General features: G+C 44.8%; 4 protein-coding genes and 1 long non-coding RNA gene across 5 annotated transcripts in view; all 5 read left to right on the top strand.

Annotated features, from left to right (window-relative positions):
- The first annotated feature begins 15,239 nt into the window (after window positions 1-15,239).
- On the top strand, window positions 15,240-17,424 carry LOC139081448 (uncharacterized). The gene is made up of 2 exons (XR_011536562.1): window positions 15,240-15,490; window positions 16,768-17,424. It is a non-coding gene; the product is annotated as an uncharacterized lncRNA (long non-coding RNA).
- Window positions 17,425-37,008: 19,584 nt separating this feature from the next.
- SPRR4 (small proline rich protein 4) lies at window positions 37,009-37,230 on the top strand. Its single transcript, XM_070607275.1, has one exon. The coding sequence runs from the start codon at window positions 37,009-37,011 to the stop codon at window positions 37,228-37,230; it is 222 nt and encodes a 73-aa protein (XP_070463376.1).
- Window positions 37,231-44,688: 7,458 nt separating this feature from the next.
- LOC103547901 (cornifin-like) lies at window positions 44,689-46,509 on the top strand. Its single transcript, XM_008515393.2, has 2 exons — window positions 44,689-44,809; window positions 45,880-46,509. Exon 2 carries the CDS (start codon window positions 45,898-45,900, stop codon window positions 46,213-46,215), a length of 318 nt encoding a protein of 105 aa, XP_008513615.2. The 5' UTR covers window positions 44,689-44,809; window positions 45,880-45,897; the 3' UTR covers window positions 46,216-46,509.
- A 9,745-nt stretch (window positions 46,510-56,254) lies between these two features.
- LOC103547941 (cornifin-like) lies at window positions 56,255-58,115 on the top strand. The gene is made up of 2 exons (XM_008515453.2): window positions 56,255-56,324; window positions 57,368-58,115. Exon 2 carries the CDS (start codon window positions 57,387-57,389, stop codon window positions 57,798-57,800), a length of 414 nt encoding a protein of 137 aa, XP_008513675.2. The 5' UTR covers window positions 56,255-56,324; window positions 57,368-57,386; the 3' UTR covers window positions 57,801-58,115.
- An 11,550-nt stretch (window positions 58,116-69,665) lies between these two features.
- The window catches only part of LOC139081490 (cornifin-A-like), a 1,783-nt gene continuing 59 nt past the window's right edge, over window positions 69,666-71,389 (top strand). The window contains exons 1-2 of the mRNA XM_070607539.1: window positions 69,666-69,788; window positions 70,901-71,389. The exon at window positions 70,901-71,389 is cut by the window's right edge and continues 59 nt beyond it. Of these exons, the coding sequence (XP_070463640.1) occupies window positions 70,919-71,140 (222 nt within the window). The 5' untranslated portion in view covers window positions 69,666-69,788; window positions 70,901-70,918 and the 3' untranslated portion in view covers window positions 71,141-71,389. The remainder of the gene's footprint in view (window positions 69,789-70,900) is intronic.

Here is a 71,389-nt window from a genome sequence, read left to right as displayed (position 1 = left end):
TATTGTCTTACAAGGCATCTGTTTCAGTTGAAACCTCTATAGCCTTTAGCCAATTGAAATGTGAGGACTGATATATTCTATTCAAGGAGAGTAGCCCTCTTCAGCAGGCTGAGAAAATTCAGAAGATAATGAAATCCAGTGTTATCAAGCACATCGTGAATATGTTCCTATCCCAAGTCTTGAGGTTCCATTCCTTCCCTATCAGGACCCAACCTTTGGTATAAGAAACATGTGGAAACTGCATATTCAACCTTCTATGATAGTTACTATTAGGTCCTAGGCCTGGTGTTTAGCATCATCTGCCTTCTGCAGGAGATAAGGGTCTCTTTAAACACTGCTATGGAGGCCTTCTGACTTTTACATCATGTCTTAAGTTCATGAATGATGACCTGAATTTGTCATTTTTTCTCAGGCATCAATAGGGTCCAGCAACAATCAACCAATGCCACTGTTCTTATGGTTGCAATTTCCTCCATATACCTCAAATGTCAAGGATACTGCACAAGCCAGTGCAGCATCATCCACTATATATTGCCCCAATTGACCATAAATGACAGGAAGTACAATGCCACAACATGCCAAGGGCTATCGACACTCCACTTACCACCAGTGAAGGGGTTCTTGTTTTCTTCTGGTCAGTGAGCAAGCTGCCTTCAGAATCCCACCATTATAACCTGTTTTCTGGGACCAAACTGGTATCAATTGTCATTCTTTGGGTTTCCCAGAAGCATTCCCTGAGATGAGGATTTGTTTGCAAGTGATTTATTAAGACAGTGTTTGCAGGGGAAACTAGTAAGGGAGCAGGAGAAGCAGGCCTGGAAAGGAGAATAAACAATGTGGATGTGTGGTTTCAGGCACAAATGTGTGGAAAGTAGCTTCAACTTGATCCTACAGAAGAACTCTAGTGTGTAAAGGTCTCAGAGCCGTACTGACATGAGGCAAGAGAGCTAGGTTTCTGTACCCCTGTGCCTGTAAGTCATTGGCTAAGAGCCACTCCAGGGAGACATGAAATCCCAGGTCCTTCAGGCTTTCTGCATGTGAGGACAGAGCAGATTCAGTTGCCCAAGGGCTCACCTAAAGAAGCATCACAATATGAACAAATGGAGGCAGAACTATACCGAGGCCTATGCAGTGTTGAATGATACCATGAGGATGCAGTCAGCAAAGCATAGACCATGAAAAACTCTATATGACAAAGAATACAGTTTCTTCAATAAAAAAATTCCCAGAAGACAAAAAAAAATGGACAAGGAATCTATAGATTAAAATAAATTTAAGAGATAGATTAACAAATAACAATGCATCTACCTTATTTTGATCTCAATTCTAGTAAATTGTTAGGAAATTAACGACTTTTAAGAGATAATTGGAAATGCAAATGCTTAGTGGATATTTCACAGTAAAAGACACTTTGTGTATTTTTAGGGGGTGGTAATATTTTAAATAACTACCTGGAAAAGTAAAATGTACTTAATTTAGAGATATCTACAGATGAAGTGATTTGAGTCTGGAATTTGCTTAAAAAAAAAAACACTGGAGAGGGCAGTGAGGGGCGATATAACTGAAAAAGATTAGCCATAATTTGACAATTATTAAGCTGAGTGATATACGTGAGATTCATTCTAGTATTCTGTCCACTTTTGTATAAGTTTAAAATTTCCCATAAAATAGTAAAAAATAATTTTATTGAAAAATGCTAATATATACAATATAGAAAGTATATCCTTCACAACTCCTTAAATATACAGTAAAACATTAGATTTCAACTTAAAATGTAAAGAGCAGTGCAGAACTTTTCAAACGTTTTATAGAGATGTCTTTGTATAGAGAAGAGTAGTCTGAGACAAGAGAAGACATACAAGTAGTTTCTTTTGAAAAGTGACCCCAAGTAGAGGAAGTCAGGGGCAGTTGAAAGAACAAAACAAGACAGAGGGAAAGTCGACCTGAGGCTGTGTTGCTGAGCTGGGTGTTTCTGTGGGCACCTGGGGCTAAATCCCATGGGGGAGCTTCTAAAGACCATGTAGAATGTGTGTCATAATCACTCACCTCTGACACTGAAAGGACGTCATCTCTCCATGGCCTCATGTCGTCTAATCCTCAGCAGTTGTCCAGGGGCTGTTAAGTCCCTCGCGCTTCCACATTATGCTTGCACCAACATAGTGGGCGGGATCCTGTGAGCGTTCCAGGGGAGGCAGTCAAGAGACAGAAGAGATACTTGGTGTAGCTGAAGTGATGTGCGATCAGGTTACCCTGAGCATATGTGGTTGCCATAGCTACATATCTCTATGCAGAAAGGAGGTCGAGAAAATGGGAGATAGGGCATAAAAGTGTCAAGACTGTAAGCATCTAAAAAGTCTGACAAGAGACACTTGCGGGCCTCATGGTCAGCGTCTTTCCCTTATTGCTGCAGTCCCTCTCGTCCTGTTGCAATGGTCCCTCTCCCCCCTTGCAATAATCATTTTGAATAAAGTCTCTCCTTACTAAATAAAAAAAAAATAGTAATAGTAGTAATAAAGTTTAACAGCAACTGAATTATTTCCCTAGTAATTTTTCTTTCTCATTTAAACTCAAACTTATTGTAAATCTATTTTTCTTTGTAGTTTCTGCTCTGACTATAGGCATGACACTTTTTTTATTTCCAGTATCAATTTTTTATCTTTCTTATTCAGGTCAATATTGTCAGTCTTTATTTTTTTCATCTTTTCAAAGAATCAATTTGACTTCGTTGATTCCCCTCTTGTATCTTTGTTTTCTGTTTCATTAATTTCCGATTTTATATTTAGTATTTTCTTATGTCTCCTTTCTTTAACATCTTCTAATTTTTTTAATTCTAATTTCTTACGGGAGAATTTTACATCATTAATTTTCAGTCTTTCACATTTCAATAAAAAGTGTAAACCTTGAATCCCCTTTCATCTTTTTGCTTTTACTGTATATCCCATGAGTTCTAATATGCAGTATTTATGTTATTGTTTATTCTATGCATTTTCTGATTTCCTCCAGCTTGTCGGGGCATGAGGCCTTCCACAAAAGACTATAATGATTGCCTTTTGGCTTATGGGCTTTAGGAAATTTCCTAGTACCAAGGAATGAGAGTGCAATTCAAGCAAGAAGAAACTACAACGGGTGGCCTACCACAGGTACAGGTTAGTCAAGAGGAAGAGCATCCAAGATAGCCTGCCAGTCTTCCAAAGGGTCTGTAGTCTCTTGCTGTCCTCTAGTGTCGTAGTGCAGAAGTGCAGACCTGGAAGGGAAGGGCTCCAGCCAAGAAGACGCCAAAGAGCAAAGCTTGGCTATCCAGGCCCTGTTTGAGACATCTCCAAGGAGACGGTGATGAATAGGGCAGTTTGTGTCCTGAAGGATACAGAGTTAGCAGGGATATGAGACAAATGCACAAATGACTCTATGAACAATAATTGCCACCATTTAGTGAGTGCTGGCCATGCAACAATCAGTGTCAAAGGCTTTACCTGCATGATCTCATCTTCCCAGAACACCAGTGCTATGACGTAGGTGTGATTATCCTCCTGACCTTAGAGACAAGGAGACTGAGGTTCAGTGAGGACAAGTCGTGCACCTAAGGTCACTCAGCCAGCCCCTGAGATTCAAGCCCAGATGTGTCTGAAACCAGAGCCCGTGCCCCTGCAAAGGCTTTGGGGACTCAGAGTTGGGAAGTCACACAAAAGGTTAGTGGACTCTCAGAACACCTTCCTAGAGGAGGTGACATACAATTGGGCTTTGAAGAATGAGTACCGAGGAATGGATACCAAAACGGGATGGAGCAGGGTCCCCGATGGAACCACCTGAGTGAAGGCATAGATGGAGAGAAACACTGTGAGTGTGACCAGAACGAATGGTCCAGTTTGGCTGGAGTATGGGAAGCAGAGAGGGAGAATAGAAATACCGGCTGGCCTTGATACTCTGTGTTCTGTGTTCTTCCCATCGTGTTCTTCCCTAAGTCTTCTGCTACAGGTGTGAGGCTGCTGAAAATGAAATAAGAGGCATGATTTCCAACCCGTGTGGAAAGACAGAACCCACAAGCCCTGTGTGACTCCTTCTGAACAGTAGGGATGACCCAGAGCAGCCAGGAACTCTGAGGGGCAAAGTGGGAGGCAAGTTAAAGAGTACAGTGGGCTAGTCTGGGATGGTAGTTCTGTCTGGGAGAAGGGTGGTAGGAGGAGATTCCTTCAAGAAGAGGCCACTTGACCCAGTGACTCTCTCCCCTGGACTTTAAATGGTTTAACAAGTTCGAATGTGTACAGATGGACAAAAAACATGCTTTCAAAATCAAGGCACTTTTCCAGAAAAGCTGTGATGTAGAATACAATGCAAAAATACCTACACTTGGCGTCAGCAAGTCTGTCACTGTTACCTTACTAAAACCTGGTTTCTTCTTGGCTAAATTTAGAGTAGAAATATGCTCTCTGGGTTCTGATAAGAATCCAAGATAAGGGAGGGTGAGGGAGCCTTGACTCTTGCCTTGGTTCAGCCCACCTTCTAAGAGCAGGCAGAGTGATACTTCTCAAGCAAAAGTCAGATCCAGTCACTACACACTCAGATCCTTCAGGCCTCACACCCCATGGAACTCCGCCCTGCCCGGCTCCCTGAACTCACCCCGCTCCTTGTCCACCAGACTCTAGGCATGTGACGCTCATGGAACACATCATAAGCAGCCCCGTCTCAGGGACTTTGCATTTAATCTTGCTCTGCCTCTATCCACAGACCTTTCCATGACCATCTTATTATCAAGGCCTGTTTCCATGTCTCTTCCTTAGAGACGGCCTCCTTAACCACACTAATTGAACATTACCATGTCCTAGTTTCTTCGTAGCCCTCATGACTTACCAGAAGTTATATTATTTGTTTCTTGGTTGTATATGCATTTATCATCTCTCTTTTCCTACCAGGATGTAAGATCTGAGGGAGAAGAGCCTGTGTGGGCTCTGCTGTGCCCTCTTTGCTCTGTCCCTAGACAGTGGCAGGTGCTTGGTAGGTATTTGTTGCTGCAGACACACTGACTCTCTGTTATCCAAGTTTTCCATGTCTGGGGTGTTCTTGGTGATTCCCCACCTGATTAGGCTTCACAAAGACCCTTGAGGTGTAGCAAGAACAGGCACCCATCCTGCAGCTCATGAGCCTAGAAATTGGTCAGTGCCTTGGACCAATTTCTGGGCATTCCCTCCAGATGCCCAACTCTCTTTTGTTGGAATGATGGTGGTGTGATGGAATGGTTTGCCAGAGAGTTAGGTAGGAGTGGAGGGGAAGCAGTGGGCTGGGAAAAGGAAAACTTCTCTGAGCCAGAGGGATGGGTGAAGTTATCTCCCAAATCAGGAAACATCTAGGAGAAAACGGAGGGTGACCTTGACCTTAATTCACTGTTAGTGCACTGAGGAGACAATATTTCCTCTAGAAAGCCTGTAGCAATGCCTCCTGGCTGGTTTATATCCTCCTCAACCTGCTGCAACAGCCTCCAAATAACTCTACAAAAGCACTTATTGTATACTATTCAAATGATTTGTATAGTCTGTTACCGGCTCTAGGTTCTGAGGACTTGCAAGGCAGAAACTACCTCTTATTTCTCTCTGAATCCTCAGAGCCTAGAACATAGTAGGTGTTCCCTAAATGTGGAGCAACTACATTTCTGAGGCTGCCTGAGTGAGCTCTCTATGCCACTCCTCCCCTACAGTCCCGAGGTGGACTTACCATGCAAACAGCTGCTCTATGTCATCGGCATCCAGGATTACACCCTTGCACAGACCCATGGGCTGTGAGGCAATTTCCCCAGATGCCTCACAACAGAAGGAGGAAGGAACCCAGAGAGGCAAATCTGGGACGTGCATCATGAAAGATACCATTCTATTTATACCCTTCCTTGAAGAGAAACAAACATGTCTATAAACACAAAAGATCTTCACACATGTAAGTCTACAAGTATGAGTGTGGGGGGTTGGGGTGTGTGTGTGTGTGTGTGTGTGCATTCACACATCTTTCTTGTGATAGAGGGTGAAGAAGCTGTTGCCTCATGACTGTCTCCCTCAGCTCAGCTTCCCATGAACTTCTATTTGGACGATTCATTCAACAAATATTTATTGCGTTTAGCTCCACATTCATTTGAGCTTGCTAGTAGTCAACCTTCAAAAACTAATACTTGGTTGCTTTGTTCCTTAAGACTGTTATTTAATTTTCCCAAAAGAAAACATTCCCTCAGCCACTGGTCTCATCCATGGCACAGCATGACTTCAATTCCTGGAACATTTACTGGGATCTTGTTATGCACCTGGCTCTGTGCTAGTCTTTAAGGAGGGAATTTGTGGGTCTATCCTCCAGGGTATAACACTATTGGGGTTAACAAATCTCATGCCCAAATACATACCCAAGAACCAAGAATAACATCCTAGTAGATGTGGGGAAGGCTATGGAAGGCTATGGAAGTGAGAGACAGTGTCTTTAGGCAGAAAGGACATATTTCTTGGGAATGAGAAAGACTTTATGAAGAAGATACCATTTGAATTCTATATTTCAAGGGTATTTTTTCTTTCTTTTTTATTCTATATGGGAAACTCAAAATATCAGAAACTACTCATTTAAAATGTAGATGGCTAATTTCTCACTGTGTCTTCACTCCCTCCCTCTGGAGATATCTAAGCATCATTTCAGAGAGCAACAGCTTGTTCCTTAAGTTAGCTTTGACCTCCATGCCCGACAGTACTTCCGTTCTCTCTTTGCCACTACAGCTCTGGGCTCTAGTATCTCTGAAAATCTCCAATCACATCCGTGTTTTATCCTCTAAATCTCCTCCACTTGCCTCTTTCCCCTGCCCGGACCACAGTCCGAACTACCCTCCCCTCAAGGTTTCCATCTCTAGCGATTTGATTGATAGTGCTCTTGAGTTGATTCCAACTCAACTCCTCGCGACCCTGTGTACAGCAGAGCAGAGCCCTGCCCAGTCTTTTGCACCATCCTCTCACCTTCTGGTGCTATATCAGACAATGTTCCACTGCTATTCATGGCTAATTTTTTTTCAGAAGTGGGTGGCCAGGTCCTTTTTCCTTGTCTGTCTTAGTCTGTAAGCTCCACTGAAAGCTATCCACTATGGATGACTGTGCTTGTATTTGAAATACTAGTGGCATAGCTTGCAGCATCACAGCAACGTACAGCTGCCACAGTGTAACAGCCAACAAGCAGGTGGTGTGGTTCCCTGACAGGGAATGAACCCAGGCCACAGCAATGAGAGTGCTGAATCTTAACCACTAGACCACCAGGATTGACTTCCATCGCTAGTAGGGCCTTTCTATTGGCCCCTATGTGGTCCTCAGACCCAGGTCAGCCCTACTGTCTAATCCTGCTGCTCCTCCTTCTGGACCCACAGTCTTCATGGGGAAATGCATAGATGCAGCCCTGGCCACCCCCAGTCCATTCATCCCAACCTCCTGCCATTCTATATATTCTTCCTTCTTGAGCAGATTCCTAAGGTCTTGTCCTCTCCTCAGAGAGTGTTATTCCTCTGTCCATAATCTGACTCTCAAAGGAAACTGGGGATTCTATATTTACATAAAAACTGAGCTCCCTTTTGCTCACTTTTGTTTTCTCCAGCTAGACTTAAGCAACTTGAGGACAGGATATTTTTTCACTGCTTCCGTGCTCAGTGGTACTTAGCCCTGTGCTTAGCTACTTGGTAGGTGCTCAGCAAACACCTGGGGTTGCATTTTATTTAGATGTGCTTCCTTCAGTTCCTAGCAAAGGACACTGTGCAAGAGAGAGTCCCCTGCATAGTAGTGGGGACCGACGGAGGGTGTGTGCACATGTGTGTGTATGCATTTGTGTGTAGTACAGGATATAAAGAGTCTAACCCTCATGGACCCTTGATATGACTCAGAATTCCAGACACAAAGTCTGACCTCTCTACTTGGAAACAAACACGATACCTGCTTGTCTGGGTTCCACACGCCCACTTGCCAGTATTATCCCAGCTCAAGGGTGTGCATGGAAAAGGAGGAGGAGGCATTGTTCTCCACTGCCCCAGTCTACTCAGCCCCAGCCTCACTGCTGAGTGCAGAATGAAGTTAACCAGAGGCCAGGAACCAGGAGTAATGGGACCTGAGGCTCCTGGGATCTGCTCTTCCATGTTTTGTGGCATCACTGTGTCTCATGCCCGTAAGTGGTGGGAGACCAGGACCCAGCCTTTTTGCCTAATTATTTGCTGCCTAAAATGGAACTATATTTCAAACTGCTTATTTAATGCATTTCTCTTCAGGTTTCTTAAGAACCAAGGGATAAGCCTATATTTTAACATTGTAAGGATGCATTTTACTTAGGTAAAGAGTGATGTATTTATAGATTTCCATATACTTGTAGCTAAAATACGTTAGGCCAACTTTGGAAACTCTGCCTTGCATTTTTCATGCAATTTTTCTTTCTTTCTTTCATGCAATCTTTCTTGAAATCTGCATATAATTGGGCAGTTTTGTGGCCTGGGTAAGAGATGTACGACATTCAAAGAAATGCCTCAAAGAGCAACTAAATATTTTAACTTAAGATCACTGGAGAGTACCAAGGGAAGTTTCCATCAAAACTCAGAGCAAAATTTCCTAAAATCACATTTCTTACCACCTTATCTAGATATAGACAGATAGATAGATATAGATATCACACAGAAAGAAATTGTCCCCCTCAAAAAAATCTCTCCTTCCAGCCTAAAATTGTGCAGAAACTGTACCAACACCCAGACACTCAGTGTGAGTATGCAGTCTCATTTCTCTCCCCCTGCCCCTTCTGTGGCTCAGTTCTTTAACATGGAGAGCTACTTAGCCTTTCTGTTTTCTTTAGTTTACTTTTAGTTTTTCTCACTTGCCTGTTTCCCTGACTCTGAACAATACAGAAAGACAAGTAAGAGCCCTCAATCTGGAGGAGTGAGATGATTCGTAACTACTTATGGTATCTTCCCTTTAATCTTCATCAAATCTAAACCTAGAAAGAAGACTCATGGTCCTCCTCAATGTTCCTGAGGGAACAATTTGTCCCTCCCAGGTCAGTGAATATATAGGCAGATGTTGCATCCCACAGACCTGGATTTTCCAGGCCGGAGGATGTCCTTCCTCTCCAGTCATGAGAGCCTATTGGAATATCCTCTTGGTTGGGGAAGAAGTCTCATAAATACTTTTTAAGACTAGATATAACAGCCAGTTGACAACCTTAAAGCTGGGGTGAAGGCCGGGATACTTCTAGGAAGAGAAAGCATGCATCTTGTCTGCCTCTTACCCCTGTCCCCACCCCTCTACACACACAGGTGTGAGCACACGAATGCCCCTGGCCTCCAGCTTGAACTTACTGTGCACTGTGCAGACTGGGAGCTTTTTATTCCCTCTTTAGAGGGAACTCACTGGAGGTTTAGTTGTCTCTTTTAAGGGAATCAGGAGTGGAAGAGGGCCAGCCTAGATGACAACTGTCCTGTCCCTGAGTGACAAAAGATAAAACCAAAGATACAAGGGTCCCCTTGGGAGAAATTGGTCTCACCAAAGAAACTCCTCAAGTTCTCTGCACCTATGTCTAACCACTTAGAATCAAAGGCTGTTCCTCATAAACCCTTGAGTCTATCACAGGGTTAGGGAAACTAACCATAACCATCTAGAGGGAAAAGCTTTGGAGAAATGGGAAGCTCATCTAGCTCCATCCACCATTTCATGTGTTTGACGCGTTCCTCTGACATATCCAGTAGCCAGAAAGGGGCAGGCAGATGTTGGAGATTCCCATCAGAAAGACCATGTGAGCAAAGACTTCACAATGAGAAACAGCAGGTTGTCTGCCAGGAACTGCAAGCAGGTCATTAGTGATGGGGCAAAGCATGAGCCAGGTAGTGATAAGATAAAGCTGGAGGAGGTAGGCAGGGCTGTATCATATCAGAATTTAGACTTTATCCTGTAGGTAGAGGGAATGAGGGCCTTTGGGGGATCTATGTAGGAGAATGGCGTGGGCTCATTTACCTTTAAAATGTGTTTATTTAAAAATTGTTTATTTTGACAAAATTTCAGGCTTACAGTAAAGTGTCAAGAACTGTACAAAGAATTCCTGGATACCCTTCATGCAGATTCACCTAGATTCCCAAACATTGATCTATGTGTGTGTGTGTGTGTGTATGTATGTATTTACATGTACAGATATATAGATATATATGTATGTTCAGGAAAAAGAAAACACATATATATAGACAGATACAGATATATAGATATATATGGAAGCATATATACATGTGTATTTGGGTATACATATATATCTATATATGTATATATGTATAGATAATACATATATATTTATATATCTGTATCTCTATGTATGTGTATATGCATGTATCTCTATCTATCTATCTACGTTTTGTTTTCTTTTTCCTGAATATCTGAGAGTAAATTGCAGGTATGCTGCCCCTTGGCCCTAAATATTTCAGTATATATTTCCTAAAAACAAGACATTCTCTTACATTTTTTCGAAATTATCATTTTGACTTCTGTGTAGAAGATGTTTTCATTAGAGAGACTACAGACAGTGAAATGGAGTAGGGGATCTCTTCAGCAGTCAAGGCAAGAGTTGATGAAGGCCATACCAAGGTAGGGGCCTCTTGAAATCACATACATCATGTGTGGTATACATCACATACCTAGGTGATAGATTGATAGGACTTGGTGGACGGTGGATGTAGTTAGAAGTTGGGCCAGGTTTCTGACTGGGGCCGTGGGTAAGTGGTATATGGTAGGTGGTGGTGCTGTTCACTGAAATGGAGAGTGAGCAGGGGGAGGGATGACAAGTATAGTTCCAGGCGTGTTAAGACCAATGTGACTTTGAAACATCCAGATGAAGATATTCAGGAGGCAGCTGATGTACTGTGGATCTGAAGTACAAGGTAGATGCCTCGGCTGGAAATACAGATTAACAAGTCATTAGTGTAAAGGTAGTAATTAGAAGAACAGGAGTGAATGAGCTCACTAAGGGAGACAAGGAGCCTGGAGGCAGATCTCTGTGGAACCTCAACCTTTTGGGACCTCATTCCACATCTTGGGGCCATGCGGAACGAAGTTAAGCCTTCATCCCCTAAGGTAGCAAAGAATCCCAGGACATCCCTATTATGACAGTGAAACCACTGGTTCTGAGCATAGAAAAGCAGGCAGTTGAAGAGCCAGCTGTTGGGGACTTGGAGGTGAACTACTCACTTCTCACAACTAGGGGCCTCCTAAGAGTCAGGAAGGGGAGAAGTGATTTGAAGGGTTAATCCTCTCTGATCTGAGAGGCCAGATAAAGGCAAGAGAGAATGGATTCTGGCTCAGTGAGGTCACAGTACAGGCCATAGTGTGTCCCCCGAGGAGAGGGGCAGGCCAGAGCCTTGCACTGCATTCTGGAGAGCCTGGGAGAAGACAGAGGTGGGATATGGGTGCCATACAGGCCTGGTCCTGTCGTCACTGTAAAGGCCTAGCTTTAAGAAGGGGTAGGGGGACAAGCAGGAGGGGAGGAGAATTTCCTGCTGAAATTTTGACATCAGCCAAAGTCCTGTTCCATTTGTTTGTTTGTTTGGTTTGGTTGTTAGACAAATACCCAGAGTTCAAGTCCTCTCTCTCACAACTGATAAGATGTGATCTCAAGTAGGTCTACCTCACCTCTTCCATATCTGTTAGCGATAAGACTGGATGGACCACATTAACAGTAACCCAGGCTTTTTGATTTCACCAAAACTATTTTTTTTTTTTAAACAATGCAATCAGTAAAGAGGGACAATCTTTTATTTTGTCAAGGAAAGGTAAAGGACCTTTATAATTACTATCATTTCAATAAATTAAGGCAGTTTTAAAATCAATATCTCTGTAAATCGTATAGTCTCAAAAAAGCAAACAAAAAATAAGACCATCCAAAGAAATAAAAGTCAGCAAACTTATACCAACCTCTATAAAATATAGTAACATTTCTCATTTCTCCATGGCTTGTTGAGAATGTCATCGAGTGTGACACAGCCCTTGGACCAAGAATTGGGACTGTTTTGTCTGGTTCGGGGCTCTATCTTCCCTTGTCTGGAATGTTCTCAATCATTTCACAAACATTTAGCTCAGAATCAGAGCTGGAACATTTGCTGGGTAACAGGATACAAAGATGAAGTCAGTGTTTCTGCCCTGAAGGAGCCCACACTCTAGGAGCTTTTCCTGTTTCCCCTGATGCATTGCTGTCAACGCGAGCCCATCCCATAGTGATGACCACTCCTCTGAGCTCCTGTGCCACCAGATCATCCCTCAGGTCCTGACTCATGGTGTCTGCCTCCAGTTCCAGTTTCTCTGTCACACTGGGCTGACCTTATCTCCCCAAGAGGATCATACACTCCTTGAGGGTAGGACCTGTGCGTCACTCAGTTCCTCAGCTCCCAGAGTTACTTGGAATGGTGTCTGCTTCCTATACATGTGATAACTGACCGGATCCCTGAAAAGCTCAGCCTCTTGCCCCTTCGCCAGCTAGGTCCTGGTACTTCTCAGGCTGAATGTGCTAATATGTGCCTATAACTAGAAACCAAGTAAGCTGGTGTCTATTTGTAAGCCAGAGACATCCTAGGAGGTAAGGTTCCCCTCCTACCTCTTTTTTCCAATACATACCTCTCATCCTCACTGTCTCACCATCATGTTCATGTTCATCCAAGTGAAATGAGGGTGAGATGAACACCATGGAAAACTAGAAGAGGGAAAAAATGTCCTCAAGAACCATATGGAACCTAGGGTATGGGAGCCATACAAAGGAAGTAGGGGTCATATGCCTGTTAGATATGGACCAATGGTAGGTAGTGAGTATGTCCACACGTTTTGGACATTGGTGGAAAATACCACCTCATCTCATCACTTCCATCTTATCAACCTTACTGGGAACAGGCCTTATGCCCCACTCACACTTGGATCTAGAATGTGGCAGAGACCCATGTGTATATATGCACGTGTGAGTGTGTGTGTGTATGCACGTTTGCATAAGAGAGACAGAAGATTGGAGAAGGAGAAAGACAGAGAGCAGTGCTAATGAAAACCAGTGAACAACACCATTCCAAGTGTCCAGGATAAGCGTTTGGTTTTATTGGTGTCTTCTAGATTATCTGTTCCTTTTCGGTCCTCTGGTAGTAGAAGCAATATTGCACAATGCATTCTTGAAGTAGCTGACTCTACCACAAAAAGTGTGTTCTGAGTAGTTGAGGCACATGAAAGAAAAGATTGACAGGATTTAACATCCAAAACTCATGAATTAGCTGATGCTCACACTTTTTCTAGCTATACAGGCATCACTCCAGTGATATTTAGGATTGATTTTTTCAGCTAATCCAAGTCAGACAGTCAAAAACTGTAAGAGTTGGAAGGAGGAGGAGGACGTTAAGCAGTTGTATTCCCCCTTCCCACTTACACAGGCCCAGTCACAGACACAGACTTGCCACACTAAACCACACCCTCTGCCCTGTTGCCTTGTCAACAGCAAGGGCCTGGCTGTCTTTGTTCACCACTGTCCCCAGCACAGCACAGTGCCTGGCACTGATGCGAATGTAGTACCTCTCGATAAATAACTGGTTATCTTAGGATAACTACCCCTCATGGCCTTTCTTCTCTGCTATTAGCTGAGCTGAATCCTTTTCCAAGGCTATCTGAGGTTGCCTCTGTCAGAGTGACACCAGGTCAAAGGGATTCTCCCACCAGGAAGGCCTGGATTCCTCTGGGTCTGTGTTAGTTACTTGCCCACGTACAGCCCGTGATCTCAATGAGGCAGCACCATGAGTTAAGAGAGAGACCACTGGGGAGTGGCTCGGTGTCATAGTGGTTAACTTCAGGTGCTCTGTTTCCGTGGCCCAGGGTTTGCCAGTTAGGAACCTGGGCATGGACCTACGCATGGCTTATCAAGTCATGCTTTGGCAGGTGTCCCACACGTAAAGTAGAGGGAGATGGGCACGGATGTTAGTTCAGGGCTAATCTTCCTCAATTAAAAAAAAGAGAGAGAGACCACTGTCTTCCAAGCCTGTGTCTTCTAGTTGTGCAGCATGACTTCTCAAGCTCTCGGGATATTGAAAGCCTTTCAGCAGAGCTACAACTAAATTCCACGTCTGAGGTTTAAAACATACCATCTTCAGAACTAGCTTGCCTATTTCCATTTCTCTCAGTCAAGGTCTTATGACACTGGGTGGCAAGTGCCACTACTTGCCTTCAAATTTTGCAGCTACCTCTCCCATACTTCTAACAGTGTGCCTTGCCATGGTGTTCAGAGCCTAGCTACACGGAGCACCCAACAATTGATGATCACTTATTCTGTGCCAAACACTATGCACGTCCTTTACATATGTTGTCCACTTTAACCCTGACCACTGAGATGCAGAATGGTGTTATTGTCCTCTTCAGAAGTTGAGGAAATTGAGGCCCCAGGACATTAAGTGCCCAAGGCCACCCACCTGGGAAAGGTGAAAGCCCCAACCTGAACACCACTCAGAGATTTTTTAGAGATATGTCCCATGCTTTGTCAGATATGGGGAGCATCCAAGTCTGTGCCCTGTGCCATCCCTCTTTGTCTTGGAATCTCTAACAGGAGTGCGGAGGAAGAATTTAGACTGGGGCCATCAGAGGTGAGCATCCAGGACCAGCCCAGGTGACTCCTCCATGAGCTCATTCTAATTGAATGCTTCTTAGTTCCCCCACCCTCTCCCCCTTATGATAATCATTTCCCTGGGAACCCTGGAGCCTGGGTGACTTATACATAAGTAGAGAGATACAGAGATAAGTACTGTCTACTGTAACCACCCAGTTTCTCTTAATGAAGCCTAATCATTTTCTCAATAGGAGGCAGGACAAAAAGCTGCATCCCCTTTTTATGCTTAAATAACAATAGGCACAAAAACCAAAGCCACTTGCCTTGTCTTCCCACCAGTTCAGGCCAAATGTGGCTCTGATCCTAGGTTTCCTCGGCAGTCACACTCTACTGAGTTTAATGAGCTTCCCAGAGAACCATTCACCCCCTCAGTCGTTAAGTTTCCCTTAAAACAATGCTGTCTGTGTACTCCACCCAGTCCACCCCCTCCCCTCTGTCAATCAGAACATCCTGGAACACTGCCCTCACACCCCCCACACCCAACATTGTCCTGAATGCTACCTTGGGACCATCCCGGATGCCAAGGTTGTAAGTCAAAAGTCCTGAGTGGGTTTGGAAATTCAAGCTAGCCAGGCCTCATAAAGTGATGGGGGAGGTGGGGCCAGAGCCACAGTGAAGGCACCACTGTCATCCCCAAGTGCTGCCATGCCAAGAGGGAGGCTGCCAGTCCTAGGGGGTGAGTAAAACCTGAAATTTGAGGAAGGACAGGTAGATCCTATTGTGATTAGGGACTAATTAGGACATCCTAATCCTAGGCCACCTCATGGCCTCAGGCAGGGATGTAAGATGTATAAAAGGTGGGCAGGCGCAGAGCATCCCAAACCCCTTGGCATTTGCAGGCTCCAGTCGCTGGTGAACTTGGGTAAGTCTGGCAAAGTAACGCCTCTCCTTGCAGCCTTGTTTCACATGTTCCCAAACTGTGACAGGAAGCTGGGGCTGGAGCTCTGGGTGGTTGGTCAAAGAAAGGCTTCCTTTGGGCATCCTTCTCTTCCGTATCATTTGGGACCAACCTGTCTTGGTCTGCAAATCATCCAGTCAAGGTGTGTGGGAAGCTGGCTGAGATGAGAGAGGAGGGTCTGTCAAGAGGCCAGTGGCTTGAGGTTTCTGCTGGCATGGTGTGGGTGTTGTGTCTTGCCATGCGCTGAGAGGGACTTGGTAGAAGGAGTGGGGTGGGGGCACCAGCTATGGGACAGAGCAGCCCTCAGAGCTGCCCTTTAAGGGAAAGGCAAATACATGGAGGGAGGAGAGCAGGCCGCATCAGGGAGCAGCTGTGCAGAGGCCCCAAGGAGCACAAGAGGATATGGTACAGTGGCAAGCTCCTACTCTGGGAATCAGGGACCGCTGTCCCCAGCCACCTGTGCTAAGGACCTGGGAGCAATCACTTCCCTCTCTGTGGTTTGCTTTCCTCAACTATAATTATGAATCAAGCTAAAAGGCCCATTCTTCTCTAGATTCCTCTTCTCTATAAATTCTCTTAAAGAATGATTAAGATGTTCCTTACCGTCCTTTTTAAATTTTTAGAAACTTATTTAATAAATCAAAGCCCTTACACAGTGCTCATCACATGCTAGGTACTCTGTGTGTGTGTGTGTGCGCACACACACATTTATGCATAGATGTATGCATGTTTGTATGTATGCATTTTTATATACTCATATAGTCCTTACAACAACCTTTAGGGAAACAGGTATACAAAAGTTAAGTAACTTGCTCAAAGTCACACAGCTGGTTGCTGGTTTAGCCAGGACTCAGATCCCTTGCAATCCTGTTCCAGATTCCATAGCTTTTGCCATTACAGTATATTGCTTTTTGTTCTTTTTCCCTGTCTTTCCTTCTTACTCTCTCTCATTTCATATTCCTCTTTCTTTTCTCCCCCCGCCTTCCTTTTGTTCCTTCTCCCTTCTTCCTTCCTTCCGTGTTTCTTTGTCTCAAAAAGAGTTGAAATGATTTACAAACATTTAGCTACAGTTTATACTCACACACACACATGCACACATTCACACACACACACTCCTTAAATTGGTGAAGCGATCAGGGCCAGGTAAAACAAGAGCAGGATATGAATATGGCAGGAGGTTCAGCAGGGCCCAGAGTCTCTCTATGGCTTGTGTTCCTCACTTCTGTGCTTTCTTCTTCCAGTTGCACATCCAGCCCAGAATGTCTCAGCAGAAGCAGAAGCAGTGTGCTCCCCCGAAGCAGCCCTGCCCTCCACCTCAGCAGTGCTGCCCCCCACCTCAGCAGTCCTGCCCCCCACCCCAACAGTATTGCCCCCCACCTCAGCAGTCCTGCCCCCCACCCCAACAGTCCTGCCCCCCACCCCAACAGTATTGCCCCCCACCTCAGCAGACCAAGCAGCCTTGCCAGCCTCCACCCAAGTGCCAGCAGAAATGCCCACCGCCTCAGCAGTGCCAGAAGTCCAAGCAGAAGTAAGCCCCCGGGCATGTGACCAGAGGCTAAGCCCCCAGGGACCACAGAGCGCATGAAGTCCACTTCCTCTCCCTCGGACAGCCGACTCTCAGTCCACTCACTCCCTGCTTCTGGAGGCCGCCACACTTAGGAAATGACAGCACCAAGATGGCGGCTCCGTCCATCTCTGCCTCTTATTAATTAGCAGCTGCAATTTCCATCCCAGGCAAGGATCTGATTCTAAACCATCTAATCATCTTTGCTGAAATGCATCGACATCTCCTTGTTGGCTTGTTGGAAACTTGGACAGCGTGCCTACACACTCCTCCTTCCTATCACCCTTCATTTCTGCTCTTGTTTTCCAAACAATTAAACATAATTCCTCTGGCACTAATGTCTCAGTCTGACTTATTTTGTTGTTTAACAATTTTATATTCCTGTGGATTTTGCAATCTGCTCCCCTACCCAGAGCCCTAGGAGAGCTGGGCATGTGGGTGCAGGTAGAGGAGGAGGCATGGTGTGAATGCACTTCTGAGCTGGGGGACATCTACAGTGGTCCTGCCAGGGTAAGGAGGAGAGGTGGGCACTTCTGTAGCATGGAGATACAGAAAATGAGAACACCACAAAGAACCAGAGGGAAAAGATGCCCATCCAGAGAACGTGTGCAAAGAAAAGTCATCCTCATAGAAAAAGTAAGGGAAATCTCCAGCCAAGAGCTACACAGTAGAGGAGAAGGGTTGAGGCAAATAAACTATAACTCAAAGAACACCCTCCAAGAGCTTATGGGTCAAAAGGAGTTGAGGATTGTCTTAAAAATTCTCCTAGGTGCTGGCCTGGTGGCGTAGCAATTAAATTCACACACTCCACTCTGGTGGCCCAGTGTTCGCCAGTTCAGATCCCAGGTGCAGACCTACGTATCGCTTATCAAGCCATCCTGTGGCAGGCGTCCCACACAAAATAGAGGAAGATGGGTACAGATGTTAGCTCAGGGCCAATCTTCCTCAGCAAAAAGAGGAGGATTGGCAGTAGATGGTAGCTCAAGGCTAATCTTTCTCAAAAGAAAAAAAAATTCTCCCATAAGTAAAAGAAAAGACCAAAGTTTCTTCAAGCTAACTAAATGTGTAATTAAGAGACAGTCTATGCAAACATCATATGCCCAACACATATCCATCATCAATATTTGATCAAAATCACAGCTCCCGTTATTTCTCCAGTTGAAGATTTTCCTGGGCTATTTTTCCCCCCACTGCCCTCCTACTTTCAACTCTCTAAATTCTTGGGGGATTGAGGTAACCAGATAATTCAAACCCACAGGTAATCCAAACTGCTGGTTTCTATTGCTTCCACTACCAACTTTCATTCCTCTCTATGAAATACCTCTCTTACAAAGTAGTCCATAAATTTGAACCTCCTCTCCTATACCTGCCTCCTCTCCCATGCCTCTGGGCTCCAGGGGAATCACGAAGAACCAGCAGAAGTACCAAAAAGGAGCCAGAGAGGAAAATAACATAAACTAGAAGGCTGGATTATCCCTAACATATACTGAAGACCCTGGAGAATACAGAGTTAGCTGAATAATGAAGCTTTTAGCACTGCTTCCTGGGATGGCTGGGCTCCTCCTCCTCTATTAGAACTCCTTCCATGCCTTGTCACTATGCTCCATCCATCTATCCATTTATCCATCACAATCCATCCATCCACCGTCAATCCACCAGTGCCCCCTTAGTGAGCAACTTCCTTCCCATTTGCTCAGAATGTGATGGGTGCTGTGAAAACACAGAAGCACAGCACAGGGCTCTGGGTCTCTTGGTTTAACAATCCCCATAAGAAGATCAAGCTAAGACCCTTGAGATAACAAAGAACACCTAGGCAAGGTGGCATCTAATTAAGATGTCTTGGGTGGTATGGATGCGTCATTCACGGCCTTGGAATTCAGAGGAAACAGAGAGAACAGTGAGGGCTGTGGAGGGAGGAAGGAGAACTTGGCCATCTCTGTCACTGCAGCACCTGCTGCAGGGCTATCAGGAAACAGCTGTTCAGTGTGGAATGCCTGGAGCAGCTGGGATTTCCAGTGGTGGGATGGGGGGATTTGGTTGGGCAGGGAAGAGCGCATTCCAGAACTGGGCACAGCATGAGCCACAGCTGTGAATGTCAGGCATACCCAAGAAGGCCAGCTCTCCCGTGTCTAAGCCCCAGTCCATGGTGGTCAGAGTGTGGCCTCTGCAGCCACCCACACCAGCCAAGCCCCACAGAAAACTGGAACATGTCTTTAGTCTTGTGACCCACATCTGGGAAACATTTCCTCCAGAGTGTTGCATTCAACAGAAACTCAAGTATGACATACAAAAAGCATTGAAAGTTATGTAAACCTTAACTGAACTCCCGGAAAGCGATGAGAAGTTTAAACATTTCCCCACACTCAGATGTCTCATTCAGCGAAGCCTCCAAATGTCTCCTCCCTCACCCCCCACACACCACCTTCCCTGGGATCTCTCTCGATTGGGTTCTACTCCCTCGTTCCTTACCCTCCCTCACTCAGCAGCTTAGCATAAGGCTTAATTTTGCCTCTCTGGGCTTCATTTAATTTTCTCCTCTACTAACGATCATAACTAGCACGTGTGCACATGTGCTAGCGTGTGATCATCATGCTGGTTTTTCTTTTATCACCATCATACTGGGTTTGGGCCCCAGAACCACGCCTCTTTCACTGTGTTATCTGAAGCAAATTACGTAACCTCTCTGGGTCTCACTTATCTGTAGAGAGGAGAATTATATCTGCCTCTTGGGGTTGAAGGGGAGGGGTTCAATGAGTCAATGTAAGTAAATAATAATCATAACCAAACCCATAATAACTGATGGATAAATGTTAGCTATTGCTTTTATTATCATTCTCCAAATTCAGAGCACAGTAGCACCCTCTGCTTCTTTCCACCACTTGAGGACATGGGATCCAGACCTTTAGCGATACAAACGTGTGAGGGACATGGCACATTTTGGGGTTAAGGCAAGGACCAATTAAATAGAGCAAAGGTCTGAGTGGTGTTCATAGGGGGAAACAAGATTTAGTCTAAGGCATAATTACCCCATTTGGTGGTTGCCGTTTCTTCTGAAATCTTCCCTTTTTGAACACCTGCCCATGATGGATCCTGCTCTCGAGGCAGTCCTGGGCAGCTCTGGCCCGCGTGATTTCCACCTGTCAGGTTACAGTCAGCACGTCTTTTGGGACAGGCCACGCTCCCTGAGGGCAAGAACTGAGGCTGAGAAGCTGAGGAAGCAGGGACAGGGGCAGGGACCTGACCAACATGGGGTGCCAAGCACAGACACACATTGACACCACTCTAGTGAACCAGGTCTTGCTGTTCCCATTAGAGGTGGGGGAACAGCAGCTCAGAGAAGTTCCTTACTTGCTCGCAGTAATAACAGCTTGTAGGTGGTAGAGCTGAGATTCAAGCTCAGTACCCTCTGGCTCTCTGGTCTGTATTCTTTGCAACATGGCAGGTCCTCTGACCATGTTAGTGACTGGAAGAAGCAGGAAGCCTGCATCCTGTCTTTCCAGAATTTACAATCCACCAATCCATTGGGAAGGTAAAGCCAGCATGGTCACACACAGTCACACACTGACACTTATTTGCACAGGGTACACATTCGTGCAAGTTCTCAATATCACGTCAATAACACACACAAGGCTGTTACTCAAAGAAAATTCTACAACTTTGTAGACTGACATTGAGCATTGAGAGCAGAAGCTGGAGCAGCATTCAAGAGGCCACTGCTGTGACAGGCATCGGCCTCCAGTTTCTTGGCGGTATAGAGGGCTGAGCTGGCTAGCCAGGGTGGTGGCAGGGGCACTGGTGGGCAAGGGAGTTGGTGCAGTGGCTATTTGCCACCCGTTACAGAAGTAGTTTCAATATTTTAACCATGGATTCAGCAACACCTGTCATACCGGTGTGTACCTGCTGAATATCAGCCCTGTGCATGCTCACTCTTGCACACTCACACGTGCATGCACACTCATGTTCTTATTCCCACACATATACATTTATGATCCCTCACATGAGGTCACAACTCACCACACGCTGACACACACTTACAGATGACTGAACACACAAACACACATGCTCACATTGTCATCCTGAGCCATGTGCATGGCCCCAGAGCTAAGAGGCCAGCCTCTGTTCTCGTGTGCCGTGGCTTTTCCTCTCACATTTCTCCAGGCTGCTGCCACATTCCAGCAGGGATGTCTGACCATCAGCCTTGAGTGAATTTCCACAGAACAGAGATCCCAAGATGAAGGGTGTGATACTGAGGGCTTGGAAGGAGGTCTGCCCTCCTCAGAAAGGATATAGTTGTGTATTCCAAATAAAGAAATTCCCTGGAAGGTGGTATGGTGCAGGAAAAAAGAACACCCACCCGTCTTGGAGCCTGATAGACCAGTGTTCAAATCCCTCCTTTCCTACTTTTTCACTGAGTAGCCTTGGCCAACTTAACTTTTCTAAACTGTAAAATGAGAACAGCTCAAACTTCAAGGTCTGAATTAGAAGCTCCAGCAGACAGGCAGTGGTGGTCTGCCTTTCTCTTGTCCCCATCTCCACAAGCCCACTGGGAAAGTGCAGCATCTCTCAGCTGCCGGGTTGCTCCACACACGACCTGCTGTGCCCCAGAGGGATGCCCAGCCAGTGGTGGACTTCAGCAAAGAGGCTCAGCTCTAGCCACCAGGATCCCTCTAGCAGAAGCCCTGCTTGTGAGTGCGGCTGGTTTTGACCGGCTCCGCCTCCTCCTGCATGTTTGTACAGGTGCTCTGGCAGCCTGGTGTTCCTGAGGAAATCACAGATGCCTGGCACTGAAGACTCAGCTGGCTTGGCCTGTGCCCAGGTCTGCAGAAACTCCTCCCGGTCACTGTGGTGCTGTGTGTGTGTGTGTGTGTGCAGGCGTGTAAGTACTGTTGTTGTCTGGGGGGTCCTGTCCAGGGGTAGAGAACAGTCATAGTTGACATCTGACTCCGGGCTCTGTCTTCTGGAATTTTTATGCCACCTATCAGCTATCAGACAATGGCTGTTTCCATCTCACTCCTCATTAAAATAAAAAGGAAACCATTCTCTCTGTCCTCAGCTCTCCAGGCAGCCCTCTGGCTTGAGTCTCCTCTGTCCCCAAGGGCTGATGGGACGAGGAGGTTCACCTCCAGTGGGTTTTGTGAGGCACTCTAGTTCCAAATAAAGTGCACTGGACAGAGAGTCATGGGACCCAAGTGACTGCCTTGGTTCTGCCCTGGCCTCCATGTGATCCTGAGCAAGTCATCTCCTCCTCCCAGGCCTCGGTTCCCTCACCGGCACGTGACAGTGTCAGGCTTGCTGGATTCTTTCTCAACTTCCTTCTTGTTCTGACTCAGTATGAGGCAACTCACTAATCTTTATTTAATCTCTTCTTCTCCTAACTAGTCACAGTCACGGAAAACCCTTAAAGAGGTAAGGGTAGGGTGGAGCCACCCAGGTACCAGAACATTTCGTATGGCTTCCTCACAGAGGCACAGAGTAGCTTAGCTAAAATCCACATCAATATTTTAAGAGCTCTCAGCCTTAGGAATGGCTCTCCTCCCTCCAGCGAACCAACACACACACACAGTCTGGGACTAGTTTTAGATTTATAAATACACACATATATATCAATCATACATATATCTGTGTACACACATATATATACATATATCTACTCACACACACACACATATATATATATATTTACAAGCAGTGGGTTACTACGATAAGCAAGGCGCTATTCTAGGATTTTTACATTCTAGGATTTTACATTGTAGGATTTTAACATTCTTATTCTACATAATATTCATTACTACCATATAAGATAAAAATTCTTACTTTCAAAACGAGAGAAGTGAGACCCAAGAAGGTAGCAGACTTTGCCCAAGACCACACAGCTAATGGCTGAAGAGCTGGGATTCAGATATAGGTCCATCTTTCAGACAGGCCCACCCTTTGACTAATTCTACATTCCCCCAGTGGTGAGGCTGAAAACTTTTCCAGCGCAAGCAGAGGCTGAGTTGTTCTCGTTGCATTTCCTATAGTGCTGGTGGAGAGAGGACTCTGGGTGAAGTCTAAAGGAATGCTTAGATGCTAGTTCTGGCCTCCATGGAACTGGCCAGCAGCCATTTTTCTCGCTCACGATGGCACCAAGGAAAAAAGTAATAAAGTGTGAATGGCAAGACAAATGTGCGTGGAGCTAGACAGAGCTTTTCTCTTGGGAGAGGGTGAAAGATTAGCTAGTGGGGTTTTGTTTGTTTGTTTGTCTTTCTTCTTTTGCTCCCCAGGGTCCCCCAGTACATAGTTGTATATTTTAGCTGTGGGTCCTTCTAGTTGTGGCATGTGGGGCGCTGCCTCAGCATGGCCTGACAAGCCGTGCCATGTCTGCGACCAGCATCCAAACCAGGGAAACCCTGGGCTGCCAAAGCGGAGCATGTGAACTTAACCACTTGGCCACGGGGCCGGCCCCCTTAGTGGGTTTTAAGACCGACAGCAGGCAGCCACATTGCATTCAGATCTTCACCAAATGCTCTTATTCCATTCTCTGCATGTGACTGGGTCAGGATGGTGGCCTGTGCCTTGGTCTCCTGAAGGCAAAGCATGTGTTTGTGTGTGTGTGTGTGTGTGTGCACGCACGCGCACAGGTTTGCACGCATGCTATTCTCTTTGTGGACAGTCAGGAAAGCACGACCAGCTACCATAAGCTTAATAAAGTTTCCTGCTAGTCTCCCATCATGTCTTGTATTATAACTAGGCCCCCTGCAGGGAGAATTGTAAAATCAGAATCTTGATTCTAAAGATGCTCATTTTGATACTCCTCAGGACAGACCATGGCTAGTTAATAGAGCAGTGCTGGCTCTGCTATCACAGGGAGCTGGTGACCCATGGCTGCGGGGCAGGTGGCACGTAAGGGGGGAAAGCAGAAGAGACAGGATCAGACAGCAGGGACCGACAACTTTGTACAGAGGGGAGCAAGACCAGACATGTACCCAGGACATGCCTGCAGGTACCAACAAAGGGGCACGCGCAGCTCACATTGGGGCTGATTACAATCTCCTCTGCCTCCAGATGGGGCCAAGAGGGGCTGTCTGCCCCAGGGCTGGGGGCCAGAAGGAGTTTTGTTTTTAATTATTTTATTGGGGTCATATTGGCTTATAACACTGTGTGAATTTCAGGTGTACATTATTATATTTCAGCTTCTGTACAGACTGCATCATGCCCACCACCAATATCTAGGTTTTATCCATCACTATACATACGTGCTCTTTACCCTTTTTGCCCTCCCCCTACCTCCTTTCCCTCTGGTGACTGCTAATCTGTTCTCTTTGTCCCTGTGTTTGTTTATCTTCCACACATGGGTGAAATCATACAGTGTTTGTCTTTCTCTGTCTGACTTATTTTATTTCGCTTAGCTTAATACCCTCAAGGTCCATTCATGCTGTCACAAATGGCACAACTTTGTCTTTTTATGGTTGAGTAGTATTGCATCAAAAGAGTGAAAGCAGACCATTATCTTACACTATACACAAAAATTGACACAAAATGGATTAAAGACTTGAATGCAAAACCTGAAATCGTAAAACTCCTAGAGGAGAACATAGGCAGTACACTCTTTGACATCAGTCTTAGCAGCATCTTTTCAGAAGGAGTTTGTTGTGAGAAGAAGAATGGGAGCTGCGTGGTAATTGAATCAGCCTCTGCGAGCAATCTCCACCACCTGAAATGAGAGACTGTCCTCTGAGGTTGCAAAGGGAATAACCCTGGGACATGACGTATGGACCTTCAGCCCAATTCTTACTCCTCAAGATTCACCTTCACCTGGAGATCTCTTGCTAATTGTGGCTTCCTCTTTTTAAGCCCTTGCGTTGGGACTAAAATGAAGCAAGAGCAGGCATTAAACAGGACTGTGCTAAAGGCTCTGTTAGAACCAAAGATAAATGAACAGGGGGTGGCATGTAACCAGTGTTCTGGTTGATAAAGCTCAGCACAGGCTCCACCACGAGGGTGCCTTCCTGTCTGTTCCTGTGCTGCCTCCATGCTGCCTTCATCCCCCATATCCTCCCAATCCAGGAGCTCGCTCCAGCACTTTCAGGCTCTCCACAAGCCGGCCCTGTGCTTCATGACTTCTTCCCTGCTCCTCCAATGACAGTGGTTTGTCAGAGCAGTGATTTTTAAAAGACAAGATGACAAGGATCTACACTCAGATGTCGCCTTGTCCAGAAGCCTCTTGTGGATTCCCAGGGGAGATGTAAATGTCCTGTGGACTTCCCTGGTGTGCTGCACTTAGCTGGCCTGGAGCTTATCACACTGCTGTAATCACTCAGTCCCTTTTCCAGCCCCATGCACTGCCTGTTTGTTCACCAATCGCAGTTTGGCACTGATTGGTCCTCCATAAATGTATACTGTATTGCTGCGGGACCTGCATGTTTGAACGTCTGAGGAAGTCGTTTCACACTCAGATGGAGCAGTCTATAATTCAGGCCCACTCCCTGCATGCCCCACTTGTCTGCTCAGCAACCCTTCAACTGCATCATGCGGCCTGTGCCTTCTGAGCCCCGCCTGCCCACATGCCCTGTGCTGGAAGGATGCAGTCAAAGACACAGACAGTATATGGTTTTGGGGAGAGGCAGCATGATGCAGTGCAGAGTTCAGTCTTAGAACAAAACTGACATGGGCTTGAATTCTGGCCCAATATTCACTAGCTCCATAACTTTGGGCCAGTTACTTAACCTCTCTGGGCGTCAGCTTTCTCATTTGCCAAATGGAAGTGGCGCTTCTTCTCCTGCAGGGGTTAGGGGCAATGCTGTAAAGAGCCTTGCATTTTAAACATTCGCCGTTCAGCAAATGGAAGCCATTTCAGCGAGAGCTTCTCTGGCTCTCCATCCAGGTTGGCTTTCCTGGACTCCAGCGAGTCCTTCCCCGCTCCCCACCCTGTGCATTGACTCAAACCAGGATGTCTACGTGGAACCCCACACCATCTATGACTTGCAAGGGAACCTTGGAAAGGCACTGACTCCAATGGAGAAGTAGCCGGTCCCTCCCTCTGGAAGAAGTGTAGTCCAGCTTCAGAGACTGCAGGAGTGAGAAGACTACCTACCAGTGGAGGTCCTTAGTTTCTCTGCCTCTAAAGTGACAGGAGTGAGAAGACTACCTACCAGCGGAGGTCCTTAGTTTCTCTGCCTCTAAAGTGAAGTGAAAGGATCACTAGGGTCTCCTCTTGGCCTGAGGCTGCCCATCCTGGTACAGCCTTCTGAGGGAGCAACTCCCCTGAAATTGGAAACAGTTGTACTAGTTTTCAGGCCCAGCAGGTGGCACTGTGCCCTAACTGCCTAGGAGCTGGCTTGTGACATAGTTTGTCACAAGGTTCTATGGTCAGAGTGAGGAAAGAGAAGGTTTATTTAGCTTCTCAAGGAAGATAGAAGGTCATTTCTAGGAATATGTCAGTTGTCTGCAAGCAGATGGTCTTTGTTAGGTACCGTGTGAGCCCAGGCTGCCTCCTGCATTTCCCTTCCTCTCCCCTCTCCTCTTATATCCTCACCTCTGGGTACAGGCACACACACACACACACATGCATGCGTGCACACACAGGCATATACACACACACTTGAGACACTGTCTTGGCTACCAGTTAGTATACACTGGCCTTGAGCATTTACTTTCCCTTTGGCCAGAGTCAAGCAGAATTAGGAGAGGAATCTCCTTGGGAGAAAGATGTCTATTCTTGCATATCCCAGTATTTCAGTCAATATAGGCTAAGTCAGTAACCAATGAAGCCCAAATCTCAGTGGCTTAAAAGAACAAAGGCTCATTTCCCACTCACTTTACATGCCCACTGAGCCAGCTGCAGCCCTGCTACACATTTATCTGCCTCCCAAATGCAAGCTCATAGAGAAGCCTTGATCTGGAACATGGTCAGTACTCATGGCAGAGAGGAAAGCGCATGCTGAACCACGTTTCTTAAAGTTTACATTTTATGGACAGAGCAAGTTGCGTGGCCAGGGTGCCATCATCAACAGGGCAGGGAATGATGCTTCCCGGGGAAGAGGGACACAGGCAGCAAAATCTTTATAAACACAGCCCAGTCCACCTCACCCATGTGCAGAAATTCTTGGATATCTGTCCTGTGGAATTACTGATCCTGGTGTCGTCTTCTTTTGAACTGTGAGTGTCATCCTAGAAAGCCCAACCAACCTCTGTCAAATTCTCTTATATGCAAAAGACTGCTAATGCCCTGAGGAGGACGGAATCAAGAGTGAGGAGGATAAGTCCCTGCTCTTCACAGGCCCACAGCCCAGCAAGGAAGAAAAGCACAGGCTCCAAACAAGCACACGGCAGGCAGTGAAACACACCAAGGAGAGTCCAGCGACGTGGAAGACATGGGGCTCTGCTGCGTCCAACAGAGGGTATAAGTGTCCTCTCACAGCCACACGTCAGAAGATCCACTTATGCAGATCCCCTTGACTGACCATGTATTTGGTTTGTTTGAACACACATTCCTCATGTATCTATTATGACAAGATCCTACTACATATACATATACATGTACATATACACATACATATACATATACTACACGTACACATATACTACTACATGTAAAAGTCAAGGACAGCAGGGAATGAATGCTGCTGCCCTCAAGGAGGTCATCGTTAACAGAGGGACAGACCCACAGATATTCTATTCCAAAGCCACAAAATCGATGATAGGACAGGAGCCTCCTAAACAAACACAGGCACCGAATGCCACCAGGTTACACAGAATGGGGGGCGTTCAGGGAAGAAATGAACTAGTTTCTGAAGTTCTAAGGTTAGTCAGGCACAGATTAGGGGCAAGCCCTCCAGGCAGATGGATTAGCTTATTGGCAGAAGGAGAATGAGAAAGACAGAATATTACTTTCTAAAAAAACTGTAAATAGTCCATGATGGTTTATGGCAGGGACAGCAGAGTATTTGTGCAGAGAGAAAGAGGAGGGTGGGGTGACTGGGTCAAAAGGAGATTAGAAGCCTTCTCAGAGGGGCCAGAGTGTGAACATGGACCTTTTAAACCATGGATTTCAGCAACTGTGGACTGGTGGAGGGTCAGTGAAGGGTTTGGCATCAAGTGGCTTGATTGCTATGTATGTGAGCTATGATCCTGCCCTCTCCTTTCTCATCCAGCTCAGGATGGACCACTGAGGGAAGGTGGTGTATTTGTGCATCAGTCTGCTGAGTATGTGCAAGGCCACTCACAGTGCAGCGTGGCAGCTCAGAGCTCTATGAGCCCTGGTCCCACCTGGGGGTCTCAGTCATCACCAAGCACTGTCTGAGGCTGATTCTGGCAGCACTTGCTTGCTGCCTTTTGCAGCCACTTCCCTAAGAAAAGTCTCTGTGGTCAGAGAGCAGGGTACCAACCAGACAAACTGGCCCAGCTTGTGGTATCTGCTAATTTGTCTGTTTGGTTTAGTTTCCTCTCTCAGCCACCATCAGACACCGTCTGACCAGAGGGATGATCTGAGCCCCAGTTCCCCATCCCAAGGGCCCTGGGCCCTGGGAACAATCAGGCTCCTCAGTGGGAAGTGACATGAATGGAAACACCTTCTTGTCCCATCTTCTTCTAGGAAAAGAGCTACTGCTCCACCATGGCTGCCTCTGGCTGGAATCCACTTGAGGTTAGATCCACTGAGCTCAGTTGACCAGGAATGGAAACCATGAAGAACTCCTAAGAGAAAGAAAGAAAGAAAATAATTAAGAAATGATTGTCCAGCTTATAGGATATACTTCTTAGGGGTTCCTATATTTCCTTTTGTTTTATACCATTAGTCTCACGTCCCCAGTGGGGCTTTCTTTGCTATCTACACTAGGATATACTTTTCAAAAGTAGCCATCAGCCAGTCAGTAAACTAGTCAGCCAAACAGTCAGTAAATCATTTGGTCAAACACTCAACCAGTCAGCTAATCAGCTTTTCAATGAACTAGCCAGTTAGTCAGCTAGTTTGTCATCTTGTTTTTTCTTTATATACTCACTCCCTCTGTCTTTCACTCACTCACTGACTCAGTCACTCAACAGCATCCTTTAGTAACTGGACCACCCACTCACCAACCAGCTAGCCTATCAGCTGGCTAAGCACCAATTTTTAGCAGGGTTTAAGTTCTGTCCTGAACATCCTTCCTGCCCTTAAGAAGCTTGCATTCTGGCTAGTATAAAGAATCTCCCCATACAAACACGCACACAAACATGTAAACATCCAGGCACCCAAGCCTTTTACAGGTAATGAATGATTTCAACATAGATCTTCAAGTTTGAGGGATGTAAAGACAATGCATCTTGTCTTCGGGATAAACAGGAAGAGCTACTTACAGGGGAAAGTATCAACCTGAACTTGAAAAGATGGATTAGTCCAAAAAGCATCTTAGCACTTCCTCAGTTCTGACTATAAAGCCAAAATGTCTAGCTATGGGTTTGCCATTCAATTCAACTCATTCATTTATGAATCATTCACCCATTCATTTATCCATTCATTTGTTCATATTTATGGAGTGGGTGTAATATGTGTTTGGCTAGTATGGGGGGTAGATGATAAACACGTGAATAAATGATGAGAGTGGAACAGCTCCTACCATCAAGGAACTTACATTTGATGCAAAGATAAGTATATATATATATTTTACAGTTGATATATTTGTCAAGTCAAAACATTACATGAAAAGTGTTCCAAGTTGGTGTAAGTAAGAAGCTGTGTGTGTTGAGCAGAAGAGGAAAACACATCTTTTGGGAAAGATTAAGGACTGAGGTCATGGAGAAAGTAATATTTAAAATGGTCCCTAAAGATGATCTTGAATTTCCCTGGGAAATCTGGGAGTAGAGTGCCGTCACAGATCGAATGATTTGAGGTGAGAAAGCGTGAGGCAAGTTTTGGAAGCAGCAATCCCTTTAACAGTGGTATTAAGACGAGGGGAGATAGATGGGAATTACAGGTGGTGTCAGCGTGTGCGAGGTTCCTAAACAGTTTATATCCTCTCTCCTTCTTCAAGTGTTTCAATTATTCTCATAATTCCTATCATATCACTCCCTGCTTTAGGCCTGGGGGACGACTACCTGCGCTCAGTGGCCCCTTATTTCTCTCAGAGCCTACATCTCTAATCAATTATGGCACTCTTTCCAGTTGGGCCTGAGCTCAACCTAGTACACTCAAATCACTACCAATCCCACTAGGATGAAACGAGGCTGCCTTGCTGGACGTAATCATACATTTACAGAACGTTAGTGCTCAATTGGACCTTAGAGAAAATGCTAGCCCGTCTCCTCATATTGGAGAACAGGAAAATTAAGGCCCCAAAACATAAACGGACGTACCCAAGATCTCACAGCCCATAAGGGGGAGTATCAGTAGAGCTATTTCTTTAGTCCCTGGCCTCCTTCCCTCTGTCTCTCAACTACACTGTGTCTTGTCCAAGGAAAGGGTGACTAGTGCTTCGGGCCACATGACACAAAGGGGCTGATCTTGGCACGCTTCCCGGAGAGGGATGCTTTGCCCATTCGTCCCCTCCCCTTCCACCGCCAGTCTTCAACTTCCACAGGTCTATGAGTGTTCCCTTGGAACTAGCCTCTCACCAGGTCCAGGACTTAATTCCTCCTTTATAAAGCTCCTGGGACTGTCGAGGGTCTTCTAGAAACATATCGTAGGGAGTTAAAGGGTGGAGGGAGAAGATAAATTAAACACACATTTCTGGAGACTATTCCTCTTACTCTTCTCTCCATGGGACTACTTTTAATACTATTACAGAGAATACTTAACATTACTCTCTGAACGTCTCATGTGCAAACAGCTAAATTAGAGAGGGAAATGATTTATGTTACAAATTGATTTCCTACATTAAAAAAAGGTCACAAAGTCTCTTTTTTTTTTTTTTAAGATTTTATTTTTTCCTTTTTCTCCCCAAAGCCCCTCCGGTACATAGTTGTATATTCTTCGTTGTGGGTCCTTCTAGTTGTGGTATGTGGGACGCTGCCTCAGGGTGGTTTGATGAGCTGTGCCATGTCCGCGCCCAGGATTGGAACCAACGAAACACTGGGCCGCCTGCAGCAGAGTGCGCAAACTTAACCATTCGACCACGGGGCCAGCCCCGGTCACAAAGTCTCTTTAAGCACCATCTTCTAAAGTGCTTGCTGGCAGATTGTTAAGTAATTAGTGGAGAGAAAGACTTGAAACTAAAATGTTCTAAGCCATGACTGCTGGTTAGGTATCAACCAGAAATTAATATAAAGCAAATATGACATGATTATGATTTTTAAAATGAGATGTAACGTGCTCAGTTTGAAATTTTCATTTTAGTGGATGAGCAGCTAAAATATAGGAACACTGGCAGCCCGAAACCACCACTGTCCTCTCCACCAAACACAGTCCTTCTCTCCAGAAGCCTTTCCTGAGTAACCCAGAGCTCTCCTTTTTGTCTTCTCCTGTTTCATTCTTAGAAATAGCATAATCAATATGTTCCGTGTGTCTCTAAATGGAGCCATCAACAACCTTTCTTTTCCCCAAAGCCCAGAAACAAAAGTGCCCTGGTGGAGATGGGTCTAGATGGAGAGTTAGGTGATAAGCATTGTCTCTGGTGGGGTCCCCTCCCAGTGTCAGGTCTCTGCTGCCCAGTCACCCCATTGTTTGTCTGCAGGGTGGGGCTAGGGTTTCTCAAGCTTTGACTCACCTTCAGAAATGAGTCTTGCCTGTGCCCTTCCCTCCCGATGGAGTCATGGGCACACACCTGCTCTCAGGTGTCTGTTTCCTAGAGAGGGGAGATGCAGAACCTGGCCTACTGATTTTAATACAAAATGGTCCTTTGAGGATGAGAGTGTAACCGAAAGTTCGGTCCCTGAACCCGATGCCAATCCAAATAACGAGAACAGAGTCTTGAGTGGAAGAGGAAAGGTTTTACTATGCCAGGCACAGGGAGCAAAGCAAGGGCTCATGCCTCAAAAATTGCTAGCTCCCCGATGAGGAAGGGGTAGGGATTTTTATTTGGGTTTTTGGGTAGGGGAGGGGGAGCATGTAGCCTGTGCAGGTCAGCGTTTTTCCACTGGTCTGCCTTTGGCCTTGAGAGGCTGCTTGCAGCCTTGAGGTGGGGGTGCGGGATGGTGAGATAGGAGGATGGCAGGATAGCAGTGTCCTTTGCCACTGTCTTGTCTTCCTGTTTGAGGCGGGTTTGAGCGCTGGGAGTCAGGAGTTGAGGTCTGGGAAGCCTCCGCTCCTTGATATTTTTGAGACAGCAGCTTTCCTGGCAAACTTCAAGGACACATGATTAGCTAAACTTTAGTGTGCCTCCAACTCCAGGTCACCTGGGCTGTTAACAATTTGTAACTCCCATTTAGTTGTAAAGCTCAAGGAGTCAAAGGTTAAAGAAACAAGTATTTACATATGAGTGAAGCTAGAGAAGCAGGAAAGGGGGTGGTGGGTTTTAGTTTTAACCCCATATATGCTGGGTTCAATGTGGGGGAACTGATATCAGGGCTGATGTTAAGAGTCTGTAACAAGAGAACAGATACAGGACTCACGATTGGCCAGGCGACAGTCCCAAGGCCAGGCTGGGGAGGTGGGGGTGGGTGCCTGGACTGCAGAGTTGCCATCCCCCATAGCTTCTCAGGGCCCACCTTATCTGGAGGAGTTGTTCACATGGGATGAGTTGAGGGATGCCAGGAAGTCTCCTGTCCTCCTTTGAAAAAATAATCCACTCCCCGAGCCAGTCAGGTTCTCTAGAAATCAGCCATTACATATTTAATAGACTTGAGTCAGCCATGCCTTCTGACTTCTGGATTCAGCCACCAACAGAGCCACAGTATTCTCATCTCTAAAATTTATAGTACAATTACCATTCTTCATAGAGTATTGTGAAAACTGTATATGGAGGTACTTTGTAAGGTTTGATGACTAATAAAACTGCACTTGTGCCTGGCAGTATGGGGAAGAGGGTTTAGTTAGGGTCTCTTAGAAGATGGCGGGAGGCCCTATCTTGGTGGGTCCTCTTTGGTAGGAAAGAAAGCACCTGAGTGCCAGGGAAGAAGGAAGAAGAGAGACTAGTGCCAGAAGAGGTGGAGACCACCAGAACCAACTTCTTGACTTTGTCATTAACATAGCCTCTGCTAAGACTCTACCCAGCGGCTCAGTCACTCCAGCTACTGATAACAACTGTGAAGTCAGGAGACCTGTGATCCAACCCTGGCTTTGACACTGACCTCCATGTGACTTTAGGCAAAGCATGTCCTCATTCCAAGTCTCAGTTTCCCCTTCTATAAAATGGGGATAATGTGACCCACAGGGAAGTTGGGTGTCAGGGTTTTGAAAAATTTAATGTCTTGGATGCATATGAACTTGATTGTGTCTTGGATATTTGTGACCTAGCAGACACGGCCCCTTCAAGGCCAGCCGTGTGTAGGTCTCCACCCCAGCCACCCCTGGAGTATCCTTTGAGATGATACTTGTGTTATAAGCCAAATTTTTTTCACTAGATAGAATTCTCAAAACTAAGTTGGACTTGTTTATTAACAAAGTAAGAGGCCAATGAGCAGACTGGGAAAAACGAGGACTAAAGTTTCTTCCAGAGATGCCATGTGGGGGACTGAGACACAAGGGGATGGTGCCATCCATCTCCTCATATGCAACACATGTATACTGATGTCTTCTAGGTGCCAGGCACGTGAGAATGCCTTGATCTGTGCCCATGCCGAATCTGTCTGGCCATATATTTCCCTTTTGGAGAGTTTGTGTCAGGATGAGCATAGTAGAGTGGGAGCATGGAAGCGAGGGTTTCAGGTGGAGAGGGTGTTCGTCTTCAAGATGGAGCGCAGACCCCAGACTCTGGAACCCAGAATGTTACATTCTCAAAGTTGAGGCTTGGGAGGAGGTGGAGGAGGAGGCCTTGCCTGAAGGGGAAATTAAGGGAAAGGTTAACTTTTAAGTGAGATTGATCTCGAAAAATGAGCAATATTCAGTCTGCTTATGACAGAGAACTCAGAAAAGATCATTAGCCATGGTCCCTACGCAGTGACAGTCACTTGTCCACCACAGACACACTGGGCACTGTGATATAGTGGAAACGAGCCCTGGGCCAGGAGGCCCACCAAGCTTCACTCCTACTAGCTGCACGTTGTTGGGCAAGTCAGGTAACTTCTTGGATCTACTTTTTCAAACTGCAAAATCAGATTTACACTACCCGACAGAATTGCCATGATGATTAAATGAGACAAAGGGTTTGAAAAATGCTTTGGAAAATACTTTTAGGTATTGTTATCATTTCTCAGGCAGCCTTACAATTTGCTCTGGTAATGACAGAAATCAGAGCATCAGTGGCCTCTTGTCGGGCAGGATCCTGAGGTTTGAGACACTGGTCCAAACGTAGATCAGCCTCCCGGAGCAGTCCTGCCTCTCTCCATCCCAGGGGCTGGGAGGCCAAGTGGAGCACCAGGTCTTTCCTCCCACCTGAATAGGTCCTTCAGTGAGGTTACCAGATTTAGCAAAGAAAAATACAGCCTGTCCAGTTACATCTGAATTTCAGATAAACAACAAGTAATTTTGTAGTATAACTACATCTCAGGCAGTATTTGGGACATATGATACTAAAAAATTCTGTTTATTTCAAATTCAAATTTAACTGGATGTCCTATGTTTTATCTATAAATCCTACCCCCAGAGGGGTAATTCTATCCTACCCTCTTTGACCACTACTAATGCCCATAGGCAGCCTGACAGTGGGCAGGTGGGGGACACTGCCACTATGTTGATTAACCTTGGGGGCACCATCCACATTCATCTACTCATGCTCAAAGGAGAGCCTCACAGAACACCATGAGAACAATCCCCACCGGACTGGAAAGTCATTAGCACTGTGTAATACGGCAGAGTGGAGGAGGCACCTGTGGCTAGACTTTTGACCCTCCCTCTATAACGTTTAAGAGTCTGGGTCCTTTGTATCCTTCAGATCTGAGTTCAAATCTTCTCTCTCCTGTTTACTTCCTATGTATCTTTCCTAGTCTCACTTGTCTCATCTGCAAGATGGTAACAATGTCATTGCCTTATAGGGGCTGTAAAGAAAAAAGGAAACGATGGGTGTGAAGGGTAAATGCAGCTCCAGGTACCCGTGAGCACTCAATAAGTGGTAGAAACAGCAGCAAAGGGGGTGTTCATATTTTTGTCAGAATTGCCCCACTCCATGTTCCCTCTCTTCCTCCTCCCTCCTCAGTGTTTCTTCTAATTCTCAGTGTGTAGACAGAGCCTCAGATTTGTTATATTTTAATAAGATTTTGAGTCTTTGAGTTTGAGCAAACACCTGGGGTTGGTGAAGTCAGCTCAAGTAGACAGGGACCAGAATGCTAGAATATCTGATGGGTGGTTTCCATCAAAACGGGCCAGTAAAGCAGGTCCCTGGAGGAAGTGCAGGTGGAAGAAGTGGGTGAGGAATTTGCTGGGAGGTGGTAATCAGGGCCACACCAAGTGCCTGGGGCAGGTGGGGGCCCTTATCAGGTTTCCAGGAGTGGCTGGCCATGAATCTGTGTTCAGCTTCCCCTCCTAGGGTGCAGCTTGCTGCCCCTCGTAAGTGGGAACACAGTCACTCTCCTGGGATCTGCTGCCTGGAGCCGCTAGGCCAAGCTCCTCTCCTATTCTTGGGTAGTCAGAGAGGTAACATGAGCCTCGTGACAATTAAGAAAATGTCACACTAATTGTTACTTGGGAAATTCTGTCTCCATTCTGCACCATTGCTAAGTATGACTAATTTCCTGATCCCGGGTTTGACTCCCTGGCAAGAGGATTTTTCTCAGTGAGGGGAGATATTGAGAGCTATAACATTTTGTAGCAATTCTGAGCCTCCTTCAATGCTTTCTTACTGCCTTTCAGGGGATACCAGCAAGCTGTTTGCAAACTTTGCTTTTAGGTTTATAGAAGCAAGTATATTACATATTGTATTTTATACTACACAGCTCTCCTGCCTCACTACTATGATTGCCACCTGAGACCTATACTTCCCATTTATAATCACAAATTTAAAAGATGAGGAATGTCGCCTACAAAGAAAGCCAGAAACACACGTCAGAGCTGGGAAGGACTCAGAGACCTTCCAGATCAGCATCTTCCAAATAAGCTCATGGAAGTCCAGAGAAGGCAGGTTGCCCAGTGGTATGCCTGGCCAGTGAGTGGTAAGTTTGGACCTGGAACCCATGCCTGTGCCTTCTTGGCCAATGCTCTTTCCTCTGAATCAGGCTGCCTCTGGTAAAACATCCTCCCATAACTCCAGGGATTTATTTGGCCTTCAATTCCCCAGTTCTCCGTGGAGGGCTAGAACCACTATTCTACAGCCACATTAAATGACTTGCCTTAGCATTCCGGGCTGAGTCAGGAGTGGAGCTTGGATTAGAACTCAGGTTTCTGAGTTCCTGGAGCAGGTTTTCTCCAGCCCCATCATTTACACACCATGACACTTCCCTCTAAAACAGAGACCACACCTGACCTCTTCCTCATGCCCTTCCATCCTTGTCCACACTCATTGTCTGCACTACCCAAGAGAGCCACCCAAAATTGCACACTTATCAGCTAACATGTCATGCCTTAATCTTGTCAAATGCCTGGGCCAGCTTTTAATCCTCAACTCAGCACCTCTTCTTGTTTCCAGGTGAGACTGAGAAATAAATTATAAATTCAGTTAAGTTAGGAGTTCATGGGAGGATGAAGGAAAATAGGAAATCAGAACAACATAGGAAAAGGAAGAAAGAGAGAGAGGAAGATGGCAGTGTGTGTGTGTGTGTGTGTGTGTGTGTGTGTGAATCAATCCATTAATCCATTTGAGGATATTAACCACTCATCACCTCCTTGGCTGTGAGAGGAAAACACTCTTCTAGGAGTCAGACGAAAGAAGAGATGAAGAGAGCCCTCCTCACGGCGTCCCCACCCGGGTTTCTTTCATGCTTACCTTTTTCTGCAGCAATGTCTTCTTGGCAGCAGTGCCCACCCCAGAAGGCCCAGCAGCAGCAGGTGAAGCAGCCCTGTCAACCACCTCCTTTCAAATGTCAAGAAACGTGTGCACCCCAAACCAAGGATCTGTGGGTTCCCCAGGCCAGGAAGCACTGTCCATGCAAGGGTACTGCCATCCCAGCCCAGCAGAAATGTCCCTCGGCCCAGCAAGCCCCCAAGAGTAAACAGAAGTAGGGATGGACCAGAATACCATCTGCCCACCCTCCAGGCTATCAGATGGAGCCTTCTCTACTTCCTGCTCCTCTTCCCTCCAGCCCCCAAATTTGTCCTCATCTCCAACCTCCTCCTACCTTGGCTCCAGTGAAGAGTCAGGAGTTCTTCCCATGGAGCACCTTGTCACACACACTCCCTTTGCTCCAAGTCTCCTACGCCCCACCCTGATGCTCTCTCAGTGGACGTGAGAGAGGCCTCATCTTCTCCACCCTCCAGCATGGGCGCAGCTATGGCCCCATCCAGGTCCCAAAGCAAGGAATACATCTGGACTTCTTCTAGGGCTCCATCCTAACTAACGGGAACACCAGACAATGATGCACAGCTTCTGTCTCATTCCCTTCCCCAACTCCTTCTCCCTGAGTTTCTCTCCTATTTCCTCCCCTAATAAATCTGTGCTTCATGTCATTGTCTATGTCCTGGCCCCAGTCTGTGGTCCATTCATTTGTTCGGAGGGGATATTTGGGAGAAGTAAGTGTGCAAGTACACATGGGCCTGGGATTGCATCCTCCTGGGCATAGCTGCTCTGGTAACTAATGACGGAGGAGGTTAAATCCTGATGCACGTCAGGTAAAAGAGGAGGAGAGAAAGCCCAAGGACTGTTGACAAGAGTCTGGGAGACTCGTGCTAACTAATCATATCTAGGGAAGTACAAAGGGAGGAAAAATTTAACTCCTACCATCAGAAGCCCCCAGCCTACCCGATGAATGTGATTTTTGCCTCTTGGAAGTTGTCATTCTGAAAAAGCAAACAAAACATACATAAATGATGTAAGAGTACGTCAAAGCACTTCAACAAACATGTGCAGATCCATCTTCCATGTATTTGTTTATTTCTTGACCTTTCGTTTACTCATTAACTCACACGCACTCCTTCATTCACTCACCCATCTCTATCTAGCAAGTTCCAGGATGAGTTCGGTTCTCCACTCCGCCACGCTGATTTCCAGAGCTATCACCACATCGTCCATGCTGATTCTCAGTCTACTCTGGATGTCACAGTCATTTTCTTATGCAGGGAAAGGTGTTCCAGGGATGGCCACGAACAGGGCATGTGCAATTTTACAACTGGTTTTGTCATTTAGTTCAACTTTGTACGGCTTATGGGAGACGTCCATTTTTACTGCTGGCTTCCTAACCCAGGTCGAGACTGGCTGCCTATAAAACAAAGCGGCAGCAAAGCTTCCAGATATAAAAAGAGATGAATCTTTGAAAGAGAGACCCTGTGGGTCGGGGGAGGAGGGGCGGCTCAACACACAGCCAGACTTTCTTCTCTTGAGTTTTATTTTTCTTGGGATGTGCTCACTGAATCCAGTTGCCACCATGGGAGACAGCAATAATCAATTTCTTCTTCAGTTAACACACTGGCCTGAAAAGGAATTAATAACCATTTTCATCCTTTCCCCTTAAAATCATCATCCATGGCTGATTTTTCCAAGTAGAAATTACTTTAAAACTTAGCGGGTACAGATATTAGCTGGGAAAGGCAAAGTATAGTAAAAATAGTTAAGATTCAGAAGCAAATGCCTCTAACCCAAAGAATTCTTTGACAGTCTGTCTGAGCCTCAGTCTTTGCATCTTGAAATAACTTTTTGAAAGTTATGACTTTTAAGATATCAACTGATTAAATAAAACTGGAGTGGAGAGTGGAGCCCAGATAGGGATATTTTTTAAAAAAATACCAGATGATGCCAGTTGCACCCAAGATAGAAAAGGCATTGGCTTTAGAATCCAGTGTTTCACAACTTGTATGATCATAAAATCCACCTGACAGACACTTTATGAATATAGATCCTGAGGCCCCTCCCCTAGCTGTTTCTATTTCATTCAGACAAGAAGTTGGCACTACGTTTTTAACAAACACCCCAAGTGATTCTTATGCTTGGGTCAGTTGGGAAACACTCGTCCTTGATGGGTACTGGATCCCAGAAGCTCACAGAATGCTGCCTATCTCCCCACGAGAATTCATAAAGGCTGGGACTTCATGCTTGACAGTTGTCTGTCATTCAGCAAATATGCGTTAAAGAAATAACTGACTGACTACTTCACAAACCAAGAAAATTATGGAATGTTCTGAGTCACTGGAAATGAGTTTCTAATAATAGATGTCCTTCAGACCCTAAGAAGAAGAAATGTACTTGATATCTAGTATTCATCTATTACGCTCTAGTCACTATGGTAGTTGTTTTACATATGTAATCTCATTTAATAACAGCTCTGGAAGCAAATATTATCATTCCTAACTAATAGGTCAGATAAATTGAGATTCATAAAGACCTCAGAGTCACAGTGCTGGATTTGCATCTTGGCCCTGCCACCTATTTGCCACATAAACTTGGGCAGGGGACTTATTCTTTGGGCTTCAGCTTCCACATCTGTAGAGTGGGTGTAATGACCTGTTCCTCATGCTGCTACTGTAAGGATTACTGTCAAGCAACTAGAACAAAGTCTAACACTTTGTAGGTGCCAATCAAATGGGAGCTATTATTACTAAGAAACTTTCCCAATATTACACACACACACAGCTAGTAAGGAACAGAGCCAGAATTTGAACCCAGGACTTTGTGTTTTCAAACCTGTGATCTACAGAGGCCACTCTGCACTCTGCAGATGCTTGCTTTCAGAGGTGGATCAGGGACAAAGCAGGCAGAGCTGAACAAACAACAGGGAGAACCAACAACCACAAACAGCAGTCATCTCCAAGGGGTTGTTGGACCCTCTGTGGAAAATGTTTAGTGATGTGGTTGTCACTGTTCCCCTTCAACAGGCCAAGGAGCAATGAGTGATCGGTGGGGGAGAATGCCTAAGACATTAGTCTGAGCCATCCCAGGTTCCATTTCAACACCCTCAATAAAAAATAAATCAATCTGTCTTTGACCATCCATACTCAGAGAAACTCCATCTCAAATAGGCAATAGATAGGTAATTGATCAGTTCAACTGTGGGAGAACATCAGGGCCCAGTCGGTGTCTCTTCTAAGAGTAGCCCTCTAGCTTATAGAATGCCCACTAGTATTGAGAAGCAACATGGCAGAGTTGTTAAGGGACTGTATCCAGGTACATCCTATCTTTATGACCTCTTGGGAGAGTTACTTAACATTTTTCTTCCTCAGTTTCCTTAGCTAGGGCATTCCCAGGTCACTGCATGATCACTGACTTTAGCCACCTCCTGCATCCCAATTCATATAAAGCATGGACTGTGTAGCCACTGTCCAGTAACTCGAGGTATAATCTGACAAACATGACCCTTGAAAGTTTAGTGGAAAAAATGAAGGAGGATAAAGCCATCACAGAGCCTATGCACATTGCTCCACCGATGAAGGGCGCCCTCCCTTCGGGTTCCTCACACATACACACAAACACACACACACAATGTGAGCAGAAAAAGGGAAACACACAGAGAGTGGGAAGAAATTTCATCTGATTTCAAGTGGAAGGAGAGGAAAGAATGAGACAAATTAGCAAGAATTATTATGCACATTTTTAGCCCCTTATCCTAAAAGTGTTTGAAGCATCATTTCAATTAATCTTTACACAATCTTGTGGGTACAATTTAAGATTTCCATTTTAAAGATGAGGACATGAAAGTGCAGAAAGGTTAAGTAACCTGCTCAAGGTCATCCAACCAATCAGGGCATAACAAGGCTTTGAAACAGCTGGTCCAGACACTGAGCCTGGGTCCTTTCTTTTCTACTCGCCTCAAGTAAAAGAAGTCAGATTTAAATCTTGTCCAGCCCTTCAGGGACTGGGAAGAGAAAAGGAGGGAGGGGGTGTGCTCTGTTCTTAGGGAGACAGTGGTACAGACAGGGAGTCAGGTATCCCAGGTTTGTCTGATTCTGCTGGAACAAGTCCCTTCGCTACCCCATTTGTCTCTTCCCTTCAGCAGGATGAAGGGTTGGGGGGAGGTTCTGCGATGCTAGGATGTCTGTGCTCTCTCTGCCTCCGCATCTATGCTTGCAACCTTCACTTCTCCTGCCTGCTGAGCCAAAGTGTTCAGAAAGCTTATAAACACCTGGGAGCTGGTGTTTCTTCCTCCTTTTCCTCTTTTTCAGATGGGGGACCCTGTGTGTAATAGAGATTTTTTTCCTTAATCATTGTGACATGAATTGGGCAGCCAACATTCTAGTCTCCCTAGCTCCTTGCAGTGATCAGGGGGAGGGTGAAAGTAAAACTCTCAATACTGCCATTTCTGGATGTTACCGTATTTTAAATATGGGCTCCTATGGTAAAATGACTGGAATTTGAATTCTGCATGACGTTCTCTGCATGCTCTGGGCCCTGGGAAGTAAAGGAGGAGAGAGTGACCTAAGTTGGGAAGATCCTGATCACCGATTAGGCTCAGAACTGCCGTCCTCCCTCTCTCTGAGTGAGTGGTGAACAGAGCTAATGCAGGGTCTGTAGCTGGTCCAAAAGGGAACCACTTTTTGACCTGGGGAGAGCAGCAGCCTCCTGTGTCCTAAGGAGGGGCTCCTGTGAAAGGCTGAGAAATCTTGGGAGATGACCTTTCCGTCAGAAGTCTTTCCCTTTCCTTATATGGAGAGTTTGTGAGGCCAGATTCACCAGCTAACCCAACGCTGATACTGAAACAGAGTTCCTCCAAAGAGGTGAACAGACTTAATACTAACCACTGTGCGAGCCTCAGATAAACAAACAGGGAGAACAATGTCAGAGGTCAAGGGAAAGTTCTAGAGTCAGGAGCCAGAGCAGCACCGGGTGGAGTGAAGGAAGCACAGGTCAAGGCAGGCAGGAGAGTCCGGCCAGGGCGGGGTACCAGGTGACAAAGATATTCCTTTGCATCCAGGGCCAAGGCCCAGAGGGAATGGAGTACTCCAGCTTCAGAGCTGGGTTCAGATCCTCCAGGGCCTGCGCCAAGCTGGGTGGCAGGAAGAGGAGCAAGAAGTAGGTTTTTTGGGGCTGAGAATCCTACCAGATGCAGCAGGACATTCTTCCTGAACTCCCCCTGCCAGGGGCTCCTGAGAGAGGGTTTGGGGGGAAGAGAGGGACCCGGCTCAAGCCTAGAGGGGAGCTAAAGTAAGGCAAGGGACTTGGAGCTCAGCTGTGGTTGTGGAGCTGGCACCAGCACAGAGGGAGATGGGTCATTAAACTTCCTGACAGTGAAGCACCATCTGTCGTTTGCTGAGTTCTTATTTCTCTTCTCAGCTCATCCCAAAAGATGAGGAACTTCCCAGAAATCTCTGGGCCTCTCTTTGCAAATAATACCATTCATTCCTTCATCCACTCATTCAGGCAGTCTGTCATTCTATAATTGCCAGCTCACTGAGCAGCTACTGCACATTAGGCACTGTTTGAGGATGGATATGGACCAATGGCTATGGGGATACAGTGGGAGGCTGATTCAGGACTCAGTTCATGAGAGGTCACCCAGCTGTGGAGCCACAGGTGCTTCACAAACATTAAGATGTGTGTTTGGGGGCAAGGGAGGGAATGAGAAGGAGGAACTATCCTCCACACACCTGGGTTTTAAGAATGATTTGGATTTTCCAAAGGCCACACCTGGTAACAGATTGTGTTTTGAGGGCAGCTCTGAACCGGTGACTTCAGTTTCATGTTATGTTGGTCAGTGAAAATTGCTGGTGTAATGACTCAGGGAATCCCTGTTCTTGTGTCCCCAGAAAAGAGAAGCCCACGGAACGGAGAATCTTCATGGAGGGAAGGCATACCCAGGCAGGTGTTCGGGGGCTACCTACCTTCTGCCATTGTCAACATCACCACCGGTCAGGGTAGCCAGGCTCTGTCACTATGCCACCCTGGAAACTCCTCCAGAGTGAAAGTAACTCTGGTTCAAAGCAAGCATTTTAGCATTTTAGCCTGTCCCTTCCTCTCTCACACCCTGGTCCACTGAGTGATGACAAACCGAATGAGTCCCTCATTTCCACCTATGCTAATTCATGCCCCCTCCTATTTTTAGCACAGCTAGAAATACCTTCTGGCTATCCCCAAAGCCACTTCAAACATTAAGCAGCTTTATTCTTACGTAAGCTTTATTTATCTCAGCAAAGATTAAGGGCTTACCCAAAAGACATGGCTCTTTCTCTCTTTTCTCATGGCCATTTATGCAAAGCTTCCTCAGGACTATAAGTAGACCCAGCTCCCAGCCAGGAAGTCTAAGCTCCCTCTTTCCCCCTTTAATCATTTTTCTACCAGGGCTTAATGTCTTCTATAGGCTTTACGAGTAGGGAGAGGTTAAGACAAAGGAGAACATAGGATTTCTGTGTAGAATTCCTTATCTCATGGAGTTTGTTGTTTAACCTTGGGTGAGTTATTTCACCTCTTGTGGCCTCAGATTTCCCCGGCATCACCTGAGGAGTATGAACTAAAGGTTCTCTGGGCTCCATTAAATTAGTGGCTCTGAACTAGGCTGTATCTCACCTTAGGGAGTTCCAAGTCTGTTGAGAGGAAATGATCTCCATACTCGGATAGCTCCTGGAATGAGACATGCCTGGCATATATTAGGGTCCCCGTTAATATTTGTTGAATGAATAAGGAAACAAATATTACCATGCGAACACCATTGTTTTGAGCAGGCACACTCTGATGCTCAGAGGGCCCCCAGGAGATGGAGAGCCAGAGAGAGGGGGAAAATATGGTGGCCAGCAAGATCTCCAGGTGTAGCGGCTGGAGTTGGAAGTGGATAAAAGGAAGGGGAGGACTCACCACTGAGGTCTCCGTGGATGGGGTTGGGGTAAAGGTAGTTACAAAAATCTTTCAGGTTTTCAGGTCATGGGTGATAGGTGGTAGGATTAGGAAGGAGGAAAGGGCCATGGCCAGAAGGTAGGGTAGAGTGAAAAGGTTATCCCAGAAGAAGAATTATCCCTTGAAAATCTCTCAAGTAGGAGAGGGGTGAAGGTGTGGTTGGTGAAAGCAAAGCAGGTTTACCCAGATTAGCAACCAGTCAGGGAAGGGTGGAGTTGGGGGGGGGGGGAGGGGGGGTAATAATTAAGTAGTTCGATGGAGTTAGGAGAAAGATGGGGGAAATGGACAAGGAGTTTATAATCAGTCAATTCCATGATCTCTAGCATCTATCTACCTTTATGAAAGAGACAACTCATGCCCACCTCCCCTTCCCACTGGTTCATGTGCCCCAATGTTTTTCATCCTACAGAGCAAGAGGAACAACCATCTTCAGGAAAAAGAGAGCAGGAAGGTGGCAAGACCACAAAAAGACTCAGATCTCCCTCCAGGGTTAACCTGTTAAACCTCCAGGAAGCCTGTGGCTCACCCCTCCCCCTACACCTGAGTCTAAGGGCGAGGGTGGCCATGGGAATCAGGCCCAGGTGACATCATTGTCAGACAGCCAGTGCCACAAAATATCAGGTGGGTGGTTTTCATCACAAAAGCTGAGCCAACTGGTAATTGAGGGGAGTGGGGTGAATCATGTTTGACAGGTAAGGAATGAAAACAGAGGGGCCCGAGGTGATTCTATTTCCGTGAGGCAGGGCATATTTATCTTATAAAAAGCCAGCTTGCCGTTGACTTTACACCAGACCAGAGAGATCAGACATCCCATTCTTCTCTGCATACCAGGTGAGTCTCTGATTGGAAACCATGTGAAATTCTTATTTATTTTTTCATTATTAGGAGTGGGACAAAGGTAAGAGAATGGCTGTAGTGTATTAATTAGATAGGGAGAATGTTGGGAGATCTTTGTTTTGACTTCAAGCACAGGTTGGGTTTGAAGAGACCTTAGAGGTGGTTCGGTCAGCCACTTCAGTGGACAGCTATGGAACTGGGGGTGGGGGAAGGGAACGGATCTGTGCAAGTTCCCACAGGAAGTTGACAGCAGACTTAGAACTAGAACTCGGTCCCAGGGCACTCTCAGCAGCACCACTATTCTCTGTTTAAAATACCTATTATAACAATTTTAATTCATTAGATGGACCTTCACTGAGCATTTATTACATTTAAGGCACTATGTTAGGCACTTTGGATAACAGACCAGTATGGAACTTACTCAGCAAACTTAGAGCCTAGCAGGGAAGATAACGCAGACACATAAATGGATGAAACACAAAGTTGATGGTGAGTGGTGTAAGGAGAGAGGAGAAGGGAAGGGCCGTGGCAGCTGGGAGAGACTTGCTCAAGAGCTCTAGTGATGGCACATGACATGAGCCATAACGGAGAAGTATTTGGACAAGCAGAGATGAGGAGGAAAGCACGTCAGAGGGGACTGTGTAAGCAAAGGCCAGAGTGACGTCTCAGAAGCTAAGGTTCATGCAGAGTCATCCTGTAAGTCATGAGTTGTTCTGTGTGGTACTAGGACTGGGCAGACTGCAGCTGTTTCTAAGATAGCACTTTCCAAAAGACCTGATTTGTGTCCTTGAGTACTTGCCAGTGAGGGATGTGACATGTCTGGGGAAGAAAGGGAGCCAAGGAATGAACCTCCACTGAAATGGAGCAGACCAAGTTGCATTTAAGCTCCTCCTCTTGAAAGAGCCCAGAAGTTATCAAAGCATATTTTACTCTCAAGCATAGGCAGACAGCCAGGGGAGAGGAGAGGCTCTCTCTTCTAAAGGAGCCTAAAATGAAACCTATTTGGCATTGAACATGCCTTCTTCCCTAGTTCACTCCTGTTTAAATCATCTGTCTGTCTCTAGTCCAGCCTGCTTTGAAGCATGAGTTCCCAGCAGCAGAAGCAGCCCTGCGCCCCACCCCCCCAGACTCAGCAGCATCAGGTGAAACAGCCCTGCCAGCCTCCACCACAGGAAACATGCGCCCCCAAAACCAAGGAGCCATGCCACACCAAGGTGCCAGAGCCCTGCCACACCAAGGTTCCAGAGCCCTGCCACACCAAGGTGCCAGAGACCTGCCACACCAAGGTTCCTGAGCCCTGCCACACCAAGGTGCCAGAGCCCTGCCACACCAAGGTTCCGGAGCCGTGTCCCTCAAAGGTCGTTCTGGAGCCAGCCCAGCAGAAGACCAAGCAGAAGTGATGTGGTCCACAACCAAACCCTTGAGAAGCCGATCACCAGACGCTGATTCTCCTCCCCCATTCTGCTTATGCATCCCATTTACAGTCAGCATGATGTCACTCTGAGTCCTAACCCCTCCCTCTTTTCACCCTCTAAAAAGATGTCCCTCACACTTACTCCTGAGCCTCTGAATAAGGCTGAAAGTCTCACTGGCCGAGCTAGTTTTCTAGCTTTTCAGGGCCCATTGAAGAGGGATTTAGGGGGGATCAAGTGAATTTTCCCTGCTCTGCCCCCATTAAATCACTTTTAACTCCATCGCTGGCTGTGTGTGTTAGTGGCTGACTCAGGGTTCTTCATTGTTCTCGCAACATGAAGCAGGGACTGCACACAGCGAGGGCTATAGCCAGAAAGTCCCTGATTCTGGCGCTGGGAATGTGTATGTGTGTGTGTGTGTGTGTGTGTGTGTGTGCGCGCGCACGCGCTCATGTGACTGGTATACTCACAGGACATTCCTGGGCTGGCACTGCAAGAGCAGTCAAGGCCACCCAGAGGCTGTTACTGTGGGCAGCCTCAGCTAGAGCAGGGCTTTCTTCTTGCCCCTGAGTGAGTCACACCTGAATGCAGATGGTGCCTGCTTCAAGCCGTCCCTGACTCTGAGTCCTTGACCCCAAATCACCCTTATTCTGTTCAGTTTATGCCTTTATTATTGTTGTTATTATTCCAAAGAAATAGTGCTTCTACATATTCCAACATGATTTTCTTCACTCATCCTCTCTTCCTGATGCCCCCAACACATGGGGCCAAGCACTTAAACACTCACAGACACAAATACACATCCACCCACATCCAAATACACACCTATCCACACACTCAAACACAGACACACACACAAATAGACTCCTACGCACACAGAGATCCCCAAAATCATGGGACGCACACACACACATATACATGCTGATTTAATCACCTCAGTCAGTCTTTTTCCTTCACTGAACACCCAATATGAAGATCCTGATGCTGTAGCGGGAAGAAGGAGAGAAGGATCCACAGTTTCTGCCCTAGGAGAAGCCTAAGAGCGGTGAGCTTCTCCGCCTCCCCACGTAGACACACACTCACACAAATATGCACTGACGCAAAAGCACACGTGCACTCTCTCTCTCTCCACACACACACAAAGTAGAAGATAAAAGCGGTGCATCAACAGTAAAAGAAAAAGGAAAAGTTTAGGCAAGTTTTGGAAGGAAGTTAGGTTAATACAGATAAGACAAAAGTCAGCATAAAGCTGTGGAAGAACAGATCATTAAGATATAAAATATTACTGTGAAAGGAGATTTAAAGAGCATGTGGCACAGCCCATCCATTTTCCAGATAAACAAACTGATATCCAGAAAGGGGAAGATAATTCATGAAGTCACCAGAACCATGTTTCTAAACCACATCCAGAGCCCGGCTCTTCAGATGCCAACCCTCTGTCTCTCGCCCCTGCAGTCCTGTCTTCTTGAATTTGCTGGTGACCAGTAGGTTTGAAAGGCTCTGCTGAGCAGGTCTGGGATACGAGGGAGCTGCCTCTAGAGGCTGGGAAACCAACAGAATTCTCAAAGGGGCTGTAGCGTGTATTGGGGAGTGAACCCCATTTACTGACAAGGTAGATGGTCCGTAATATCGAGTGTGTGTGAGGCAGGTGACAAGCAGCACCTGTGTGATGCACAAGCATTCTGGATAGGTTTGAAAAGAACTCCAGAGAAACTCAGAGACTGTAAGACAAAAACTATCCAGCAAAGTTTTACAAGCTGATATATAATTCTCAGACTGGCAGGAGAGAATAATGCCACTTGGGTCTGTAAGGTTTGCACAGTTGAGAGATTTCAAACTGCTACGCATCGGCATGATGGAAAACGTCAGTAGTATCTCTAGAAGAGATCAACATTAAAGAGGCAAGCTGTGACTGGGGACTCTGACTAGTGATTTACAGCTGTTAGGGGTGAAAAGTCAAGGAACCGTCTTAGAGGGGAGTTGAGCAAAATGAATCAAAACCCTTAAACATCTGCATACACCTGGCATTCCACTGGGAAATACGCATTCGTGTACACAATGATTTATTTATAAGGATGATCACTTCAACACTATATATAATAGCCAAAAAAAAAAGGGAAAGATGGGAGGGAAACAGCATAAATTCCCCAAAAGAGAAAATTGTTTAAATAAGTTATTGTGTATCTATGCCGTGGAAGACACTGTGATCAGAAAATAATAATATTTAGTCATATGGAAAAGTGTTAGACAATGTCAAGATCATGTAAAATATTATGACATGTAATACATAGTTACATTTTTGTGAAACTGTGTGTGTATATATATGCAGAAATTTTAAAAAATCTGGCAGTAAATACAGCAAAACATGAACAGTGGCTATGTTTGGCTAGAGAGCAAAAGGTATTATTTTATTTTTTATATATCCCTATATTCTAAACATTTTCTACACCATACGTTGAAATTACATTTATTTCTAACACTTCTTTTACATGTTTTAAAAACTCAAAGCACTCCAAGATGTTGATGAGCCACAGAAAATAATTTTTCCAGAACTTTCCTGAAGCCCTGCAGCAGTGTCCAGGCCAGCTGCCTAAAAGGTGGGGAGAGGAGCACCGTTAAGCCTTATTTTTAATGATATCCCACACAAACCCCAATGCAATTCTAAATCTTTTCAGGGAAATCTCCCAGAACACCAGTCCCTCTGCCCTACTCACAACCAAGGACTCCAGTCTTGCCCACTGACTTTGAACCTGCGGCCACCAAGGGTTAAATGAGTTTATCTGGCAGAGGTGGAGTTATTCTCCCCCTCTGAGCTCCTCCTCTGTCCTCAGCTCCCTTCCTCTCCCATAAGTAGAATGCCACTCTCCCAGCCAACAGTAGAGGGCAGGACACTACTTTTGTGTGAGGATTTGAGGTACAAACTCCACACAGGTTGGTGAACTGCAGGTTCACAGCTTGGTTGCAGATCTCACCTGTGCAGATAAAGAAATGCACATTTGATTCTCTTCATGGAGATGTCTTGGTTTCCTCACCCTGACGTTCCTCTGTCCTAGCAGCATCCTGAGCCTCCACCTGTGCTGAAGAAAAAAGATCCTATCTGGCTTAGATGAGAACTGTTCAGTAAGGGAGTTCCCACTAGACTACGAACTGTTTCCTCCTGTTTCTGACTCAGGAGAGTCTCTTTCCTGGGGGGGTCTATGCCGACCACTTTCTCAGTTGACTTCCAGCATCTCCCTGTGTAACATACTTGCTTCTCCACCACGTTGCTCCTGCTGTCCTCTCTTTGCCTCTCTTTTCTGCTGTATATTTAACACTCCTCCACCACTACCATGCCTACACCTCTGCAGAACCAATATCTGCCAAATAGTAGGAGGTTATTTGATGTCTGCTGAGATGATGAGTAGTGTATACCCTCACCAGATGATGCTGTGGATTTAAGGGGACCACTCTGAGCCTCACTCTTTGAACGCTCAATAGCCACTGTCATTCAAACTGTCGGGAGAGGCTGGGCCTCCAGTCCTGAGCCTTTGTTTTGTCCTAGCAGTATGGCTGCCCATTCCTTTTAGGAATATCAGAAGGCTTGTGTGCGAGTTGGATAATAACAGCCCAGCTGTTCCACTTCTCTATGAGTGGGGCTGCCTGACTCTGTAAATAGCTATTCCTCATAATTGCCACTCTTAAAATTTTATTCTTGATCTGTATTAGGGAATCAAGTGACCTGGAATTCTTGGTATTCATGTCTATTTTTTTTCAAGAAAACACATGACAGATATCAAAGTATGATCTCTTAGAACAGCATCTGCATCATTTTCTAAATCACTCTAGTTTCATGGCACATGCCAATGATAATTTCTCCTGAACACAATTTAGAATTTGAATCCTGGAGTTATTTACTGCAGTCAACCAACACTCGCTGTTTCACAACAGACGAATTTTCTTTGAATGATGACAAAAGAATGGAGGATCTTTATAATATAGAACAAATTGCTGAAAAGAAAAAAAAAGCCAAAAAATAAGAAATAAGAAATCATCATTATAATCATAGATTCAGGTGGTCAAAGAATACCCTCATAAACTAGACAGGGAACTTCCTAGCTCATTATATGAGTGCTGATTTCTCTTGCCTCTGCTAACTCCTTCACTTGATTCCTTTGAACTTTCCAGAATTAGAATAAAAGCAAGTGGGTGCAGCCTTTTCTGTTACCACCTGTAATTCTACCCGAGTGTCCTGAGCCGTGTCCCCTCTAGAGCTTAGAGACCTGGACCCCAAAATGCCCAGTACCTTACGCACCTCCACAGAGCTCATCAGCATTTATTTTTTTGCTGTCTACCTATCCAGTGCTCGACACCTCCCCAATGTCCACCTGCACAGGGCTCACCTTAGCACTAGCCATTTCCACAATGCCAGCCAATGTATTGTCCTATGAAACTAGCTGTAGTGCCCTCCAAAAAAGCAGGAAAAGCCTCAAAAGCTTGTAGGACTAAAACACAACAAACATAAATGGTTCTTTCTTTTGGAGGATTTCTACCACATCCCCTTCAAAGCCTGTTATAGTGACATGTGGCATCTTCAATAGGTTTCATTCATGATTTCCTTGGGATGATATCGAGGAATGACTTCTTTCTTGAATTTGTTATCAGAGAACATTCCGGGAATCAGCTGAGAAAACATCATCTGTAGCCATGCAAACTTTCAGATTCTTGTGATGTCCTATACAACGTTCTATGAAGATGGAAATGTTCTTTATCTGTGCTGTCCAATACAGTAGCCACCAGCCACATGTGTCTGTTGAGCACTTGAAATGTGGCTAGTGTGACTAAGGAACTGAATTTTTAATTAAATTTAAGTTTAATTAATTTAAATTTAAGTTTTCAAATATATTTTAATTCATTTAAAATACCAAATGTAAATCCATTGCAAGTTAACATAAAACAACTATATTTTCCTGAACAAAAGAATTAGTTGTAAGAGTAGTACTGTTTTAAAAATATCTTTAATGTCTGTGTTAGGAGAAAATAGTTGCTTTCTCATATCTACTTCTTCATTCAGTCAAATGTGATATACTGTTTTGTCTGAAGTATATGAAGAAAAGCCAGCCTGAAACAGATATGTAGTTGGGAAAGAGGAGGATTTTAATAGCTCTTTCATATAATTGTGGACTTTTTTGACACTACACCAAAACTCAGCAAATAGTAGTTTCCTAAAGATCAGCTGCAATGTGAGATCTCAAACTGTAATAACTGTTTGTATTTTGTTACGCTAAAATCTATTGGTCTGAAAAGAAGAAATAAAATGGTGTCTATTTGCAGACAGCATGATTTTCTACATAGAAAACGCTAAGGAATTTTTTTAAATTGTAGAACTAATAAGTGAACCTGGTTGCAGGATACAAGCTCGACACACAAAAATTAGTAGGATTTCTACATACTAACAGTAAAGAAATAGAAACTGAAATAAAAAGCGCAATTCCATTTAAAATTTCTCTAAAGAGAATAACATACTATAAATGTAAAAAAAAGTGTACAGGATTTGTATAATGAATGTAAACAATACGGGTGAAAGGAACCAAAGAACATCTCAATAATTAGAGAAACATACTGTGTTTATCTATTAGTTGACTCAAAATAGCAATGATGTCAATACGTTCTAAACAGAACTATAGGATTAACACAATTCTTATCAAAATCTCTGCAAGGCTTTTTGTAGACACAGGTAGGCTTATTTTAAAATTCATGTGGAAATTAAAATGTCCTGGAGTAGCTAAAATAATTTTGCAAAAGAAGAAGAAAATGGAAAGATTCATTTTTTCCAGTGTTAAGAATTCCTATGCAGCTACAGTAATCAAGACAGCACAGCACTAGTGGAAGCGTGGACACTTTCATCAATGGAACAGAGTAGAACATCCAGAAAGATAGGCCAAATTAATTTTTTTAATGAGACAAATTTGGTTTATAACATTGTATAAACTTCAGGTATACATTATATTTTGACATCTGTCTAGAGTACATCGTGTTCACCACCAAAAGTCTAATTTCCATCCATCACTGTACGCAAATGCCCTTTTACCCTTTTCGCCCTCTCCCCATCCCTCCTACCCCTCTGGTAACCACTAATCTATTCTCTGTATTTAGGTGTGTGTTTGTTATCGTTTTGTTTTATCTCCCACATATTAATGAAATCATATGATATTTGTCTCTCTTGTGTGACTTATTTTGCTTAGCATAATACCCCCAAGATCCATGTTGTTGCAAATGACAACATTTCATCTTTTCTTATGGCCAGATAGTATTCCATTGTATATATATAACACATTTTCTTTATCCGTTCATCTGTCGATGGACACTTAGGTTGTTCCTAAGTCTTGCCAATTAACTTTTGATAAAATGGCAAAAGCAATACAGTGTAGGAGGTATTGCTTTTTCAACAAATAAATGGCGCTACAGCAATTGGACAGCCATGAGGAAAAAATTAAACTAGATTTAAACATCACATTTTATACAAAAACTAACTCAAAATGTTTCATGTACTTAAATAAAAGTTATAAAACTGCCAATTATTTAAAAATAGGAGTAAACTGAGAAAGTACTGTCCTCAGCCACACTAACTTTTCCAGAGAGTCCAAAGGCACTTAGATCAAGTCCAACCTTCTTACAGTGATCCATCTGTCCTTCTGTGCTCTGGGCATGGCAACAAGTTCAGGAAAGAAGGCTGTCTCTGTTAAGGGTCATCCCCAGGAGAGTGGAAGCTGATGCTTGCTGAAGATGCAGCCTCTGACACGTGGTGAGAGGTGAGATGCCACCTGTCACCATGCCAGTTGACTGTATATGTGTGGACTTATTCCTGGTCTATCTATTCTGTTCCATTGGTCTGTATGTCTGTCTTTATGCCAGCACCATAATTTTTTAATTATTGTAGCTCTGTAATATAGTCTGAAATCAGGAAGTCTGATGCCTCCAGCTTTGCTCCTCTTTCTCAAGATTGTTTTGGCTATTTTGGGTCTTTTGTGGTTCCTTACAGCTATTATTGAAAAAACAAAAGGTAGGTGTTGACAAGGTTATAAAGAAATTGGAACCCTTGTACGTTGTTGGTGGGAATGGAAAATGGTGCAGCACGGGAGGGAAAAGTATGGAGATTCTCCAAAAAATTAGAAATAGAACTACCATAAGATCCAGACTTCCCACTTCTGGGTATATATCCAAAAGAATTGAGATCAGCCTCTCTAGAAGGTATCTGCACTCTCATGGTCATTGCAACACTATTCAGAACAGCCAAGACATGGAAACAACACAAGTGTCCGTGAATACACGAACGGATAAAGAAAATATGGTCTATCAACAAAATGGAATGCTATTTGGCCTTTAAAAAGAAGGAAACCCTGCCATTTGTGACAATATGGATGAACCTATAGCACATTAAGCCAAGTGAAATAAATCACAGAAGGATGAATACTGTATGATTCCATTTATATGAGGTATCTAAAATAGTCAAACTCATAGAATCAGAGAATACAATAGCGTTTTTCATGGATGAGGTGGTGGGGGAAATGGAGAGTTGTTATTCAATGGATATAAAGTTTCAGTTGTGCTAGATAAGTAAGTTCTAGAGATATGTTTTACAACACAATGCCTATAGTTAACAATATGATATAGTGTACTTAAAAATTTTAGAGGGTAGATCTCATGTTAAGAGCTCTCACAACAAAAAAAAAAAAGAGAGAGAGATACACATGCAAGGAAACTTTCTTGATTGTGGTGTTGGTATCACAGGTTTTTGCATATGTCCAAACTCATATAATTGTACATATTTAACATGAAAAAAAAGGTATATCTCAGAAGGGTTTTCTCTGGGTCTGAGAGAGGGAAGCATTATCTATCAGCTCATGTACTCCATTGGTGAAGTGTGGCCATCGAGCGTTAACTATTCAAGCCTGTTCTTCCACAGATGCATTAAAAATTCCCATAGACATCTCATGCTGTGGCTTCCTGGAACTTAGGATCAAGAAAGGAAAGGCAGAGTCTAAGGGAATGTGTGGGAATGAACCATATAGACATGACTGGCAAAAGAGCAAGACCCAGAAGATTTGTAGAGTGTTTAAAGGTACCCAGTACCATCCACATACAAGTCCCAAGGAAAGCCCAGGCCATTGATGTGGGAAGAGTGGCAGCCTCCTGCCACCAGGAAAGGGGGCCAGGGGGAAAGATCAAGGTACATCTGAAAGTAAGTCTGTATGGGGACCTCTGTCTGGGGGTCAGTGTTCTTAGTGTGTGCAGTGCTAGTGAGGAAACCAAGTTTCTCTGAAGGGCAAAAGGAGCCTTAACACTCAGCCACTGAGCGTGCTTGTCCAAACAAACAGGAATAACAGGGTTGGGGTAAATTAGAAGTTCTAGGGGCTGTTGCCAGAGAGGTATTTGTTATGGTAAACAAGACATCACGTAGAACAGAGCAGGAGAGAGTCCATCCAGGGGAGGAAGACAGGATATGAGAAAGGAATTTCTTCTAGGACCAGGGTCCATAATCAAGAAAGGATACATGAAAGACCCACATTCATACAGAGGAACAGGAAGCAGATTCCCCTGGAGATAAGAATCCCAGGTGGAGCAGCAGGGTCTGGTCAAAGCTGCCTGTATTGAGAGGATTCCTGAGAGGTGATTTTGGAGAGAAGAGGGACCCAGACCCAACTGGAGAGGAGAGCTAATGTGATACCAGAGACTAAAGCTTCAGTGTGACAGTGTCACTGGCCACACCCCAGAGGGAGGCACTGGTCAAACACCAGCAGAGAGGAAAACAGATGGGTGGGGAAGGAAGCAGGAAAGAGGGTGGTGAACCCTCACCCTCTTCTCAGCTCCTACCATAATGACCTGCTGTCAGCCTGTCACAAGGGAGTGAATCATTTTCAAGAAGTGGCTTTATGATTGACAAAGCATTTTATAGACATCCTTCTAAAATAATGCTTTTCTCTCTCTCTTTCTCTCTCCCTCTCTCCTTCCTTCCTTCCTTCTTTCCTTCCTTCCATGAACCTACACATCTATTAGGGAAAGCAACAGTTGCCCATTGACTGAGCATCTACAAGACAGCCTGTGAGGATAAAATGCAACTAGGGCTTTGGGGAACTGACAAAAGGAGCTCATGGTGGTGGCTGTGCCTGGGACTCAGTTTCATGGGAGGTAACACAGAGGTAGAGCAGTGGGAAGGGAGGAGCCATCCACATCCCTGAGTTTTAAGGATGTTTAGATTTCCTAGGGGCCACGCCTAGTAAGAGGTTGTGCATTGAGGTCAAATTTGGGTTAGTGACCTTTGTTTCAACTCATCATGATCAGAGGATATGGTTGGTGTATGAACTCAGGGATTCAGAGCTCTCTTCTTTCTGTGTTGCCCCTAAAAAAGACAGACTCCATGAGAGGCAAGGTCTTCAGGGTGTGTCATCATGTCAGACAGATCCAGTCAATCTTTACTGTCCATTTCTAATGACATCTACTAGCTGTAGTCAAGATGGCATCTTAAGGCTCTCTCCAGAGTGAAAACAATTCATTTCCAAAGCAGGAGATTTAGCCTTTTCTTTCCCAAGCCTGGCTCCTCTGAAAGATGGAATATCAGATGATTCAATTATTCCCTCTTATTGAATATTCACTTAAGTGAGTATCATATGATTCACTTATCTTTCTTCAGAGCCGTCCAGAAGAACCAGTAGTGCCTATTGTTCATCTATACATTCACTTAGGCAACTAAAGTGCTCAATAGGATTGCTCTGAGCTAAAGATTAGGGTCCTGTCCAACAGGCACGGTTGTTTCTGGTCCCAGAAGCCCAGAACGTTCCACTGATTTAACTCATAACCACCCAAGAATCTTATTGCCCAGAAGAAACTCACCACAAAGGGTGGACAGTGAGAACAGGTGCAGGTGACATCATTGTCAAAGAGTAAGTCAAAAAAATGTCAAGCCTGAGATTTTCCTTACAAAAGCTGGTATGAAGATAGATTACTCCCCCCAAATCTCACTTCCTTAAGGCAGGGCTCATATTCTATATAAAATGCCACCTGGCCAGAGACTCCACGCCAGACCCAAGAGGCCAGACAGCTTGAACTTCTCTGCACACAAGGCAAGTCTCTCCACTTGGAACTTCTTAATATTTGCCAGTTATATTTTATTTGATTGGGATCTCTTTGCTATGTTAAGGATATATTTAGTTAAAACGCAATGGCAATTTGTGTTTAAGGTGACTTTATAGATCTTTTTGACTTCCCACTCAGATTACAGCTTTGGAACTCGGGGTCAGAAAAGATGAGTGGTTCTTTTAAAGATAGCTATTAAATTAACAGGAGGATATGGACTACAGCCCATGTCCGGTGTACTCTCAGTGGTGTTTTAATAGTTCCTCTAACTGGTATAGAGAGTTCGCAATATAGAAGGCACTGCATTAGCTATTTAAATGTTCAAAATATATGTTTTTCTTTACTCCATAAACCTACAATCCACCAGAGAACAGAATATGTGGGTGTAATTTGCAAACATACTGCATGAAAATTGATTAGTAGAGAGGGCAAGGCAGGAATTGTACTGTGACAAAATGAGGAAGGTGACTTGGAAACAGGCAGAGAGTGTCTGAGAGAGGAGCCATGATGAGTAAACGTGTATCTACGAGACAGAATGTGAATCCTTCCAGAAGTATGCACAGAGAGGACAATATGAACAAAGGCTCCTAGGTGGAATTTTGTGGGGTTGAGGGAGGTTTCCACAGAGTTTTCCTATGAGAGCTAATGCACTGTGTATGATGGACATGAGAAGGTAGACTCCAAACTTTTGACATTATCGCCTTTTCAAATTACTGAAAACCTGGGACCACACAACAATCCTAGGAGCTGGCTGTTGTGTTGTGTGGCTGAGGCAGGTTTTCAGAATCACCTGGAAGAAAGGAACACAGAGAAAGTCTCCACTCATGTGGAGCAGAATAAATCACCTTTGAGTTTCTCCTCTTTAAAGTGCACAAGAATCACCAAAGTTTCTTTTGATCTCAAATTCAGGGAAACAGAAAGAAGGGGAAGAGAGGCTCTCCCTTTTGAAGGGGCATGAAATGAGACATATTTGTCATTAAACTTGACTTCTTCCTTGTTTCACCAAACCACTGAGCTTTTCTGTCTCTAGGTTCAGCTTCCTTTGAAGCATGAGTTCCTATCAGCAGAAGCAGCCCTGCACCCTACCCCCACAGCCTCAAGAACAGCAGGTGAAACAGCCTTGCCAGCCTCCACCTCAAGAACCATGTTTCCCCAATACCAAGGAGCCGTGCGACATCATCATTCCTCAGCCTGACAACACCAAGTTCCCTCAGCCTGGCAACATCAAGGTCCCTCAGCCTGGGGATGCCCAGTTTCCACAACCCGGCAACATCAAGGTTCCAGAGCCATGCTACCCCAAGTATCCTGAACCAGGTCAATCTATATTTCCTGAGCAAGGTCACCCCAAGTTTCCTGAGGCTGTCTACCCTAAAGAGCCTCTGCCTGGCCAATCCAAGTTCCCTGAGCCATATCCCATAACGGTCATTCCAGGCCCAATCGAGCCTGGGACCAAGCAGAAGTAAAACGATCCACAGCCATCCACTTGAGGAGCTGACCACCAGATGCTGAACATCTTCTTCCTTTCTGCTTCTGTGTCTTAATTGTCTGTAGACCTTGTAATCACCCTCAGTCATAGCCTCTCTCTTATTTGCATCCTAAAAATCTGTGCTATGAAGCTTCCCTTACACATTCAAAAGAGTCCTCTGAGCCTCTGAATTATGTCGAAGGCCTTAGTGGCTTTGCTGGTCTTCAGTTGCTCAGGGTTCATCTGAAGTGGCAATCTGGATGGGAAGAATGTATGTTTTCTGCTGTGCTTCCATTAAATCTCTGTAATCCCACTCTTGGCTGTTTGTGTCATTGGTTAAATCTGCCCCTTCCTTGTTATCTCATCATGAGTAGGACCTGTAGACAGAGTCGAGTTGGTGCAGACATCACTTGCCTAGTCCTGGTACTGTGTGCTTCCATAAGTGTGTGTGTGATTACATTTATGGGGCATCCTCAGAATGGCAATAGCTGTTGTATAATGAACCCAGAACCTGTCCCTTTGGGCAGCCACTTCTGGAGCAGAGTTCCACTCTGGCACTGGACTGAGTCATTCCTGAGTTCCATGGTGCCTGTTCCAAGCCACCTCTGATCCTGAGGACCCTGCACCCAAGGCTCCTGTTTACACTAAAAAACTCACTCCTACATATTTGAACCTGATTATTCTGATTTTCTTCACTCATTTTACCTTTCAGATATCCAATACATACAGACACACACTCACAAAGAGACACATTCATTGTAAATAGCCACATAGTCACCCACACAAGCTCCACTCTCGTTAGCTCAGAAAATGTTGTCTTTGCTTGGTACAGATCATGTGCAGGGAGGCCTGAAACTGTACCAGGAAGAGGATGAGGAGAATACACAGTGCATCCTCTTGGAGAATTTGTAGTCTTCTCCAGGAGATATGGTATCCATGTCCCTCTCATTCAAACATGTACACAACCACATACACTCACGCACGCACACACACACTCCTAATAGTATCTCTCCTAAAATAACCCACAGAAACTTATTTAGCAAGTGATTAGAGAAAGGATGTGGGTTTTAAGTGGAGATTACAAGAAGGAGTACATGATCCAAGTAAGATGAAATATCAGCTGCAAACTGACAGCAGGTCATTAAGCTATAAAATGTCAAGGGTGAAAGGAGAGTTAAATAGCACCTACTATAGCCCCTGCATTTCAAGATAAAAAAAAAATTGATATCCATAAAGGAGAAGATTAATTAAGATCAACCAAAATTTTTTTCTAAATCACATGTAGAGCCCAGTTTTCCAGATTTCTAGTCCCTCACTTTCTCCTGCAACCTGGTCATGATTTCAAGGATGACCAGCAGATTTGCAGGTCTCTGTTCAGTGGATCTTGGACATTATGAGCTTTTCCAAAATCACCGAAGCTAAGATAAAATATCAGAAGGGCTACAGTTGTCATTGTGGGGTGAGTCCCATTTCTTGACAAAGTGGGTGGTCCATAACATCCAGCAGGTGTGAGGCAGGTGACAGATAGCATTTGAGTGATGTGCAAGCACTCCAGATAGGGTTGGCAAGAACTCAGAGATATTTGGGACCTGTTAGACATAAATTGTCCAACCAGTCACTACAAAGTGATGAACAGTTGCCAAACTGGCAGGAAAAAAATGACTTATTTGTGTCTGAAAGGTATGCACATTTCACATTGCTGCTGATTCCAATGGTGGAAGTATCTAGAGACAGCTCTAGAGCCACTTAAAGATAAATAGACTGATTTTTAATGGGGAAATAGGCACTATAATACACAGTTTTTATGAATATAGATTAATCATCTTAAATAACAGCTTTGCAGGGAAGAATCAAAGGGTTTAAAGATCTACCTGACTCCTGAGCCGCCAAGTGTATTCTAGAAATTTATTTTCAGGAAATGCTTATGTATGTACACAAATATTTTATACATGAGGATATTAATCTCAGCGTTGCATCTAATATGAAAAAGTTGTATATAACTCAATGCATATCAATAGGTAATGGGTTCAATAATTGATGGAGTGTCTATGTGTTGAGACTATACTGCAACCATCAAAAAGAATGTTATAGAAGAATGATTAGGCTCATTGGAAAATGTCCAGATTATATTATTAAAAAAGCAGACCTGAAACAATATGAACCAAACAAAGCATCTTTTAGCAATGTATGCACATGTGTGGGTTTTTAGAAAACAATATCCTGACACTAAATACATCAAAATACAACTATGTTATTTCTGGCTTCTTACATGTTAGTGTTCATTTTCTTTGTTTGAACAACTCTATGCTTTTCCACATTTTACCTTATATAATATTATTTCATATATTTTAGGTTTTTTAAAACTTTTTATCATGATAGCAAAAAATATAGAAGTCAATAAAGATGTTGCTGAGCTAGAGAAAATGTATGTCCTGGCCATCCAGAACATTCTCGAAGCTCTGCAGCAGGTCTGATATGAGCAGCCCAAGGGCAGGGGATCCCACATCCTTGTAGGGGTCGCCCATGTGTCTCTCCTCCCCACACATCGCCATCTTATTCTAGACCTTCTGGTAGGGACCCTGAATACTCCAACACCCCACTCACACTCACAGCCCAAGGGCCTCCAATCCTGCTCACTGACTTTGATAGCTGATGCCACTTTAGGGCCAAACGAACACTTGTCCCTGTCTTGCCTCAGCTCCTTTTCTTCCCTCAGCTCCTCTCCTCCTCTGTGACTTAGCAAAATAGCCACCTCTAGGCTGGAAATTCAGAGAGCAGGTGCTATTTCTGTGTGATGAGTTTGAGGTTCAAACTGGGGACAGTTTGGCAAGCTTCAGGTCCACAGCCTGGTAGCTACTCTAACTTGGGCAGATAAATAAAAGCACATTTGGTTTCTCTTCATAGTTCTTCCTTGTTTATTTCACCTTCACTTTCCTTCATCCTACCAGAACTAAGACCTCCAAAATTCCTGAAAAAAAATTCCTTCTTCTTCAGATAGAAAGTGATAATTGAGGGATTTCCCTGTAATTCCATAGTCCTGCCTCAGAAAAGTCTCATGGTGGGTCTAGGGCAACCGCTTTCCTCGCCTATCCTTGCCAGCCGCCTGCTTAATTTTCTCAATTCTCTCCCCTCTCTTCTGTCTCTTCCCTTTCATGCTCTATATTCAACCTCCCACGCCACCCCTGCCGCCCCACACACCTCCCCAGAACCCAGTGGGCTGTCTGGACTTTGGGGTCTTATTAGACCCCTCTGGCCCCTGACGCATTTGCAGGCACAGCTGTCAGGTGAGTTTTGTGAATCTCACCTCTGAGATCTGCCTCTGCCAAACTGCCCTGTGCCTCTGACACTACGGCTCTCATCACACTCATGCTTGCTGGATTCACATGTGACTTCTCCACTCTGTGAGCACCATGAGGGCAGCAACCTTCTCTGTCTTGCTCAGGGCAGTAGACTCAGGGTCCAGCCTGCCCCCTACCAAACGAGAGAAGCTTATTTGATGTCTGCTGAGATGTTGAGTGGTGTACACCTCTCCAAATGATGCTGTGGAGTTGGGGGGAATGTTCTGAGCCTCACTCTTTGAACCCGGATCACTCCTGCCCTCTGCTAAGTCCTTGACCCTGGTCCTTCCCCAACCCCTTTCTGCTCCCTACACATCTAAAGCAACAGTACTTGGAACTGCAAAATATCCGCTCTTCCCTGCCTGTCTTGCAATACCCTTGGACAGAGAGGTCTGCATCTCCCAGAAGATGGGGAGCTCCCTGAGGTCAGGGTTATATCTCCCAACTCCATCAAAAGGTTCCTGAGTTGGGAAGAAATCTATGAGCATTTTGCTACAAATCAGCCAACGATGATACTTTCATCATGCCACTTCTACCTGGATATATTACTTAAAAATGAAAAATCTAGGGACCAGCCCTGTCATGTAGTGGTTAAGTTCTCATGCTCCACTTTGGTGGCCCAGGGTTTGCAGGTTCAGATCCCAGGCATGGACCTACACACTACTCTTCAAGCAATGCTGTGGCGGAATCCCACATACAAAATAGAGAAAGATTGGCACAGATGTAAGCTCAGGGCCAATCTTCCTCACCGAAAAAAAGAAAAGAAAAGAAAAGAAAAACTTATTTGAAAACTCTTAAAGCTATGGTTCCTATAATAATTCTTTTTTTTTTTTTTTAAGATTGGCACCTGTGCTAACATCTGTTGCCAATCTTTTATTTATTTATTTATTTATTTATTTATTTATTTATTTATTTATTTTCCTTCTTCTCCCCAAAGCTCCCGCCGGGTACATAGTTGTATATTTTAGTTGTGCGTCCTTCTAGTTGTGGCATGTAGGATTCTGCCTCAGCATGACCCAACAAGCAGTGCCCTGTCCTTGCCCAGGATCCGAATCGGCAAAACCGTGGGCTGCCAAAGCGGAGTTCGAACTTAACCACTCGGCCACTGGGCTGGCCCCAATAATTTTTATTTAGTTAATGTCTCTTACCACATCCTAATAAGCAATGTACTTACCACTAAAACAAACAAATAATAATCAAAAAAACTTATTATTCATGTTATGCGTATTTGTCAGGGTAGTTTTTCTTCTGTGACTTAAAAAACCCCAAAATATCTGTGACTTTTGATGGGGTTCAGGGCAGGCTGCCCCAAAATATGCCAAAAAGGCATACTGATTTTTTTTAATTAAAGTTACTTAAGAAAAAGCTAGCGCAAAAGGGACGCTCTGACCATCCTTTGCCTCCCTGAAAGCAGAAAATAAATCTCCCACGTGAAAAGGCACCCTCCCTGCGCCATGAGGTAGCAAGACATCCTTATTACCAGAGATGGAGAATTCAGGGCTGAAAAGGCTGTGTAAACAAACTCTACTCAGTCTCTTCACTAATTAAGTACTTAAATCTAAGTTTCTTTGTCTTGTCAGTTCTTCACAAAATTTATTGTTTCTTTGTCTAAAAAATATAAAAGCTGTCTGCTGTGGTCATTTCTTTAGGTCTCCTTTCTATGAGAACTCCATATGTATGAATCTAAATTTGACTTTCTCCTGTTGATCTGTCTTGTGTCAATTTAACTATTAGACCAGCCAAAAGAACTCAAGAGGGATAAGCAGGAACGTTTCCCCCTCCCTGAAACTTTATACAATAGAATTTTATTTTTCATATATACCCTAGTCTAATGTAGGTTGGCAGGAACTCAGACTCCTTCTCTTGTATGTCTCATAAGCTTCAGGGTCACTCTTCTTTATTGTACTAAGCAAACAGGGAAAGAAGGTAGGGGAGAAAGCACACTTGCCCTTTACCCCTATCTATAGTGATGACAATCTGCATTTCCAATGACATTCCATTGACTAGATGTCATTCACATGGTCCCACCCAACTACGTATAGCTGTGTGCATCAAAATAGAAGAGAATAAGTATGCACAGCTCTGTCACAGTCCAGGCTTCTGGCTGCCAAGTATTTACTTACTTTCTTCTTTCTATACATAGACACACTCACCTCGTCCCCAAGAGAGATAACTCAAGGTCCAGTGTAGGCATTGCATCCACTTCAAAGTCCAAGATCTCTGGGTGACATACAATCCTCTCCATCATAATCTCTCCATGCAGAAACCTCTCTTCTTGGTCCAGCAAACTAGGAAATACAGAGATCAGTCCTTTCCACTCCTATCACAATCAAATTTGCAATAGTGGAGCAAGGACTGGATAACCTCAGTAGCAACTTCCATATGGGGAAAGGAAGAGAAAGGGAGATAGCCAGCATCTGATCCACAGGAATTCTGAGATACCTCTAAACAGGCATGATGAAGCCCACCCTCCTATCAGGGATGATGAAAATTCTTTGATATGACATCGAATGTGCTCTCTGGAAGGCACTCTTGGCCTGATGGTTCTTCCTTTCTCACTAACCTCTCCTGAAGTGGAGTGCTTCCCCTGGGGAAGCTCAGCTTAGGCTGCTCTTTTTGCTTTGGTATTATTTTAAGACTCAGAAACACTCACAAGCTTTTGTAGTCTGGGCTCATGGTTTCTTAAATAAAACAATTTGATCAAAAATTTTTTCCAACTTCTGGTTCTTTTCCAGTCATCTCCCTTGGCAGTAACCCTATTAAAGCTCTTTGCCCTGACCTAATTCTCAGGCCAAGCTCATTCTTTGCTTCCTTGCTGCCATTTCTCTTTTTCTTAAATGTACTGCTGCTGCCCTAATGCTCTGTGGAACAAACTTTCATCTCATCTTTGCTGCAAAGATTTCTCTTATGACCTTTGTTTCTCTGGTGTTATCTCTGCATGTTGATATTTAGAAGTGGTTAACCTTTTTAATCAAATTTCTATTCTGTAATACTTCCTTTTTGTTCTACTTGCAAATTGGCCATTTCCTTCATGAACTCGCTAATATTTTGCCAAAAGAAGTCAATAGTAGCCTATACTAACCGAATTTCTGCATCTTTCCAGTCACTTTTTTTAAAAATATAATTACAAGATTATTAGGCAATTAGTCTGCTTTTCAAGTAACAAGTAATAATTTGACTAAGTAAATGTTTTAACAACATGTAACATTTAGGGAGGTGCTAGAGAAAGGAATAGCAGGAGTGTCCAGTAATGTAGGAAGCCCTCTATTCTGAAGACATCTAAAGCCAATATTATTGACACATTTTTAAAAATCCACAGTGTAGGGATGGGGGGGCTGTGAGGGGATAATTGCCCTGTTGGCTGACGCTAAAGAAAGGGGCTATGGTGAGTTCTGGGCCAGGATTTAAGGTAGAAAACCAGGGAGGGCTTTTATTGGGCCCTGTGTAACCAAGAAGACAAAACAGGCACCATCTGGCCAGTAGTAAAGAGTATATCAGGGGAGTTTTCCCCAATATTCAGTTACTCATACCAGCATCACTATTTTACCACACCCTCATACACTGGTAATATAATATTGGCTTAATATATCTCTTCAACATTACCTTTTAACAAAGGATTTTTTTTCAAAAATCACAATTGTATATTTACCAAATTAGAGTAACTCAGTGGCATTCTTATCATACATGACAAACTAACACCAGCTGAAAGAACATTTGCTTGGTAAGTAAATTTTCTGTCCTTGAAAAGCTTTTATATGTGACTTTAATCCACTGTTATGGGTAACCCTACTTCTGTAGAGTAGCAACTTTCAAAAACAAGAAAGCCCAAGGAATGCGAGTGATATTCAGACACCTGAAGAAACATTTCTTAGTGTGCTTTCCTCTGAGTTGATTGTTTCTGCAGACTGAGGATGCGCTGAGGAAGAAGAAAGATTCATCATGTCCTAAGGATGGCTGGTGGCAGAGAGTAAAAGCAGAGGAGAGCCTTCTCCCCTTGGGGCCTGGCCTCTCTTCCAATCACTCTTTCCAGTCCAGCCACAGTGCCTCTGGAGCACACCAGGCAGGCTCCGGCCTTGGAGCATTTGCCCCAGATAGTCTCTTGACCTGAAACTCTTCCCACAGCTATCTACCTCATTCACCTCCTTCAAGTCTGCTCAAACATCACCTTCTGAAAGAGGATGCGCAACCTCTTTGTGGCCCGAATTGCTTACATGACTATTCCTTTTCTAGTAGCTTTTAAAACAGAATTTACATAGTCATGTTCCTTTATTGTTTATTTCTACACTCCACTCTAGCATGTGAACTCCACAAAGTCAGAGATCTTTGTTGTTGTTCACTGATGCAACCTAAATGTCTAGAAAACTGCCTGACATAGTGAAGGTGCTCAAGAATTAGTTGAATGAATGAATTCGAAGAGTTCCTTTGATCTGGAGTTAGAGAATCCTCCAAATTTTCCGTTGCCACCAGCAATTTGCTGTAACTGCAAGGTTGGACAGGGCCTCCAGGGCTGAGCACGTACTCCAGTGGGGAGGTTCCAGGACACGTCATCCCCTGACGCTCCCTGACTTGTCCTTGCAGATGACTTGTATTTAGATTGAGAAATAACTGAACCTGCTCATCTTGGGGTGTTCCACTTCCCTCCCTGTGAGAATGCAATCTCCTGCATGGCTGAGCCTGAGTTCTTGAGATTCACGTCTATTTTGGGGCAATCAGATTGCATTTTGATTCTGAAAAAAAGAAGAATGTGTGATGCTTTTGTCTTTTTCTCATGTGGTGAGGAGAAGATAGAGATATTGTGTAATATGATTTTTTCTTTGTTTTATGATGGATTATTTTGAAACTTTCATTGAGAAGAAAGTTAGGCAGATGACATTAAAATGAAGGAGAATGAGAATGAGAGAGTCTCCTTCTGAGAAAGAATTCCTCCATGTTGACTTCGTAGAAGAGTGAACTAAACTTGGCGGTTCTCCTCAGGCAGGACTTGCCTCATTTCCAGAGGCTATTTAGTTAAAATGAACTTCATGGTAGATAAGGAAAAGGAAAAATTCTTGGATCACAATTTCAAAATTTTGGTATGCCTTCCTTAATTTATCCAATTTCTTCTTTTTTTTTTTTTTGGCTGAATTAGAAAAAGTGTATTTTCTTTGAATTAAGGCATATAGAGGGAGAACCTTTGTAGTAAAACACAAATTTCTGATAAGGAAAATGCCAAATAGGAAGAGAAGGGAAGCAATCTAATGTTATAATGATGGTTTCAGAAGATGAAAAAATATCCTCACAGGTTGTACAAGTACTACCTTAGCTCATGGTGTGAACTTTGCCCTCTTTCCTGCTGGAGAGACCACCTGTTAACACAGTCACCTATTTCATTTATGTGTTTCTCAGTATCAGGAAAGATGTTCTCCCAGCGGTTGCCTTGCCAGCCAACTCCTGCAACTTCACCTGCTTATCCTGTGACATGTCCTCCCTAGTCTCTGGAGGCATGGTCTTCAAGTGTCCAGCACCTTGCACATTCCCGCAAAGCCCACCTTGCCACTGTCCACAACTACAGTGTGGATGTCTCCCAAGTGTACTTCTCCAGTAACCACCTAGACAGTGTTTACCCAAGTTGTCTCTTTTGGAGCCTCATTTGTATTTCCCAAGGCTAGAAGAGCCTCAGAAGTTGACAGGGCCAAAACACCACACAGACAGATGGATCCTCCCTTTCACAGCACTTTATCAAGTTCTATTCAAAACCTGGCATGGTGACAGGTGGCATCTCACCTCTCACCACGTGTCAGAGGCTGCTGCATCTTCACCAAGCATCAGCTTCCACTCTCCCGGGGATGACCCTTAACAGAGACAGCCTTCTTTCCTGAACTTATTGCCATGCAACATTTTAGGAGTAAACTGAGAAAGTACTGTCCTCAGCCACACTAACTTTTCCAGAGAGTCCAAAGGCACTTAGATCAAGTCCAACCTTCTTACAGTGATCCATCTGTCCTTCTGTGCTCTGGGCATTGATTTCCATCTTGTGGGTGGTTATGTTTATATGTCTGCTTTGTGAATTATAACCATATCTCATAATTGTCTTAACCTGGCTTCTCCAGAAAGTTGTGCCTGATGCTGAAGCCTCATAGATAGAGGTTTATTTGGGAGTGTGATCCCAGAGAAAAGGAATAACGGATGAGGAAATAACTGAGAAGGAAGGAATGTCCATTCAAGGCAGTGTTAATTTTTGCACATCACCAAGAACTACTGGTGGTCAAGCACTTGGGACCTTTTGAGGATCTTTAGGAGATGGCCTCAGAACTCTTTAACCTGGAGACAAAGTCAAGAAGTATTTATCCATAGCCTCCTGTCACTCCCCTTCACCACCACCATTTGTCCAATTTGGCTCCATGTGCATTAACTCCTCCACACTTCCATACCGGGCACATGAGAGTGCAATGTGTTTCACAGACACTCTGCACTGTAGTATCATAGAAGACTTGGATCAAGAAGGAAGAGGAGGCTCCTACACAAAGCCCATCCAAACCTACATGGGAAGGGCCACATGACCGTGTGTAGTTAAGAAGCAGGGCAGAGAGAATGTGTAGGGATGCCCAAGAGGTGTCTAGGACAGTTAACCAGCTAGATCAAGATATAAGAAAATTAGCAGCATCCTATCATCCTGAGAAGGGCATCAGTGTGAAAGTCAGAGGTATGTGGGGAGATGCTAGTTACAATCAGAAGCTATATGTCTTCCCAGAAAATTCATTGGCTAATCTAGCTCTGCTGGTGAAGATATTGAGCTTCCCTGTATAATAGAAAAACACTTAATACCCAACTATTCAGCACACTTTAGACACAAGCAGAAGAGTAAAGGAGAAATTCCAGGAGCTAAAAAGAGAAAGGTGTTGCTGGGGGAAAGGAGTTAAAAGTCAGATAGTTACATCAAGGCAAAGCCTAGAGAATATTGAGTGACAGCCCCCCTTTGCACTCAGGGATGTGGTTACAGGAAAAACATGAGAGGCAGGAGCCTAGCCTCAGAGCTGAGGTTCAGGTCAGCCAAATCCAGAACTAGTGCCATGGAAGACCAAGAAGCAGGAAGAAGGTTCCCCTAGGTCTGAGAATCTCACCAGATCAGCAAGCAGCAAGGCATTCTTGGAACTCCCTTTGCAGGGTCCTTAGAGATGGGTGAGGAGAGATTTGTACCCAAGGCTAGGGGAAAGCTAAATTGATGCAAGAGGCCTGGAACTCAGGTGGTGGGGGCAGTGGCCCCAGCCCAAAGGGAAGAGACTATAAAAACTCTAGCAAGGAGGGAAACAGATGAGTGGGAATAGTAGCAGAAACATCTGCATCTTGCTGAGCCCTTACCCCTCTTCTCAGCTCATATCACGAGGCTTGTCACAAGGGCGTGTTTCCCTTATGAGAAACTTTCTAGGAATTCTCAAAGAAGCTTCTGGATGTCTCATAACAAATAATGTTATTCATTCATCCATCTGTTCTACAGGTGTCAATCCACTGAGCAACTACTGCACACCAGGCACCATGTGGGGATGGACGTAATAGGATAATGGTTTGGGGGGGGGGGCAGTGGGAGGAACTTCTGGTGGTGGCTGGCTGGTCCTGGGCTCAAGTTCAGGAGAGGTGATACAGCTGTGGAGCCAGTAGGTACTCCAGAAACATTTAGGGAAGCAAAGTAAGGAGGGAGGAACTACCCAAACACTTGGGTTTGAAGAATGATTTGGATATCCCGAAGACCACAGCTTGTTACAGATTGTGTATGGAAAGTAGGCCTGGATTAGTGACCTCAGCTTCATTTTATCTTGAGCAGAGGGAACTCTGATATAAAGAGTCAGGGAGTCCCACATCTCTTGTCCCTGTGTTGTCCCCAGGAAGGGATCTTCATGAAAGGCAGGGTCTTCAGGGCCTGCTGTCACATTAGACAGAACAAGCAGATGGGCCACAAGGACTGGTTGCTCTGGGGTTGCTCAACCTGACCACCTCCCCGGTGTTTTCACTGATGGGTGCCCATGCCTTGTCTGCTATTGACTCTTAGGCCTTTTTTGGAGCAAAGGCTTTTTAGGGCCAAAAGGATCATTTTGGCTTTTCCTTTCCCCTCCCAGGCCAGGGTACACTGAGTGATGAATAAACAGATTTATTCCTTTTTTCCACCTGAGGGAATTCATGCCACCTTGCCCTTGGCCTCCCAAAAGAACCAGAAGAGATTATTGTTCATGTCCACATCACTTTATGTATTAAGCAGCCCAACAAGCCTGGTCTGTGCTGAGGATTAGGGCCTTCCAGAAAACAGGGCTATTTCTTGTTCCAACAGCCCTAGAATTTCTTCCTTCTCTCTCCTTCCAGCCCACATCACCCTCACCATAAACATTACACCTGGATACAGAGGGTGCTCAGTGGGCATAAGGCCCAGGTGACATCATTCTCAGAGAGCAAGTGCCAAAAAATTGTCAAGTGGGTGGTTTCATCACAAAATCTGGGCCAACAGGTAAATGAGGGGAGTGGGGTGAATCATGTTTGACAGGCAAAGAATAAAGACACAGCAGCCGAAAAAAATCCCATTTCCTTGAGACAGGTCTTGATCTCTGTATAAAAAGCCAGTTGGCTGAGGACACTGCACCAGATCCAAGAGACCACACAGCCTTCTCCTCTCTGCGCACCTGGTGAGTCTATTCCCTTGCAACTTTTTAGTCTTCTCTCAAAGTACTTGATTTTTTATTGGAATCTCCTTGGCCTTCTTGGTATCTTTTTCCCCATTATTGAAGTTCAGTCATCAGAGTTACAGCCTCTAGAAATATCTTTGTTTTTAAAGTAATCATAGTTTGGGCTTGAAGGGACTTAAGACATTTTCAGTTCTGCCCTATCAGTTGTTGCTGTGTCAGTGAGGAGGGGATTGGCTTGTGCAAGTACACAAAGTTAGTAGGACAAGGACCAGAAATGAGGTCCACAGCACTTTTAGTGACATTATAATTCTTTCTTTAGTCATAATTTTAATGCAGAGAATTTTATTCTTTCAACAAATCTTTTTGTGAGAATTTACTGTGTTTGGCACTTTGGCTGCCATAAAAAACAATTTAGACAACAGGGAACTTACTCTGTGAAACCACAATTTATTCAGGAAAATAAGGCGTGGGCATGAAGAGCTAAAATACCATGTAGAAAGTCACCAGCATAAGGCAATAAGGACAAGTTAAGTGCTGTGGCAGTTTGGGGAGACACATAAGTTCTGAAAGGTTTGCTCTATAAAACCTCGCAAAAGTATCTTATGAGGTGCTATATGATTCATGGTGGCTAGGCAGTACTGGAACAAGCAGAAATAAGGAATACATTTGAGGCAGAGGAGGATTGGGCGAGGGCAGAGGTGGGATCACGTGGGGTTCTAGAGAAGTCAGTAGTTATCTTATAGAAGATAAGCCATTCTATTTATCAGAAATGTGTGGGTGGGCTAACGTTACCGCGTTTTTTTCCAAATAATATCACATTTCCATATGATGCAATATTGTGATCTCACATACCGGCTAGGAGCCTGCTTGTGTGTCATGTTGCTAACTGGGTTTTAAGATGTGCCAGGAAGAAAGAGAGCACTGGGAGTGCACAAGTGGAGCAGAACAAATTGCTTTCACATTCTTCCTCTTGAAGCTCAGAAATCATCAAAGTGTTCCTTGCGGTAGACAGAGAGAAAGGGGAACATTGGCTTCCTAAGAGACCTGAAGTGGTGTTGAATATGGCTTCTTCTGTAGTTAATCCCTGTTTAAATCATCTGTTCTGTCTCTAGTCCCGCCCACTTTGAAGCATGAGTTCCCAGCAGCAGAAGCAGCCCTGCACACCACCCCCCCAGCCTCAGCAGCAGCAGGTGAAACAGCCCTGCCAGCCTCCACCCCAGGAACCATGTGCTCCCAAAACCAAGGAGCCCTGTCACCCCAAGGTTCCGGAGCCCTGCCACCCCAAAGTTCCAGAGCCGTGTCCCTCAAAGGTCATTCCGGAGCCAGGTCAGCAGAAGACCAAGCAGAAGTAGTATGGTCCACAGCCATGCCCTTGAGGAGCCAACCACCGGATGCTGAATCCCCTCTCCCCTTCTGCTCATGTGTCCCACTTACAATTAGCATGCTGTCACCAGCAGTCGCAGTCCTCTCTCATGTACACCCTAAAAACATGTGCTATTTCCTTTCCTCCCCAAACACTCTGAGCCTCTGAATTAGTCTGAGAGTGTTGTTACCTTAGAACCTCAATTTCAGCTGCTCAAGATTCGTCTGAAGCGGGACTT

This window comes from Equus przewalskii, unplaced genomic scaffold (genome assembly GCF_037783145.1).
Source record: "Equus przewalskii isolate Varuska unplaced genomic scaffold, EquPr2 ChrUn-10, whole genome shotgun sequence".
Classification (NCBI taxonomy): Eukaryota; Metazoa; Chordata; class Mammalia; order Perissodactyla; family Equidae; genus Equus; species Equus przewalskii.
Note: the sequence above shows the minus strand (reverse complement) of the source record. Positions and strands in the feature narration are given on the sequence as shown.

What these genes read in the sequence shown, in the direction of transcription:
- SPRR4 (XM_070607275.1), top strand. Translation starts at nt 37,009, where the DNA reads ATGTCTTCTTGGCAGCAGTGCCCACCCCAGAAGGCCCAGCAGCAGCAG.
- LOC103547901 (XM_008515393.2), top strand. Translation starts at nt 45,898, where the DNA reads ATGAGTTCCCAGCAGCAGAAGCAGCCCTGCGCCCCACCCCCCCAGACT.
- LOC103547941 (XM_008515453.2), top strand. Translation starts at nt 57,387, where the DNA reads ATGAGTTCCTATCAGCAGAAGCAGCCCTGCACCCTACCCCCACAGCCT.